This window comes from Quercus lobata, chromosome 2, assembly GCF_001633185.2.
Source record: "Quercus lobata isolate SW786 chromosome 2, ValleyOak3.0 Primary Assembly, whole genome shotgun sequence".
Classification (NCBI taxonomy): Eukaryota; Viridiplantae; Streptophyta; class Magnoliopsida; order Fagales; family Fagaceae; genus Quercus; species Quercus lobata.
In genome coordinates this window covers 77,735,087-77,807,175 of record NC_044905.1, presented here as the reverse complement: position 1 = coordinate 77,807,175, position 72,089 = coordinate 77,735,087, and the positions used below count along the sequence as shown (strand labels likewise).

Below are 72,089 nucleotides of genomic sequence, written 5' to 3'. Positions count from 1 at the left end.
ATTCAGCACGGTTCGTTCTATTTGATACTTAAATGAATAATAGAAAGTATTAATTTACCCAAAGCATATGGTCCGAGGAGCCAGACATGACTAAGGTTCTGTTTAATACTTAGGAAGAGTGATTAAAGATATCAATTTACCCGAGGTGTGTGGTCCGAGGAGCCAGGCATGACCAAGGCTCTGTTTGATACTTAAATAGATAATAAGAGGTATTAATTTACCTAAAGCATGTGGTCCTAAGAGCCAGACATGATTAAAGTTCTGTTTAACACTTAGAAAAATGATGTGAAGTATTAATTTACCCAAAACATATGATCCGAGGATCCAGGTATAACTAAAGTTCTGCTTAACACTTAGAAAAATGATATGAAGTATTAATTTACCCAAAGTATGTGATTCGAGGAACCAGACTAAGGTTCTGTAATTAATACTTCACATCATTTTTCTAAGTGTTAAACAAAACCTTAGTCATGTGTGGCTCCTTGAACCACATACTTTGGGTAAATTAATACTTCTTATTATCTATTTAAGTATCAAACAGAGCCTTGGTCATGTCTGGCTCCTTGAACTACATACTTTGGGTAAATTGATATCTTCAATCACTCTTCTTAAGTATTAAACAAAACCTTAGTCATGTCTGGTTTCTCGAACCACATGCGTTGGGTAAATTAATACTTTCTATTATTCGTTTAAGTATCAAATAGAACCAGTCCTGCTGAATAACAGAGGCCTTCATGGTATATTCATGAGCATCACTTAAAGCATTTGTAAGTATACCAAGTATATCTATTATCTATTTGAGAATTGATTGTCCCTCTAGTCCTTTAGACTTACTAATAAGTGGAGTCAGACATGTGTGGATACTCTATCATTATGTATGTTTTTGAGGTTAAGGTTATACTTTGTCTAGATTGTGGACTTAGTAGGTTTAACTTGTCTTGTTGCTGATCATGTGAGGTGTGATAACTATGCTACCACTTATGCAGATAAATAAATGGAGCTATATCTCATTGTCCTGTTGGCTACGTGTTAAATGAAACGGAAACTATATTTGGATACATATAAATATCACAAGTATGAAAGAAAAACTTACAACTATCATTAAGCCAAGCCTCTAAAAAAGGCAAATAGATTACAAAAGGGTGAATGGATTACAGAACTTGGAAACATAAACAACAGTTAAAAAAAAATAAAAATTGGAAGCTCAAAAATGTGTGAAAACACAAGAATTGTTTAGACCCCCCAAATTAAAATTATAGTTCGATTGATTTTACTTTAAATTAAACTAAGTGTGGAATAGAATAAATGCGAGCGAATAAACAATATAACTACTTTAAGCCATATTCATCAAATCACAGTAATAAAATGAAAACTAAAAAAGTAGGGAAGAAGAATGCAAACACAAGATAACAAGCCAATGTGTTATCAAAGAGGAAACCAAAGAACTCGGTGAAAAACCTCTCTGCTGCCCTCCAAGCGGTAAATTGATCCACTAGAGAATAAGTTGGAGTACGCAAATAACAAAAGATCCTCTAAGCCCAGTCTATCCCATATACTCGAGCCCTCCAAGCTCTTACTACCAACTAACTTCACCAAGCTTTGTCTTCTCTAGCTCTCCAAATCACGCAATTTAGCCTGATTGCATCCACTAAACAAATGGCTTCTTCCAATGCTTACCAGCAGCACCAAAACCTCACTTTACACTCAAGATGGGTGTGGTAAGTGTTTGGGCTATCAACCTCTCAAGGATTGAGAAATAGAAAGGTAGGAGTTAAGGAAAACCACAATGGATTGTGTAGAGAATTATGGGTATAACAATCTCTAACTCTCAAAACTTGTGGCTAGGGTTTTCTCTTTGAAAAGTACCCCTTAACATATGTGGGTATATATAGTTTAGGAAGAGATAAGGTGTATCAGATATGACAAATTGGCAAAACAGACTGTTTCATGGGTATCTCACGGGAAAACCTTACCTGTGAGACACTCACGAAAATCAACTATTACCATCTATCATGACTCTTCGCATTCCAGTCATGTGCTGAGCACATGCTTCACTTTGCGGGAAGGCTTCTCGCGAGCTACCCGTAAAAACTTCTTTGGTTTTGAATTGCCTTGAGTCTTCACACTCTCTCTCACACACAACCCTTACAATATAATCTCACATAAAATATAGGATACAAAAGATTAAACATAATTACAATCAAATTTGGCATGAAATTAAAGCCAACACAAAATAGTTGTAAATCACAACTTTACAATCTCCCCATTTGGCTATTCTATGACAGAAACCCTAAAACAGACTCTAGATGACATTTGCAAGTCTTGATATACGCTCATGCAAACCTTCAACTAAAATAATCAGTCTGTCAACATGAGAGCTAGATTGTCCTAGCTGAGTGCTAGTAGTTTGCGACTCAAGAGTGTGAGGAGATGTAGTCTCGGTATGCCCAGGGGTAGTGTGAGTAGTTGAGCCATTATCGAAAGGAGTGGCATGAGGGAAAGATTCACTCTTTGGTATTTTGGACAGATTTTGCTTTTCCCGTTCTACAAGAGAGTGACTTTTGCTCATTTGAAGAGATAACATGGATATTGGGCGTTGACGAAACTAGGATCATTCCATCTCTTGGCGGACGAACACCTTTAAGTACTATGATTTTCATGATAAGACTACAGAAAAGAAGATATGTTTGTGCTGCTATTTGTGCTGTTGTTTTCCCCATTGTCTAGAAAATGTGAGCACAAATATCAATCAGAACTCCTGTGATGAGATCACATAAGAATTGTGCTCTTCCAAGATTGATGAATTCAGTGTTAGACAGTGGATAAAGATTGGAGAACATGATCAATGTGAGAGTTTTTAGTTCAGGTTCAAACTTCACAGTTCCAATGGACGTGCCTTTGGCTAAAGTCTCATGATCAGGTCCAAGAATTTGAAGAATATTTGTCACTGGAGGAAGTTTGTCATCATATGGAGAGATTTCCCCATTTGATTTACAATTTTTTTTTTTTAAAAAAGAAAAAAAAAAGAAAAGAAAAAGAAGAAGACAACTTTTGGCTTCATTTTTATTACAAGTTTGTCCTTTGGAGTCTTGGCAGGTTGGGTAGAGGCTATCGTGGATGATGCTTGACCTTTGCCTTTGAGGTCTTCCTTGGTAGGTATAGGGAGAGTTGTCAGCACAATCTCCATGTTGTGGGAAGCCTCTTTTTCCTTGGAGGGATCTTTAAGGGTAACTAGAGGCTGGGTGACATCTTGAGCCATTTCCTTAGTTTTGTCTGCTGCCTTTTCAGCAACCTCGGGCAGCTCTACCTCCTTGGAGGGGATGTTGGTTGTAGGAAGAGCTTTGGTTGGGCTTTCCTTGCCTTCATCTGCCTCTTTAAAGGCAATGTCAACCTTGGAGCCCGAGGAGCCTGAGGCATGGAGGGTTGGAGGATAGTACACTCTCTCTACTCTCCTAAGGGCAAAGGAGGCCTCAACCTTAGCTTGGTTGAAGGCCACGTTCCATACTTGGAGGCAGTAGAATCTACATACCTCCGAGACCTCGACCCTAAGGGCTCCTCAGTCTCTGCCACACCCACGTTGTGTCCATCCTGCTTAGCTTTCTTCTTGGCCTCCTCCACTTTCTTCATTAGGACTTTAATTTGGCTTCTGGCTGCAGAAAGCTCGTCCTCGACTTGGCAAAGCTGCTTGCGTTGAGCCTCCGCCTGCCTCTCCGCCCCATCTAGTGCTACCTCAGCACTTTTCTTCTCTCTTTTAGCTTCAGTGAGCTTAGTGGTCAGCTCCTGGGCTTTCTTATTCACCACTCTGAAAGCCTCCACGGCAGCAATACACTTGGCCTCCTCATCCTTCATCATTCAATGAAAGCTGTTCACTATCTCTCGGCCCTGTGTGCAGATTAGACAACCTTTCAAGGAAGAATATATATGAAGGTTAGGGAAAACAAGTATGAGTATAAAAAATAATAATAATAAAAGGGGGGAAAGGGAGCAATTAGTGAACTTACCAGGATGAGGTCTCTCTTTAAGCTAAGGAAGACCTCGTGCTTCCTCATTGACCTTAAGTTAGCCATGTCTTCGAGTAGCAGTAAGGCCTGCTCCACGGCATTAGCCACGTATCTGGCCCTCCCTTGCTGGAAATTTCTGATCGAGGCATCTACAGGCAAGGGAGCTCCATCCAGCACTAGGGTGGGCGTCCAGGTGGGGACCCCAACTTGAGTGTCACCTCTCTTATCTGCCAAGGTTTGTGCTACCCTGGCTTACTTAGCTCCCCTCTGAAGCTCAACCTCCTTAGGGAAGGGGCCCTTCCCTCCTTCCACCACTTCTTGACTCTTTTGATCCCTCTTCCTTTTATGATTGGCAAGGTTAGATTAGAGAGGTTGAGTAGGCAGAAGGGGAGGAAGCTTAGACTAAGTAGTCTTCTCTGGCGCCTTGCTCCCAGATTTAGACTCCATAACCTCCGAAAGACCCATCCTGGGCTTGCGTTGTATCCCCATGGCTTTAGGAACGAAGGAATCTCCTTGTATTTAGCTTACTTCGGCGGAAGGTAGGTGACTGGATTTACTAATAGAAGCTTCTAGAGATTGAGGTTGATTGAACACCTCAAAATCATCCTCGGAATAAAAAATTTCAACTACTTCTTCTTCTTCTTCTTTTTCTTCAATTTTGGTGGTTGGCAGTGAGGGGGTCGCTTCATCCTTAGCCTTACACTGGAAGATTGGTTCTACTTTCAGCACACCTTGTGATCCTAGACCTGAGTTGAGAAAGCCAGGCATGGTGACATTGATCAACTGCAGGTGTGGGTCCTTTGCCTTTATCACACACTTTGGTGCTTCAAAGCTGGATGAGAGTGGAGTGTAGCCTAGGATTAGGTGTGCCGCTCTTAGTTGGCCGTCACTATGAATGAACACCTCGGCTTTAAGGATCTTGTCTAGGCTCTGCTAATTGACAAGGTTAAAGTTCGGAACGGCGGCATGCTTATCTACAAAACCATTCGGAAAACAAAAAACATTGTCAACAGAAAATGGCACAAATCATAGGAAAAAATCCAATTGCAAGCATAAATATAGGCAAATGGGTACAAAACATGTCAAGGGAAAAGAGGTGACTTTCAAGTAATAAACCTAGACCTAAAACCCCACTTGGATTCCCCTTTCTCATTGGGCAGGGGAGGCCATCGTGTCACTCCTCTGAAACGATCAAGAAATCCTTGTTCATACCTTTGTTGGAGTTAGGGAGGCATGAAATGAGCCTAACCTCGGGTTACCTAATTTTTAGTTAGTAACCCTGCCCTTTTAGGTGGTGGAGGTTATAGACCCAGTTGACATTGTGGTGGGGAAGGTTTAAGCCTATTTTCTCATTGAGGGCATCTATGCTTCCTAAAATCCTAAACATATTCGAGGCACATTGGGTGGAAGCTAATCTATGAGCCCTTAGATAATCCTTAGTAACTGTGTCTATAGGGATCCTCATCCCTCCCTCAAAAAGGCAATCATAGGGATGACCACTTCTCCGTCTTGCCTATTAGTATGCTAGTTTCCTTCTTTACAGCACCTAATGGAGACTCCTGGTGGGATTCTATACTGAGCTTTGAAGCCCAGTAGGGGTGATAGGCCCAGTAGTATGTATCTATACATATATTGGGCTGGGGGCCCAATTTGAGGATAGGTAAAACACTGTCATGGGAGTCCATGTTAGTGAATGAAGAGGTGAGATTTGGTCATTAGAGTCCAAGAAGGTGGTCTGAGGATGAATGAATCATCGGCTGAGCAAATCCGAGGTCCGAAGGTGTGGTCTGCCATTTAAAGCAACATTCCAGGAGGTTTTGTTGATAAGGACAAGTATCCTAGAAGCATAGGATAGAGGAAAGCCATATACTATCTAAGAGAAAGTTGCTACCACTACATTGAATGCTCTGTAGCTAACTCTCTAGCCGCATTAATGAAGAAGTGATACATGGATAGTAATTTTCAGCTTTACAGTTGCTCCCCAAAGACTTTAGGAAGGTGCTGATGGGATAAGAATCAACACCAACAATCTAATCTACACGTGGAGGGTAGAGATGAAGGAAGGAAAATAGTATAAAACATAAAGAAGACCCAAAGGGAGAGGGATCGGGAAATGAAGAGAAAAACACTATAGCAACAAGAACTGTGCATATAACCAAATTCAAGAAATATATACAAGAACTAATCTCCTCTGATTGTGCCAAGAACAATTTTCTTTACATAAAACCAGTCTATCTTTGTTTTATTGTGATTTGGATCCATTATAGTTGTTATTGATTCTTTTTAGACCCCTTAAAACAATTTATTTAACCTAAGTAATTAGTCAAGTTGTTACTTAGTCCAAATTCCTAGTCTAGATTATCACAATCAAACAATCATATCATGCATAGTAATGGAAAATAAATAAGACAATGATATGATCACCCAGGAAAACCAAACCGGTAAAAAACTTGGGGAGGATTTAACCTAACTATCCTCAAGGTAAAAAGCAAATCCACTAGAAAGAATCGAAGTTCATACAAGAGGACTTACAAGCACCCCCGCTCGACTTCCTAATGCTACCAACCAGTAGAACTTACTGACACGACCACGTGCAAACTCCGAATCCACGGACTTCTTCTTTCTTTGGCCTTTGCAAAACACAAACACCCCATTTGTGACTTTGAGATCCCACTCAAAGGTTTAGCAACACAAACACTCCTGTTTGTGACTCCAAGACTACCCTTGAAAGTTTAGATCATCAACACCTTTGATGACAAGAGAAGGTAGCAACTTCAATAATATCGGATCTCGAGATTCTTCAAGGAATAGCACCGGTAGAAAACATAAGAGAGCTTTTTAGGAACAAAACCCTAAATACAAAAGAGGCACACTCTTTTCTCTCTGAAAAGCCACACAAAAACGTGCTTAGGATTTCCTTTATATACTGGGAGAAGTAGATTAGAAACCCTAATCCTAAATGGGCTTGGACTGCTGTTTGGGTTTAATTAAAATTCTGCAGATACGACTTTCGATCGGTCGAGCCTGTCTTTCGATCGGTCGAGCCAGACAGATTATGAAATCTTCTTTCTGCAGCTTGTATGTTCTTGAATCTTGACTTGAATCACATTAAGCCTTGTCTAATAAAACCTATAGACTCTAAGATCTATATCTAGACAAGTTTGTGTTCACGATTTGCCAATTGTTCTAAACATTTAGAACCTAACAAACTCCCCCTTTGGCAATTCGTGACAAAACTTTCATACAAAATGAAATGCTCAAATACAAGAACAACCCAATATAATAAAATGCCCAATTACATCACAAATCCCAATCTAAGACTCCTAACCTAGAAGTTGCAATAAGAGGTAGAAGGTCTTGATTAGAATGCACCTGTCTTTCCTGAAACACTCAACAAACACATCACCGCATGTGTGGAAAGAAAGACATATAAACAATAATATGAAACAGAATATTAAAAATAACAGTAAATTCTAACTCTCCCCCTAAGTTAGATACATCAAAAAGTTTTTATATTCTCCCCTTAAACAAAAAAACAGGTCATCTATGTCTCCCCCTTTTTGTCACGTATTGACAAAGACTACCTAACCAGAAGATAGACAGAAAATATACGCAACAGAGTAAGACAAAATAGAGACAACTCCCCTTATGAAGAACAACAACTCCCCCTAAGAACCACAAAGGTTAAAAAAAAATTTCTCCCCCTATAAAAATAGGAAAAACAAAACAAGTTTTGGGAAAAACAGTTTTGGGGAAAAATAAAGGGAGTGGGGATAAAGAAAAAAACACAAACCAAGTTTTAAAAAAACTAAGTTGAGGATACACATGAAGAAAAAATATTCTCTCTTTCAATAAAATGCAAACGTGGCACTATGTGACCCATAAACAGATGCATGAGTAGAGAAAATATTTGCACATTGATTATCCATCATATCTCTTAAGAAAAATATTTTCTACAGTTTACACATAAAAAAGGCATATACTAGAAAGTACATAGCTCAAAAATTAATCAATCAATATTTTGATCAAGTTGAGTACCCAATGTAGCAAAGTGTATGCATGTTATGTGTGAAAACAATGAGAGATATGACCGCAAAACTGCAAGATGGATACAAAAAACAATGCAATGCATGTGAATCCTAAACATAAATGATGCATGGAAAAATCAAATTTTTGAAAAAAAAAAAAAAACAATTTAATGCAGAAACTCCTCAAAGCACAATATTTCATGAATGAAATGCATGAGTATGAGACGAAAAGTTTTTCAAAAACACTTGAATTCAACCCAGATCTTCCAAAACCAAATTTTTCAATCAATTTGTCCTCAATTCTCAAACTTTAAACATATTTTGCATTAAAATCAAGGAATTTTTAATCTTGGATAGCCACAACAAAAGCACACACAATATAATGTACCAAGTTTAACAAAGAGTAACTTGTGTAGTGTGTGCAACTAGCAAAAACTTGAGATACATGTGAGGTGATATGTGAATAGCAATTAATCACAAAGTCTACAAAATTCATCACAAAGAATTTAAAAGAGACTATCACCTAAAGAGTTACATCATATAACTCCCACATCTCCTAGATCATAAGCTTGCAATCATGTAATTTTCTTGTATTTATGCCTCATAATATACATTCCAATTTTAAGTTTATGTGAGTTTGGCATCAAGCCTAATAGTACACACCAATTAGATTTCAAGAATTAAGCACTTTTACAGAGGCTTCACCTTATGTTCTTTTTGTGCATGTGCTACACTTTCTTGAGCACAAAATCTTATGATATGCACAAAATCTTGTGACTTTGAGATCCCACTCAAAGGTTTAGCAACACAAACACTCCTGTTTGTGACTCCAAGACCATCCTTGAAGGTTTAGATCATCAACACCTTTGATGACAAGAGAAGGTAGCAACTTCAATAATACCGGATCTTGAGATTCTTCAAGGAATAGCACCGGTAGAAAACATAAGAGAGCTTTTTAGGAACAAAACCCTAAATACAAAAGAGGCACACTCTTTTCTCTCTAAAAAGCCACACAAAAACGTGCTTAGGATTTCCTTTATATACTGGGAGAAGTAGATTAGAAACCCTAATCCTAAATGGGCTTGGACTACTGTTTGGGTTTAATTAAAATTCTGCAGATACGACTTTCGATCGGTCGAGCCTGTCTTTCGATAGGTCGAGCCAGACAGATTATGAAATCTTCTTTCTGCAGCTTGTATGTTCTTGAATCTTGACTTGAATCACATTGAGCCTTGTCTAATAAAACCTATAGACTCTAAGATCTATATCTAGACAAGTTTGTGTTCACGATTTGCCAATTGTTCTAAACATTTAGAACCTAACAGTTATCCAACTCATTAGAGCCAAGTTTTCTATCCCACTCTCTACAAATTCATTGTATTGGGCTCTCTTGACCTAGATCCTTTTACCATTTGGGCTTAGGAACCAAATTGCGTCCTTACATCTACCATTGGAAAATTGCATGACACTGAACAACTTCATTATTTTTTTTATTATGAAGACTTGGTCAGATAATTAGAATGTGATGCCAAATGAAGATAGTGATTTTTTTTCACACTTATTTTTGAATGGAATGGAGAGAAAAGTGTTCTAATTAAACAATCAAAATTTGATATTATAACGTACCTATATTACTAATCGGTAGCAAGACATGCATATTTTCATATATTCATCCGTTTAACTCAACCACGCAGATATTGTAATTAGTGTTGTAAGTGAATTGAACTATTTATGAATAATTTAGGTTTTGTAGTGAAAGCATCTCCAACAGTATCGGCATCGGCAGATACAAAAGTTTCTCTATTTTAGAGAGTTAACAACCTCTCTAAAACTCAAAAAGTTGTTTGCTAAGGAATAATCACTCTCTTTGTCTAAAGTGCTACTATTCATTAACAAAAGAATAAAACGGAATAAAAAATTAGCACAACTGATTAAAATATTCAACTATTATTTCAAGGGATGCAAATCCAACTCACCTCCTTTCTCTCTCAAACGTCTCAAACTCAAGAGGGAGACATAGTCAAAACAAAGACAAACCACAGTCTGTCTCATAAAACTAATCAAAGACAAACCACAATCTTGATAAATTTCAAGACAAAGATAGATTAGATAAATTTCAAATTATATAAAAATTTTAAAAGACTTGCAAAAGACTAACGTGTATTTAATAAATTTCAAATTATAATAAAAACTAACATAAAAAATAATGCAAGCATTAAAATTAATATTAAATGATACAACAACTTACTATATCGTTGCCACAAGTTGTCCATGAGATGGGAGTTATAACCACTCGAGAGAAGCAGAAGTTGAAGCCACTGGCGCCTATTTGTGTAGAGTGTGTCAATTGAATAAGCAAAGGGGATGGGAGACCACTAAAATCATAGGAAACTTATTAACTAACGTGTTCATAAATATGATTAGTTTAACATTAACAACATAATAAATATATATTTTTAATATTTTTTGTGTTTTTGTTTGAAAATTGGTACAACAATTTACGACTTTTATATAATAAAATTTGTAATAACTATAAAATCAATTAAGTAAAATAGAAAGTTAAAAAATTTATTTATTATAATATCAATGTGAACCCATAGTTGATTTATCAATTTGTAAAATTTTTATAATAAAATTGAAAATACGCATTTTTTTTATTTTCCTTTAATTTTTCACTCAAATGATACAGATGTGCATTTTGTGAGATTTGAATGAGTTTTGTCGACTGGTGCTCCAAGTTGGTGGAGAGTAGGTGAAATTGGTGCTCCAATTATCCTAGAAAAGTGGATGTCGTCTTCTTCACGTGCCATTTATTGCACATTTCATTGAATGGTTCGGCTGCTTGGTCAGAAGAGAGAGTATGTTTACAATTTTTGTTACGACCATGACATATGGACTATAAATGGTGTATGAAAAGTGTTTTTTTGTAAACAATAGTGTATGAAAAGATGGAATAGTAAGACACAATAACTCACATTAGAGTTTTTCAAAAGATACTAGTCCTCCCAAAGAAATTTTATTAGGAAAGATTTTGATCCAAGCAATTTGAGAGAGAGAGAGAGAGATTAGGTTTACATGGCATCAATTGGTGCCCACTGAGTTGTAGAATATGCTCTTTGGATTGAAGAATGGAAGTTTAGTAAGAGGAGACACCAATATGGTTAGAGGGAGATTGTACTTTCTCAAAAGATATGTATGGTATTACATTCTTTATTTAATGAAAAATGCTCTCTCTCTCTCTCTCTCTCCACCTCCATCACCAGCAACATCATCTCCTATTCATGAAAGTTCATCATCATCATCTCTACTAGAAGCAAGTTCTAGTGAAAGACCAAGAAAAATGAGAAATCTCCAAGATCTTTATGATTCAACAGAGATTACAGATGATGTAACACTTTTTTGCCTATTTGCTAATTGTGAACCTATAAGTTTTGAAGAAGCAGTGTGAGACAAAAAATGGAGAAATGCTATGGACGAAGAGATGAAGGCAATAAGGAAAAATGATACATGGGAGCTTGCAACTCTTCCAACTAGAAAGAAGACAATTGGTGTAAAATGGGTGTACAAGTTGAAGAAGAATGCAAAAGGAGAGGTAAAGAGATTCAAAGCAAGATTGGTGGTGAGGTATTTGCCCTAGTTGCTCATTTGGAAACTATAAGATTTCTAATTACTTTAGCAGCTTAGAATCGATGAAGAATTTTCCAAATAGATGTAAAATCTACATATTTGAATGGCTACCTTGAGGAGTTTGAGAAGTTTGAGATCTTAAATTCCAATCCAGTTAGCACCCCTGTAGAATGTGGAGTGAAGTTGTCAAAGCATGATGATGAAGAGAAGGTTAATCCAACATTCTTCAAGAGTTTGGTTGGAGGTATTAGGTATCTAACATGCACAAGACCAGACATTTTTTTTGGCGCTAGATTGGTTAGTCATTACATGGAAGCACCGATGATGACTCATTTGAAAAGAATTCTTCACTATTTAAAAGGTACATTGGATTATGGACTGTTGTATTCACCCTCTAAAGATTTTAAACATGTTGGCTACAGTGATAGTAATTGAGTGAGAGACATGGATGAGAGAAAGAGTACTACTGATTTTGTATTCTATATGGGTGATACTGCATTTACATGGACATCTAAGAAGCAACCAATCGTGACGCTTTCCATTTGTGAAGTTGAGTATGTTGTTGCTACCTCCAGTGTTTGTCATGCAATTTGGCTTAGAAGTTTGTTGAAGGAGTTGCAGATGTTTCAAGAAGAAACTATGAAGATATTTGTGGACAATAAGTCAGCACTAGCTCTGGTGAAGAATCCAGTCTTTCATAATCGAAGCAAGCACATTGACACAAGATATCATTTTATTTGAGAATGTATTGCAAGAAAGGAATTTCATCTTGGGTTTGTGAAGTCACATGATCAGGTTGTAGATATACTCACTAAACCATTCAAGTATGACACATGCAACAAGCTATGAGCTTTACTTTGAGTGATTAAGAAAACAAGTTTAAGGGGGGATGTTAGAAGTTAAACTTGTTTTTAATTAATCTTTCATAAATAAGTGTGAGTTTCATAAGTTAATGTAGTGGGAGGTTTATAGAAGTTATGTATGGGATTTATGAATGTAAGAATTAGAAAAATAGATGTAGCATGATTAGAGGTTAGATGGCGTACCATATAAACTTATTCATCCGTCAAGTTCTATACAAGAGTTGAAGAGAAATACAAAGCATTAAAGTGTTCTAACTCTTCCCTTTCCACTCTCTCTCTATTTAATTTATGAATGTGAGTCTCTTCTACACACTAAGTAGTTTGTGAGTGTTTGTGAGAGTGAGAGGAAAGGCCCATCAATTTTTTGTTTTCTTTCTAACATAGATTACAACTTCCGTAATTTATGAAACCTTATTTCTAGCCTTAATTAGCGGTATAATACCGACACAGCATCAGCAAATAGCCTTAAAGGAACAATCTTATACGCAATTTGCATCCGTACACCAATCAACTCCACAGAAAGTCTTCACTGAAAATTCATTGAGTCTTCATTGAAAGTTCAAAGGAACGATCTTATACGCAATTTGCATCCATAAAACACATCATCCATTAAAGCAATCATATATATATATATATATATATATATATCTCCAACCTACCAAGCAAGATTATACTATACTATCCTTCCCAATTCAATGGCTTCCAAAACCCTTCAGTATATTTTTTCTACTCTACTTTTCCTTCTCCAACTACAATTCTCTGCGGGACAAACTGAAGTGAAAGCTGCATACTGGTTTCCTGGCACAGGATTGTCTGTTTCCGGCATAGATTCCACACTCTTCACCCATCTATTTTGTGCCTTTGCCGATCTCGACCAAACCACACACCAAGTCACCATTTCCTCCTCAAACTCAGCTCAGTTCTCAACCTTCCCTCAGACTGTGCAACAAAAAAACCCTTCAGTTAAAACCCTCTTATCCATCGGTGGAGGAAATGCTGTAGCCCCAACTTTTGCTTCAATGGCTAGCCAAGCTAGTACCCGCAAATCATTCATAGATACCTCAATACAACTAGCAAGGTCTAACAACTTTCATGGCCTTGACCTTGATTGGGAGTACCCCTCCACAGCTACTGAATTTAACAACCTTGGTTTACTTCTCAACGAGTGGAGAGCCGCAGTGGCTAATGAGGCCACAAGCTCAGGAAATACACCATTGCTCCTAGTTGCAGCTTTCTTTTACTCTTCAAACCATTCCGGCTTGAGTTATCCCATTCAGGCTATATCAAACAGCTTGGACTGGGTCAATGTTATGGCCTATGACTTTACTTCAGGAACACGGAATTTGACTGGAGTTCCTGCGGCTTTGTACAATCCAACAAGCCAAGATAGTGGGGATAGTGGTATCGCAGCTTGGATTCAGGCAGGTGTGTCTGCCAAAAAATTGGTACTCGGTGTTCCATTTTATGGCTATGAATGGAGACTAGTGAACGCTAATGATAATGGAATATTTGCACCTGCTAATGGAGCGGCTATATCAAATGCGATAGCTTATAGCAAAATCAAGGATTTCATAGCCGAGAATACTGCCACAACAGAGTATAATTCCACATTTGTTACAAACTATTGCTATTCTGGGACGACATGGATTGGTTACGATGATACGAATAGTACGTCTACCAAGGTTACATATGCTAAGGGAAAGGGATTGCTTGGCTATTTTGCGTGGCAGGTTGGTCAGGACACAGATTTTGATCTTTCTCGAACAGGTAATTCGTATGATCAGTTTAATCGTTTATATATTGTAACGACCTAAGGAAAAGCACTAGCCACATCTACGCTATACCTCAAAAGGACTAGTCACAATTGAGACTCCTTGTAGTTGTTAATAAATCCTAGATCTACCCAGTAAATACCCGATATGAGACTCATCACACACCCACATACATGGGGCATTACAATCTCCTCTACTTGAATCTCTAACGTCCTCGTTAGGGCCCACTTTGTAGGGTAGTGTCTCTGAACTCACACGGGATTACCGGGTCAGCTTTGATACCATATGCAACGACCCAAGGAAAAACACACCCACATACATGGGGCATTACAATCTCCTCTACTTGAATCTCTAACGTCCTCATTAGGGCCCACTTTGTAGGGTAGTGTCTCTGAACTCACACGGGATTACCGGGTCAGCTTTGATACCATATGCAACGACCCAAGGAAAAACGCTAGCCATATTTGCGCTATATCTCAAAAGGACTAGTCGCAATTGAGGCTCTTTGTAGTTGTTAATAAATCTCAATTCAACCCAATAAATACACGATGTGGAACTCATCACACACCCACACACATCACATAATCAATCAAATTAGAATATCACAATCTCCCCCACTTAAATCCCTAACGCCCTTATTAGGCCCCACTTTGTGGGGTAGTGTCTCCGAGCCCACACGGGGTTACCGGGTCGGCTTTGATACCATATGTAACGATCCAAGGAAAAGTACTAGCCATATCTGTACTATACCTCAAAAAAACTAGTTGCAATTGAGGCTCCTTTTAATTATTAATAAAGCCCAGTTCAACCCAGTAAATACCCGATGTGGGACTCATCATACACCCACACACATCACATAATCAATCAAATTGGGGCATCACAATCTCCCCCACTTAAATCCCTAACGTCCTCATTAGGACCCACTTTGTGAGGTAGTGTCTTTGAGACCATACAGGATTACTGGACCGGCTCTGATACCATATGTAACGACCCAAGGAAAAGTGCTAGTCACATCTGCGCTATACCTCAAAATGACTAGTCACAATTGAGACTCTTTGTAGTTGTTAATAAAGCCCAGATCTACCCAATAAATACCCAATATGGAACTCATTACACACCCACACACATCACACAATCAATCAAATTGGGGCATCACGTATATCCTATATAGTTCAACTCGTGCATTTAGATTTCGTCATCAAGACCGAGCATATAAAAATCTGGCTGATTTCCAAGGTGCATGTAGAATGTTTCCCCTGAATCTAATGGCCTTATGGTAGCTATGTCCATATTGGTTGCAACTTGCAAATATATTGCTCTTTAATGTTTCAATCAATTTTTTAAAAAAAACACTAATACTTTCATACCTTAGATAATACCTTATAAGTAATATTTGGCTTGCGAGCATTGTTTGTTATACACACATGTATTTTAATAACTTAAAAACGTGACTTTAAATTACATTTTCAATTATAAATTTTGCAAAACAAGTTTTTGCGTCGTTTTACATAGTTTTGGGTTTAATTACACAAAGGTGTGAGAAAGTTGAAGAATTTAGTAGAGTACTAGCCAAGGATAAATGACATGGAGTTGTTCGAACTCTGAACTTTTAGTTCTGTACAAAATTCACGTACATGGCATCTTTGATTATTACTATTAATTCTTATTTGGCATTTTAACTTTAATCCTTTGATGTTCTCACTTCTAACGTGTAATTCTTGCTCTTGTCGCAGCTTCAAGTGCATGGGGAGCTTAGAATTTGAGGATCTGATGTAAAAGGCTATATTATTCACAGTAAGGCCAATAATCTGTCATGTTAGCATGTTTTGCCCAATAAGGCTAATGAGTGATTTAACCGATGATGTTTATGTTGTTTATATATATTATGAAAATTTATTTATTTTGTGATTATGTATCAAGAAAACAAACTAATGCTATTAATAAAAATAATAATATATTTGCATACAAATACAACAAATAGAGATCTGTAAAAATTAATTAGTTTAAAACTCACCGATTAAATGCGCATAGAAATGAACAATGATTCTCATCAAGGCTTGTATTTGACACAATTTTAAAGCATAATTATCATAACCAAATGGAACTGTTACCAAAGCTGTACAATGTTTCATTAGTCCAACCATTGGATTGTAATTAATTTAATTTAAATATATATAGATAAATTAATTGTAGAGTCCATATTTTTAGGTTGGCAAATCCTCATCAAATGTAATCCATTTATATTGTTTTTGGTGAGTCTTGAGTGTGTGTTAAAGATGTATGTTATTGTCCAAGACAAAGACCTAAGTTTAGATCAAGAAAGAATCAAGTTCAGAGCAAGAAAACAAAGGTTTTGGTTGTGTCACTTTGACATTTGGCTTGACCAATCGAAACTATCACTTTGACACCAGTTGACACCTGTTTCAATCGATTGAGATTGCGATATCAGTAAAAATATGAAACGCAAAAAAGCTCATAACTTGCTCGTTTAAAGCCCGATTCAGGACCATTTGTTGTGTTATTTAAAGGACAGCATAAGCTCTCCCTAGAGAGGCTTTTCAGAGAGAGAAATCACTGTATTTGCGGTTAGGGTTTGTATAACCAAGTTTCTCTCAATCTCACTATACTAGAGACTTTCAAAGTAGACTTGAGCCTCCATCTATTCAACTTGTGAGAGTTCAAGAGCATAGAGAAAAATATCAATACAGTGTTGTTACTACCATAGTGCATATCTAGATGAAGCCATTGTGAACTTCATTACCTTCGGTGCTCCAATCATACTTCTCTTCCTCTTCGGTGCTCCAATCCTATGTGCCTTCTTCGTCAAATTCCACATCTCAACTAACAATGACTTTTCCGGTGCTTAGATTATAGAGCTTATAGCCCTTAGAACTTGGATCATACCCAATCAACACACACTTCTTGCTTTTATCATCTAGCTTGGACCTCTCTTGATCTAGTACATGTGCATATGCAATGCTCCCAAACACACGAAGATGGGAAACTATAGGCTTCTTCCTACTCCAAGCTTGTTGTGGGGTTTTTCCTTGTACGCTTCTTGTGGGGCAACGATTGGACAAATAGATTGCACAATCTATAGCTTCAGCCCAAAATTCTTTAGGTATTTTCTTGCTCTTCAACATGCTTCTAGCCATATTAAGAATTAAACGATTATTTCTTTCTACTACATCATTCTGTTATGGTAATTGTACGGCACCTAACATCCAAGTCCATTTAGGCCTTGGGCCATGAATTAATAATATGGGCCGGGGGTCCAACCTCTGCACCGCTAAGGATCCCGCCCCAAGCCCACAATAACTACAAGTTTAAGCTAGGTGTTGTCCGGATACTTGAAAAGCGGACTGCGGGTGCCCCACTCACATACTGCTCGGAAAATCATCCCCGAACGATATACACATGCTTAGTCGTATCGCCATTTGAGTGCTAGGCAAAACCTTAGGAAACTCTGCTGTCAAACACATTTGCTATAGTTGGAACCATTTCCAAAGCCACTCGTATTTAAACATCCACTTAAATTTATCAACATTGGACCTCTCTTTGCACTAGTTAAAAGGATAATGATGATCATCCCATTAACAATGGGCTATAAATAGGAAAAACTAATGAATGGATGGGAGAGGCAATTTTTGTGAGGAGAAAGGAGAGAGAAAAAGAGAGTCTGAGAGGAAGAAAACGTAGAGAAAGAGAGAAAAGTGATCTCATTGGGTCCCTAAGTCTAGAACAACCCAAAATAGGATACCCAGGCCCATCATACAAATAAGTTGTGAGCCCAAATAGCGGTTTGGTCCAGCAAACTTGTCTTTGATGCGTATGGTAACCTTAGAATTGTTAGAGGGCAGTGAATCTCATTTGCTTCACAAAATTCTTTGAATTCATTTGATGTGAATTTGCCTCCTCTATCAAATCTTAAGGCCTTATTTTCATGGTCATTATGCTTTTCTACAAATGCCTTAAATTTCTTAAATACAGCAGATGCTTCAAATTTCTACTTCAAAAAATAAACTCATGTTTTTCTACTAAAATCATCAATAAAGAGAAGAAAGCAGTTACTTTTAACAAGTGATGATGACCTGATAGGTCCACACACATCAGCATGAACAAGTTGCAATGGCTTAGTTGCTCTTGTACTAACTTCTTTTGGAAAGCTCTTCCTTGATTGCTTGTTAAGGAGACATCCTTTACAAAGCTGGATAGGATTCTCAATGGAAGACAATCCTCTCACCATCATCCAACAACTATAATCCTCTAAAGTTTAAGTGCCCAAATCTTAGATGCCAAAGTCAAGAAGAATCTTTAAAACAAGCCTTCAAACATCTAATAACATCATGTTGAATATTTAACAAGAACATTCTATTTCTTGTCATAAGCACATTAGCTATCACATTATTTTGATGATCTCTTTTTAAGCAATTACGATCTTTTAATTGGATATCATAGTCTTTCTTAAGGAGTTGTCTTATACTCAAAATATTAGTTTTCATGCTTAGCACATAATATACATTATAAATAAAGTGCATATAGAAAAGTCACCAAATTAATTGACAGTATCTGATATTTATATGTAGCCATACAAGCGTCCACATATTTGTGCAAGGAGAGGACTTTGTGAACTTCGAGTACCTTTGACAGGTCATGAGGTTTAAGAGGAGAGGCCATAGAAGGAAGACGGTGACAAATTAGTATGAAATTGAAGAATGGCGTGGCGACTAATGCTTTGACTGCATCTGCATATGACAAAAGGCCAAAGGTTAAAGGTGTAAGTATAAACGTGTCTAACCCAAGAGGTTGGTCAAGTTGGTTAAGTTCTTGGTTTCAAAGTGCTTTTACTAAACTCGATTAGGTGTGCTCCCTAGTTCAAGTCCTGTTACTTGCACTTTGAAAAGAATTTACTGGGTCAGTGCTTTATCCTTTCATGGACTCATCCAACACAAATAATAATTAGTCTCTTATTGAACCTTGAGGGAAAAAAATACAAAAGCATTACTGTTAAGTGTTAACGGGCACCGCACACATGAGTTTTTATAAGAAAGAGGGTGACGCTATAGCTACACGTGAGACCCACCATGAGGTTCATTGACTCCATTTTCTTTGTGAGAGTTGCTCCGTAACTATGTACGAATTGCCCAGTGTTTGAGAGCACCAAGCAGAAACACTACTTGATGTGACCGCGATACCATTTCGGACCACTTAGCAAGTCACCTAAGGTTGTTGTACCATCATCACCTTGCATTTACTTAAGCAAAGAGATGATGTAACGCTATCTTTTTCTACTGCCCCACGCCACGTATCTTTTCGTCTTTATCACAATAGTCTCATCTTTTTTTTCTTTTTTTTTAAATGTGAAATCCGTTTGATACGTGTGTTTAAATTTTTTTCTGTCTTTTTCTGTTTAATAAATATGGTGTGAAAAGGATGGATCAACAGGACCCTAACTTTGGGTGGGGGAATCTACCAAGAAATTGCATTCGGTGGGTCGTTGGGAAAAAAATTACTAGACCTGAAAATAAAGAGAGTTTCACATTTACAGTATTTTCAAAATATTTTTACAACAAATTTTAGGTAGAAAGTTTTTTTAAAAAAATTTATCTACAAAATTAGTTGTTGCCTTAGGTTACAAACTTACTTAATATCTTTTTATTGAAAGTGAATTTTGACAAATCCACCATTGGATTACATCTTCTTTTTATATCTTCTATATTTGCAAAATTTCAAGAAAATTAAAAAACAATAGCTATATTATCAATAAATTTTTTAAATTGCAAGTTTTTGTAATTTAAAATTATGTACAAAATATAAGATTATAGATCATATAGTAAATAACATTCGATTGATAAAAAATTTAAATGTGTATTAAGAGCGTAAATAACATGCAATTCAACGATTAGATTTTTAAAATATGTTATAATATTTATTTTATTGAATGAGTTTATAGCCTTAAGTTACAACAAATTTTGTAGCTGAACTTTGTCCAAGTTTTTATTGGTTCTAATTTGAACATGCAATTAAAGTTATTTTTTTATCTACTAATAATAGCAAGTAATAACTTATCACTTAAGATTTGTTGTAAAAATGTTGTGGACATAAAATTTCTAAAAAATAGAAGGGTTTAGGGTTGCAAACAGCTAAAGGAAGAAATTTATCTATTCTAGAAAAACACTAAAACTTAATTGGAGATTTCAAAAAGATAATATAAATATAAATATATATTTATATATCATGGGCTCAAGCCCTTAGGAAGAAATATTGCACTCAACAAAGATTAAATTCCACAAATTACAACCAACTTCCTTGCTCTAGTATGGAAAGTAGTGAGTTTCAGTTAACTCAATTAGTAAAGTCTCTGATAGTTGAATGAGAGATCTAGGGTTCAATTCTCACCTATACCAAAAATCGATTGATATTTTAGTCTGATGATAAAGAAAGCTACGAAGAACGGGTAGATATTTTTTAAAAGGGAGTAAAATGGGTTTTGGGGTGTGATAGCAACCTCCAGTTTTGGGTTGATAGCTAGGCAAGTTATGGGTCGTTGCATATTCTGTGGTGAAGGTTGAGTATGATGGGCCTAAGAAATTGATTGAGGTGAAGGTTGAGTTTGCAAGGGACCAAGGCCTTGGTAGGCATTTATTTTGGGCCCTTGCATATGACGAGAACTGGACCCTTCCTAAAATAGGTTCCTCATCTATTTCTTTTAAACGACAACAATATAAAATTGTGTGATTATTAACTGGCACGTGAGTTTACAAAAGGTGAAAGATTAAACTACTCCTTTCACAAAGAAAATAGATATTTGCTCTTAATTTATAAACAATGTAGCAAAATGTCCCTACTTTGAAACTATTTAGCAAAATGCCCCTAATTTTGAAACTTGATATTCTCATAATTGAATTCTAAGTATATTTTTAAGTGAAACTCGATATTAGCAATGTCAAATTTCACTTAAATATTCAAAAAAAATTTAAACAGCAAAATATGCATAAAACTTGACATTGCTAATGTCGAGTTCTACTTGTAACTGGATTTTTTTAAAATCGAGTATAAAAAACATGGACAATTTGCTAAATAGTTTCAAAGCATGAGAATTTTGTTGCATAATTCGTAAATTAGGGATAAATACCTATTTTTCCCCTCCTTTCATAGGAAATTATAATTTTTCAAAAATTTTCAAACAAACAACTAAACTTTTAAAATTTCTTGAAAATTAATAATCAACCTCTCGAATTCCTACAAATAACACACATTTAAGTTTTTGTGTTGTATGAAACATGTTAAGTTGCAATGTTCAACATGTGAATATTTGTTAATTTAATAAGTTGTGAAAAATGTTAGGTCATTCGCATTAATCTGGTTGATTATATGTCTCACTTAGATCAATGGGATAAAATGCTACTTAAATGAGTCATGCAATGAGCTGTGATTGTGACTATGCAATGGGACTACAATAAGCTGTAATATCAATTGTAATTATATGATAAGTTTTAATTATCATGATACTCTTCTTAAGAAAATGAGAAATTTGAATAATAAATTTGTAACCTAAAATTTTAATTGTACCAAAATAAATTTTAAAAAAAATATAATGCATAATAACAATAATTAGAAGAATATGGACCACTTCAGAAAATAATTATATCAATAAAATAAAACACCAAAAATTATAAAATTATATATTTTTAAAAATAGAGAGATAGAAATTACTTTTAAAAATTGGTTAATTTTTAGAGAGCACAATTTAACTACAATAAAATTTAGAAAATGAATTATACATGTAGTTGCATGATTTTCCTGACCCAAATTCTATTGATCAGGCCTTGGCCCAAAACGCAACCCACAATAAATATTTGTAGAGGATGGGTCAAAGAACTTAGCCTCAGTGAGCCTATTCGGTCTGATACATGGATAGTATTGTTGCAGAAAATAAAAACACAAGAATGGATCTCTCACGTATGATTCTATTTCTTCAGTTCCTAATACAGTTTTTTCTGTCCCTCTCTTTGAGGGACTCCACTACATTATATAGTTCTCCTCCTCTCATCTCCACCTTACACTTGTTGATCATCTAAGCATCTACTTGAGCACTTGTCCCATCAGCCGCCCTCATCACTCCCTTTGTGAGTTGCAGAGGCCAAGGTGGTACTGTTCAGGGGTCTTTTCCTCATTAATGCGGCCAAGAGGGTGGTTGGGGCGCAATTAATGTGGTGGTAGCTTTCGTGAGATATTTTGGATTTTATTCATTTTATATGTTGGGAGGATGAACTGAATTGGCTGGGGAGAGTTCCTCGTCTGGGCTTCGTGATGTCCGAGGAGGAGTTACTCCTCGGACAGGTTTCCTTGGCATTATTGGGATTGAGTAATGCTTCATATGTGGTTTCTCTTCGGACAGGACGCTCCTCGGTCGGGCCTGAATTTGGAATAGCCCATTATTTTTGGGCCGGGCCCCACAATATCCCCTCAAAACTCCGGTTTTTATCTCCTTCCGAGGAGAAAAGCGGGGTTTTGATGTTAGTGAGAGGATGGAAATAAGGAGAGCTTGGGGCGCGCGTGCGGACCGTTACTTTTGACGCGCTACAATTTACGAGGCGCGGCCATTAACTTCTGGAGGCGTTATGTTCCCTTCATCCAACGGTGTGGCGTGGATCGAACGGCCATCGTTTTTTCTCGTATTTTTAGGCAGGAGTGATCTTTTCTCTTTCCTCCCGGCTATATAAGACGTCAGAGGGGATCAGTTCCTTCTTTTTATCTGCATTTCATAAACCTCAAAGGACTCCAGAGAACTCCATCGAATCTCAGAGATATACGAACACTTGCGTCCGTTACGCCACCGTAGCCGTTTTTTGTGAAGCGTTTCGTCCAAGAGAGATTTCCAGGCGTTCCATTGAGCGTTTTGTGAAGGTACCGGTACATTTCGTTCATCTCGCCGTTTCAATTCCCTCCTCGGACTCTACTTTTCTTCTCAGTCTTTACTTTCGTTTCCCCAGTTCAGTTCAGATGGGTAGATTTGAGAAATTAGTAAAAACTCCAGCCGCTATGGAGGCCTTTAGGGCTAAATACCACATTCCCCCGGGGGTTGGGCTGCAATACTGTCCTCTTGAAGGAGTATTGACAGATAGAGGTGAGGGAGAAGTCGTTATCCCCATGATTGCTTTCATAGAGGGAGGGATGACACTTCCCATGCGTAGGATTACAAGGGAGTACCTGTTCAACCATAGGTTGACGCCGTATCAGTGTGTCCCAAATATGTTCAAGATACTAGGCTGTGTAGATGTCTTAGACGAGCGGATGAATCTAGGCCTTACTTGTCACGATGTGGCTTATCTGTACGAATGTCACCGCCTCGGGAATGATGGGTATTATCTTAAATCCCGGAACGAGGACGTTAGGTTGATCTCTTGTCTCCCAATATCCAATAAGACCGTGAAGAATGACTTCCTTATTGATTCTGGGGAGTGGTTCGACGGTATTCATTGTCCAACTCGGGCAGGAAACCCAGGTGCGGCGTTTTTAGGATCGGTCCTTTTTGGGAAAGGATTTAGTATTGAGGGGTTATTTTTCTTGCTTTCTTTGTAATTGGAAAATTTCGTGAACTAACCCCATTTTTCTTGGTTGTTTGCAGATAAAGTTCACGTCGCTCCTCGGCCAAACTTTGTGAACGTGCCGGCGTTGAACTACCTTCTTAGGTCGGAAATTTACGTTTCCGAGGACGGACAGTTGCGTGCGGCCCATCTGGTTCTGGGCTATCAACCTCTGAGCAGCTCTTTCCAGGCTATCGGTCACGCTATAAGGGCTGGCAGTCCGAGGTTGGCTAGGATTGACGTGTCCAAGGACGGTTTCCTAGCTGAACACAATCTGCCACCAGTTGTGTTGCCCGGTGTTAGAAATCCCTACTTAGCAGAGCAGCTACCTCCGCCAAACGAGCCTGGTGTTGCCGTTCAGGTTGAAGAGGAAGCTGAATCATCTCGTCTTTCCCTTGAGGCAGAGATAGACGAGTTTTATTTTGAGGAGGAAGTTCAGCAGACCCCCTTGGTGGAACTTTCCGATCCTGAAGGAGAGCGGGACCGACATTCTGCAGTTGGCGTTCCTTCCATCGTTATCTGCTCGGACGATACTTCGGACGAAGAGACAAAGCCCATGGCAGGAAAGGGAAAATCTCTAAAGGAGCTGATGGCCTCCCAAGGGAAAGGTCAGTCATCAAAGGGTCAGTCATCGAAGGAACCACCTCCATCACAAGTCAAAACCCTTCCTCCTGTGGTCCCTCAGGGCACTACGGAACCTGGCCTTAAGGTTAATCCAGACCTGAAGAAGAAGAGGTCGGTTGACACCCCTGAGGAGGGTGAGGTGGTTGCCCAGCCGACCAAACAGAAAAAAACCACTCGTGCTCCAAGGAGCAGAAAGGGTAACTCCTCGGAGAGACGGGACGAGGAGAACATTGCTGAGGTGCGCGCTACTCCGCGTACATGGAGCCCCAAGTTGGAGCTGGATGGGGTTGCCATCCCCTACAATGCTTCGGTTCGAGAGTACAACCGAGGCCGGGCAGGGTACGTGGCTAACGCCTTAGAGCAACCCCTACTCCTTCCTCGGGACATGGAGGCTTATAGGCGGTTTTCTCAGCCCGAGATCTTCCTATCCCTTAAAAGGGATCTCGCGATGGTAAGTAATCCTTTTACTGTTTCATTAATTTATTTGACCTAGTTAGATTAAAGCAATCTTGTTTCGTTTGTAGATTACTCAGCAGGTATTTGTGGCTGAGGAATTTTGCCGCGGTAACAGTAGTCGGGCTGAGGTCGAGAACCAGGCTCGGGCGGAGATGGAGAAAACCTTGGGGTCCCTCAAGCACGATCACGTTGAACTCATGGAGAAGTTCAAGGAGTCGGAGAACCGGCGCAAAAGTGCAGAGGCTGGTTTGAAAAGCGCCGAGGCCCAGGCGGAGGACCAGCGCAAAAAGCTGTACTCGACCCAGATCAACCTCGCCACCGAGAAGCAGGCAGTGATGGATCTCAAGACTGCCCTGCAGAAAGTCGAGGATGAGCTGGGTCAAAGAGGAGGCCCAGCTGATCCGAGAGGCTACAGAGGCTGAGAAGAGTGCCGCTCACCAGCTCGGGGCCGAAGAGACGGAGGCCAGGCTATCCGAGGAGATCCCGGAGGTATGCCGGGACTATTGCAGCATCTCATGGGCTCGTGCCCTTGATGCTGCAGGAGTTCCTGCCGATTCGGCGCTGAGACTGCCCGAGAGCATTTTCTATCCTGAGGAGATCCGAGAGCATCCTGATGGTGTCCAAGCGGTCTCTGAGCAGGATCTGGTGGTGCCTGATGCCGCCCTTGTGCCTGATATGGCGAAGGATCCTGTCATGGACTCTTCCATCGAGGTTCCTCCCCCTCAGCCCGAGCCAAAAGAAGATCCTCCTGCTAAGGCTTAGCTTTTTAGGCTTTTGATCTTTGTACTCTTTCCTCCTTTCTTTTTTTCTTTTTTTTTTTTTTTTTTGAATGAGAGTCGTCCTATTTTTTCATTCTTTTGTAAGGACCTCTCTTTCTAATGTACTCGGAATATTAATATAAAATGTTTGTTTTGCTTACTACGGATGTATGCTAGTAATGCTCTTTCTTTTTTTTTTTAAACATTTGCAACGATGTAGATACAGGTAAATGGTCAAAATGAAATGGGTTTTTGGGCTGTGCACTTGAGAGTTGCGATGGTGCCCGACTGCGCGCACGCCTTAAAATGATTTCCTTTAAGTAATAATCCCCCAATCTATCATAAGTAATAATTTCCCCTAAGTTTGTGGTCCGAGGAGCCATGCAGGACTTAGGTTCTGTTTAAAACTATGAATAGTTGCCGTAAGTATTAATTTCCCCTAAGTCTGTGGTCCGTGGAGCCATGCAGGACTAGGTTCTGTTTAAAACTTATAAAAATTGTCATGAGTAATAATTTCCCCTAAGTCTGTGGTCCGAGGAACCATGCAGGACTTAGGTTCTGTTTAAAACTATGAATAGTTGCCTTAAGTATTAATTTCCCCTAAGTCTGTGGTCCGTGGAGCCATGTAGGACTAGGTTCTGTTTAAAACTTATAAAAATTGTCATGAGTAATAATTTCCCCCAAGTCTGTGGTCCGAGGAGCCATGCAGGACTTGGGTTCTGTTTAAAACTATGAATAGTTGCCTTAAGTATTAATTTCCCCTAAGTCTGTGGTCCGAGGATCCATGCAGGACTTAGGTTCTGTTTAAAACTTATAAAAATTGTCATCAGTAATAATTTCCCCTAAGTCTGTGGTCCGAGGAACCATGCAGGACTTAGGTTCTGTTTAAAACTATGAATAGTTGCCTTAAGTATTAATTTCCCCTAAGTCTGTGGTCCGAGGATCCATGCAGGACTTAGGTTCTGTTTAAAACTTATAAAAATTGTCATCAGTTATAATTTCCCCTAAGTCTGTGGTCCGAGGAGCCATGCAGGACTTAGGTTCTGTTTAAAACTATGAATAGTTGCCTTAAGTATTAATTTCCCCTAAGTCTGTGGTCCGAGGATCCATGCAGTACTTAGGTTTTGTTTAAAACTTATAAAAATTGTCATCAGTAATAATTTCCCCTAAGTCTGTGATCCGAGGAGCCATGCAGGACTTAGGTTCTGTTTAAAACTATGAATAGTTGTCAGTAGAGCAGCAAGCAGCGGATAGTCATGAAAGAAAACGTATGCTAAGCCATTCTCATTAATAGCAATATCTTCTGAGGTTATTTACATTCCATGGTCGAGGTACAGCTTTTTCATCCAAATCTTCTAGGTAGTAGGCGCCTATTCCGGCCACGGATGTGACACGATATGGTCCCTCCCAATTGGGCCCCAACTTGCCCCAAGAGGGGTTTTTTGCGCTGCCAAGAATCCTCCTCATCACGAGATCACCTGGATCCAGAGGCATCATACCCTTGTCTCAGCTTCTGGTGATAATAGGCCATATGAATCATCGCTTTTTCCCTTCTTTCTTCGGCTAGGTCCAGACTCCGTTCCAATAACTCATCGTTATCGCTTGGGGTAAACGATCTAGACCTTAGTGTGGGAAAGTTGTTCTCGATTGGGAGCACAGCCTCAGCCCCATAAGTCATCGAGAAGGGGGTCTCACTGGTCGATCGTCGCGGCGTCGTCCGATAAGTCCATAAGACGTGGGGGAGTTCTTCTACCCATCTCCCCTTTGCCTCGTCCAGTCTCTTCTTCAGTCCGTTCACTATGACCTTGTTCACGGCTTCGACCTGCCCATTTCCTTGAGGGTAGGCGGGGGTGGAATATCGGTTAATGATTCCAAACTCGCGGCAATACTCCCTAAAGTTCTTACTGTCGAACTGCAGACCATTGTCGGAAATGAGTGTGCGCGGAGTCCCGAAACGGGTGATGATGTTCTTCCAGATGAATTTTTGGGCGTCCACGTCCCTAATGTTGGCCAAGGGTTCAGCTTCCACCCATTTAGTGAAGTAATCAGTTCCGACTATTATGTATCGCTTGTTCCCCGCAGCTTTGGGGAAGGGTCCAACTATATCAAGGCCCCATTGTGCGAACGGCCATGGGCTAGAGAGGGGGTTGAGAACCCCTCCGGGTTGGTGAATATTCGGGGCGAATCTTTGGCACTGGTCGCACTTCTTAGCGTATTCTTGGGCCTCTCTTTGCATGTTCGGCCACCAATACCCTTGGGTAAGTGCCCTGTGCGCCAACGACCTTCCTCCGGTATGACTTCCACAAATCCCCTCGTGTAACTCTTCAAGTAGAGATTCGGATTCTTCTGGATGCACGCAGAGTAGGTACGGTCCAGAGTAAGAGCGCCGATATAGTTTGTGGTCCTCTGATAGCCAGAACCGAGGAGCATTCCTACGTATCTTCTCGGCTTCCAATTTTTCCTCCGGCAGGATGTCGTTTTGAAGGAAGTTCTTTATGGGGTCCATCCAGCTGTGACTCTTTCTGATCTGATGGACTCTGGCCGGGCTTCTGCTGATGGGACTTGCCTGGGCTAGATCTTCAACCAGGATCATCCGCGGCAGATTATGTGCCGAGGACGTGGCGAGAGTGGCCAGCGAGTCTGCATGGGTGTTTACACTCCTGGAAATGTGCGTCAGATTGAAGGATTCAAAATTCGTCTGCAGCCGCTTGACTTGTCCCAGATACTCTTGCATCCTAGTATCTCGAGCTTCCAGCTCACCCATCACTTGTCCGACTACCAGTCTGGAGTCCGAGAATGCTTCTATTATTCTTCCGCCCAATCTTTGAACCATCGTCATCCCTTGGAGTAAGGCTTCGTATTCGGCTTCATTGTTTGTAGCCGAGAATCCGAGCCTCAGTGATTTTTCAATGGCAGCACCGTCCGGGGATATTAAAACTATCCCAACTCCTGACCCTCTCTGGTTAGCTGCGCCATCCACGTAGACCTTCCATTGCATGGTCCCAATGCTGAAATCGCACCAACCGATTTTCCATCCATGTCTTTCTTCTCGGTTATTGTTTCTATAGAGGGCTCAGCAAACTCCGCTACCAAGTCTGCGAGGACCTGTCCTTTGATGGAGGATCTGGGCATATATTTAATATCAAAGGCTCCCAAGAGCGCACTCCACATGGCGATCCTTCCTGTATAGTCAGCGCTTCGAAGCACTGCTCGAAGGGGAAGCTGAGTTAGAACGATGACCGTATGCGCCTGAAAGTAATGAGGAAGCTTCCGGGTTGCATGCACTATCGCCAGAATTGCCTTTTCTAAAGGAAGGTACCGTACCTCGGCCTCATGTAATGATTTGCTCACATAGTAAACCGGTCGCTGCACCCCATTATCATCCCGTATCAGTACCAAGCTTACAGCATGGGGAGCTACAGCGACATATGCAAACAGCACCTCATCTGCCTCAGGGCTGGACATGATGGGTGGTCGAGACAGGTAGTCCTTAAGCTGCTGGAAAGCCTGAGCGCAATCCTCCGACCATTCGAACCCTTTCCATTTGTTTATCAGGAGGTAAAAAGGCCGACATCGATCCGCCGATCGCGATATGAACCGGTTTAATGCCGCAATCATGCCAGTGAGCTTCTGCACTTCCTTCGGATTCCGAGGAACCTGTAGGCTGTTAATGACTTTGATTTGGTCGGGAATTACTTCTATTCCCCTGTGGGTGACCATGTACCCTAGGAATTTCCCAACCCGACCCCGAATGAACATTTGGAAGCATTCAGCCGCAACCGGTGCTCTCTTAAGATAGCGAAGATTACCCCGAGGTCATTCACGTGCTCGGAAACCCTTTTGCTCTTCACAACCATATCGTCTATATAAACCTCAATGATCTTGCCCAGCTGTGGCTCGAACATCCGAGTCATCATCCTTTGGTAAGTTGAGCCTGCGTTCTTCAGCCCAAACGGCATCACCTTATAATGATAATTTCCGATGGGCGTCATGAAAGCCGTTTTCTCTTGGTCATCCAGCGCAAGGGGTATCTGATGATAGCCCTGGAAGGCGTCCAGGAAGCTCATTCGAGGGTGGCCCACGGTTGCATCCACCAATCGGTCGATTTGGGGTAGGGGGAATGGGTCCTTTGGGCACGCCTTGTTCAGGTCCGTGAAGTCCACGCAGACCCTCCACTTCCCTGTCTTCTTTCTTACCACCACCGTGTTCGCCAACCATTCGAGATAAAAGACCTCTTTGATAGCCCCTGCCCTTTTCAATTTCGCCACTTCGTCTCTTACGGCACTAGCGTGTTCCTTCGAAGGACGTCGGGGTGGCTGTTTCTTCGGAGCGAAGAGGGGTTGACGTTCAAGTGGTGACAAATAAGGCTGGGATCAACTCCCGGGGCGTCGTAGGCGTCCCATGCGAACACGTCGACATTTTCTCTGAGAAATCTGACCAGCTCCTCTTTTTCCTGAGAAGGTAATTCAGAGCCGACCTGAAAGAACTTTTCCGGGTCGTCGTTGACAGCGATCTTATCTAAACTTTCACACCCTATCTCCTCGGCCAGCCCATCGCCTTGCCTTGCCGAGGGGGTTGGTTGCTATAAGTTCTCTGGGGCCGAGGACTCGATTGGGGGCCGATGTAAAATGGCGGCCACCATACACTTTCTGGCCACGGCCTGATCTCCTCGGATCTCTTCTACTTGTCCTCTGGATGGGTATTTCACTTTTTGATGAAGTGTGGAGGTTACGGCCTCCAGGGCGTGGATCCATGGCCTGGCGACTATCGCGGTGTAGGGTGAGTAAGCGTCGACGACGATAAAATTCACCTCCACCACCTCCGACCCCGTCTGTATGGGTAGTCGGATCTGCCCTTTTGGCGTAACAATTTTTCCTTCGAAGCTGAGAAGGGGGGAGTCATAAGCTGCCAAATCTTCTGGCTTCAAGTTCAGCCCCTTGTATAGATCAGGGTACATTATCTCTACTGCACTTCCCGAGTCCACCAACACCCTTTTCACGTCGAAGCCCCCAATCTTCAATGTGACCACCAAGGCATCATCGTGAGGTTGAATAGTTCCTCTCTTATCCTCATCCGAGAATCCCAGTATCAAAGAGCTTCCCTTTTTTGACCTTTTAGGTTCCCTTTGCCTGCCCTCGGAGGGGAGCCGATCAACAGCCAATACCCTGGGGATGGGTGGCCCAGTTCTTCCTGGTGCAGCGAGGATGACATGTATCGTCCCGGTGGGGGGTCTTAAAGACACGTCCTTTCGAGGTTCTTGTGTTGTTTGGCCGGGATGGCCACTCGATGGGTGCAGCAGGTGACGTAACTTTCCTTCTCGGACCAACTGATCTAGGTGATTCCATAGATTCCTGCAGTCCTCAGTAGTATGCCCATGGTCCTGATGATAGTGGCAGTACAGGTTCTGGTTACGTTTGGAAGGGTCTCCAGCCATCTTTCCCGGCCACCTGAAATAGGGCTCATCCCTTACTTTCTCCAGTACCTGTTGTACTAGCTCTCTGAATATGGCATTCACTGTTTGCGGGTTGCTCTGCCCAGCCTGTCGCGAAAAATCTCTCCTCGGCTGACCAGGGTTTGTGCCGTTCCGACTTGAAATCATTTGCTTTGGGGGGGGATAACCTTCTCCTTTCCCCTCCCTTGCAGCTGATCTTCCTCCACTCTTTTGTATTTGTCGATCCTATCCCTCAACTGATCAACGTTGGTGACCGGTTTACCAGTGAGGGACTTCCTTAAGCCATGGTCGGTGGGGAGCCCGCTTTTGAATGTGCTGATAGCGACAGCATCATGGTTGTCATCCAGGTCGTTATACACTTCCCAGTATCTATCCGAGTATGCTTTCAGAGTCTCTCCCTCGTGCATGGATAAGGACAATAGCGAACCGAGGGGCCTGGGGACTGTAGTGTTGGTGATAAAGCGGGAGCAGAAATCCCGAGTGAGCTGCTTGTATGAGCTTACGGAATTTGTCTTCAGGCCGTTGAACCACCTCATCGCCATTGATCCCAAGCTGGACGGGAAGATTTTACACATAAGGGCTTCATTTTGCGAGTAGATCGCCATCTTTTGGTTAAATTGACTCACATGCTCTACCGGGTCTGTTCGACCGTTATAGATGGCGAATGCCGGTTGGTTGAACCGTCGAGGCAGCTTAGCCCCTTCGATTCTATACGTGAAGGGGGACCTTGAAACCTGGTCCAACGCCTTCTTCATGGCATCGTTTCCCGAACCCTTGCTGGATGTGCTCTCATATTTCCGCACAGGGCGTGGTTCCTTTTCGTAGGAAAAGGTTTCACTTGGGGGGGTCCTTGATCTCCGTCGGTAACTCGCATCCTCCGCATTAGAGGACTCCTCTGAGTCTGAAGGAGATCGTTTTCGCTGTACCCGTCGTAGCTTCCTCTTCAGATCGTCTATCTCTCGCTGCATGGCCTAGTGACTATTTCGCCTCTGGGACACGTGACTACCTATCTGAGTGTGACTCTGGCTTGTCCGGATAGTATGCACACTTCCCTCACGATTTCCCCTGTGGCCTAGGTTGACGGGGTTATTTTGCCTCTGGGACTCGGCGGGTTGTGTCTGTTGGGAGTTAGCCTGGTGAGGATTCTCCTGGTGCGGACCTAGTTCTGCCATGCTCGACCGTTGTGCTAGCTGATGCCCTAGTTCTTCCCATAGACGGCGCCAATTGTAGTTGCACGATTTTCCTCGTCCAAATTCTATTGATCAGGCCTTGGCCCAAAGCGCAACCCACAATAAATATTTGTAGAGGATGGGTCAAAGAACTTAGCCTCAGTGAGCCTATTCGGTCTGATACATGGATAGTATTGTTGCAGAAAATAAAAACACAAGAATGGATCTCTCACATATGATTCTATTTCTTCAGTTCCTAATACAGTTTTTCTGTCCCTCTCTTTGAGGGACTCCACTACATTATATAGTTCTCCTCCTCTCAACTCCACCTTACACTTATTGATCATCTAAGCATCTACTTGAGCACCTGTCCCATTAGCCGCCCTCATCACTCCCTTTGTGAGTTGCAGAGGCCAAGGTGGTACTGTTCAGGGGTCTTTTCCTCATTAATGTGGCCAAGAGGGTGGTTGGGGCGCAATTAATGTGGTGGTAGATTTCGTGAGATATTTTGGATTTTATTCATTTTATATGTTGGGAGGATGAACTGAATTGGCTGGGGAGAGTTCCTCGTCTGGGCTTCATGATGTCCGAGGAGGAGGTACTCCTCGGACAGGTTTCCTTGGCGTTATTGGGATTGAGTAATGCTTCATATGTGGTTTCTCTTCGGACAGGACGCTCCTCGGTCGGGCCTGAATTTGGAATAGCCCATTATTTTTGGGCCGGGCCCCACAATACATTATATATACCACATCTCAAAATAATTATATATTCTCACGCATCATGTAAATTTGCAACAAGTTATTATAAGAATCAAACCAAGTCTACCATTGGAAAATTGTATGACATGAGCAACTTCATTATTATTTTATTTTTGTTATTATTATGAAGACTTGGTCAGAGTATTAGAATGTGATGCCAAATGAAGATAGTGATTGTTTTCACATTTATTTTTTAATAGAATGGAGAGAAAAGTCTTCTAATTAAAAAATCAAAATTTGATATTATAACGTGCATTTTTTACTAAGGACATGCACATTTTCATATATTCATCCACTTAACTCAACCATGTAGTTATGGTATTACTAAAGACATGCAAATTTTTTCATGTAAAATTATTAGGTACTCTCGGAGTACCATAAATACATACTCTCTCTTCTCGCATGAATGTTGGATCCCACCATAAATTTAATTAGTGAGACTCACCATTCATGTGAGAGGAGGGAATACACATTTATAGTACTCCGGGAGTACACAATAATTTCCCCATTTTCATATATTCATCCACTTAAGTCAACCATGTAGTTATGGTAATTAGGTTGTGAATGAATTCAACTATTTATGAATAATTCAAGTTTGGTTCCGTATTTAAAGCATCTCCAACAATATTGGCAAACATAAAATCCTTTCTATTTTAGAGAGTCAAATTATAAAATAGTACTTCAACAATCACTTTAAAACTCAAAAAGTTTTTTTTGTCAATGAACAATCACTCTCTTTACCTAAAGTCAGTGGCAAAACTAGGAAATTTTCTTAGGGGGCAAGTTAGTTATGCCTACATTGTGTTAATGGGTTAAGCCTATGTTAGTTCAGCCTACATTGGCTCAAAATGCAAAAGACTTCAGTTAATTTGGCCCAACTTGTGACCAAAAATAAATTACTTTATTTTATAAACTAACTTTAAGTAAACTTGTGCCTACATTTTTTTTCACTGTACTAAATTATTTGTACTTAGGTTTGAACTTACCTTTTTACATTTTAGAGCTTTTCTAAGGAGTTACATCTAATATTTCAGCATCTTGGATAAAAAATTGATTAATAGGTATGAAATTTTGAAGATTTATACAATAATTTTTGTTAAAAACAAAGTGTGAACAATGAAGTGCAAATTACTATTTAAGTGCAATTAGATCAAATCAAACGATTAAACAATTACTTGTCCTCCTACTATTATCAGATATAAATAGATAATCTAATATTCTAATATAAGCCACATTATTATTATTATTATTATTATTATTATTATTATTATTATTATTATTATTATTATTATTTGTAGTGTACTGCGTAAAGAACATTAATCACCAAAACAAAACTAATATATCTTATTATAATAAAAAAAAATAAAGAAAGAAAAAAGTATTATATGTGAAATGCTGTACAGCTATACGGCACTTCATTACTCAATCTAGATGTTTACTAGTGGGTCAAAGACTCAAAGTGAATTGTTTCACAATAGTGTTGAGCAGTTATTAACAAATATAACAGCAGTGTTGAGCAAACAAACGACAGAGTGGCAAGAGAGAAATATGCGTATCAGTGATTCAGTGTTGCCGTCGAGGAATGGCGTTACAAACTCCCAGCAAGAACACTGGCAGCATGGTTAACTAGCCGTGGCAAGCGGCTCAATTGGGACAGTACACAGTAACCTTTTTTTTCTTTTTTTTGAGTTTATATATGTTGCAAATTTGGAATTTATAAAAGGTGAATGAGTGGTTTTGGAGGAACATGGGCTAATTATTGGGCCAGATGGTGGATTTTGCTTGTTTGTTTATTTTTAATTTTTACCAAATTTAATTTTTGGGTTTTTTCCTTTTTGCCAAATTAAATTTTTGGGTTAAATTTTTACTGGATTAGCTTAAAATTTTGAGTAGCCCATTCTAAAATTTTAAGATATTTCCAAATATATATATATATATATATATATATTATTTTAAATTTTTTTCAAAATTTTTGGGGGCCAAGGGCCCCTCAGTCCTCAAGTGGCTCCGCCACTGGGGGGGCAAAATAATCTAGAAATCCTATACTAAAGGGGTTTGGGAGGAGGGTTAGTGTAGCTAATTCCATAGTAAGATTGGGGTTTAAGTGAGAACCCGTGACTTTTAGGATGAGTTTGGTTCAGCTTTTTGTAAAAGTGCATAATGAAAAAGTGGAGTTTTCAAAAAGTGCATAATTGAAAAAGTGCATTTTCAAAAAGTTGAGTGTTTGGTAAAAGCTGTTAAAAAGTGCTTTTTGAAAAAGTTGAGTGTTTGGCTAACACTTATAAAAGTGACAGTTTGAGAGATAAATTACCAAAAAGGACAATGTATATATAAGAGCATCTCCAGCAAGTTAGACAAATTTTTGTGCTGTTTGGACAATCAACAGTGACATTTATCTTTTGCCTATCCACTTTTTTAATTTTTATTTTGTAATCAAATTTATTCTTTTTTAATATTTATTTTTCTTTTTCTATTCATTTTCAACAATTATATTTTTCAACAAAAAGTGTTACATCCACAATATTTTTTGCAATACTTTCACAAGAATCATAACAAAATATTATATGAAAAGTTGTTACTAGTTCTAATTTGAACCCATTACTGAAATTATATTTTTACTCATCAATATTAGCTAATTACTTAAAATTTATTGTGAAAATATTGTGATAATATTTTGAAATTGTGATTTCTAATACTTTTCCTTTTTTTTTTCCTCCATACGTTACCTTTTCCTTTTTTTTTTCCTCTTGTATTTTATCCACCACACACATGTACACTATTTTGTCCACATCCTCTCCTTTTTCCCACACCTCCACCTTCCAGAAGGCTCTCTCATTCTTTCATTCTTTCCTTTTTCCTTTTTCCTTTTCCGTTTGTTTCCAGAAGGCTCTCTCAATTCCAAAGCTCTCCGGCTCTCTCAATTTCTTCTCTCTCTTTTTTTTTTTTTTTTTCCACCTGATTTCCAAAAGATCCCCACTTCCGCTTCTTGACTTATATGAAGCAAATTGCTCACGGACCTGAACTGAAAATTGAGAAGCCTCACGACCTGAACTGAACACTGTGGGTTCGGTCTTTCTTCGCCTTCATCTTCTTCTTCCTCTTCTTCTTCTTTCTCTCTGTCTTTCTATGTGTTTATGGTTGTTTGGCCGTGGGTTTGGCCGTGGGTTTGTGCTATTTGATTTCTGTATTTTTGGATTGTGGTTTGTGTTTTGGGTAATGGTTTTAATCTTCGTCTTCATCTTCTTCTTCCTCTTCTTCTTCTTTCTTTCTGTCTTTCTATGTGTATTTTTGGTATGTGTTTTTGGATTGTGGCTGTGGGTTTGTGTTTTGGCCATGGGTTTGTGCTATTTGATGGGTATTTTCGTAATTTTAATTTTGCAACGGTAACCCATTGAAAACGCGAATTGCGCGTTTTCATTTATGGACCCCTAAGGGTCCATAAAAATTTCCGCGTTTCTCCTTATTTTTGGTCTATGCCCAAAACGCAACTTTTATCAAAAAGTTGCGTTTTGGGCTTAACCAAACGCATATTTTGGTTTGGCTTTTTTCAAAAAGCCCTTTTTGGGTTCAAAATGTGGAAACAAACGGGCACTTAATAGAATGACTGAATGAGCATATATATCATTTCTAAGACAAAAAAGTACAATTTTTCCCCATAAATAAACTTTATATATGTCTGTGTTGTTCCACAAAGACTTTCACATTCAACGGGCAACCACTTCGGTGATTGTTGAATCATCAACCGAAAAAATTTCTAGCTGTAAAGCCTGTAATCTAGAGTCTTTTTCGTCACCTTCATCTCTTTTTGTTGAAAAAGCAGGCTTTTTGGGTTTTGTCACAACTATAGTTTCATTTTTTAGCATCGAGGAAACTTCCAACATTGATGGCCTATCAATTGCGTTTTCCTGAACGCATAAAAGAGCTATTTGCATGCATCGAATTAGTTTACACGATGAAGTTGTATCATCTAGAGTCGGATCCTTAAATTCCATGCCTTTGCCTTCTTTCCATAGCTCATATGCCTGAAATATAGAATATTAACCGTCATTTTGAAATACGGAAATAATACACAACAAAAGAAAACAAATTCAAGATTGGTTCTAGCAATGTTTGTTAAAGTAACTTACATACTCTAGGAGGTTTACATGCTCATCCAAGCCATGATAAAAAGCAGTCCTCTTACCACTTATGATTTGTAGAAGTAGAACTCCAAAGCTATAAACATCAGATTTAGTGGAGTACACACCTTTTTGGGCGTATTCAGGAGGAATATAACCACTGCATTGTTGAATTATCAAACAACATTGTTAATTGCTTAACAACAAATCATGGGCTATAAAGCTTTATCAGGTAGAGGTACTTACTATGTTCCAACAATCCGATTTGTGTTTGCTTCATGTTCATCTTTCTTGAAAATTCTAGCCATGCCAAAGTCTGAGATCTTTGGCTTCATCTCTTCATCCAATAAAATATTACTAGATTTTAAGTCTCGGTGAATTATTATCATTCTTGAGTATTCTTGGAGATATAGAAGCCCTTGAGTTACTCCTTCAATAATGTCAATACGTTTTTTCCAATCCAATAGTTCTCGTCTGATAGGGTCTATGAAAAATTACATATCATAACAATTAGTTATATAATCATATTGAGGCTGATAGAGCACTAAGATGTGAAAAATTGAATTTAACATATCTCAGATACTGTAATTGGAAACAGGAAAGATATCAAACCAAAGAGGTAGAAGTCCAAGCTTTTGTTTGGCATGTACTCATAGATTAGCATTTGTTCATCACTTTCAATGCAAAATCCCAAAACTCGCACAAGATTTACATGTTGTAGTTTCGCGGTAAGCATAACCTCATTCTTGAACTCCTCAAATCCTTGCGTAGATGTTTTTGAAAGTTTTTTCACTGCTATTTCTTTTCCATTTGGTAACACACCCTGATGAAATATAAACACACACTTATGATTGGTATTATTCACCCAAAAAGATACTTCAAGAAATTTTCTACTCATGTTGATAAGAGTATTGCTAGGACACAACATTTTTCACAATTCCAGATATGACTTATAAAGTCTATAAATGACACTACTTTTATTATACACAAATCACAACAAATCATATTAACAATTGTGAAAAATGTTGTGTTCCTAATCCTATTCGACAATAAAATATGACATTGGGATTGTTTTATAGATAGATTCATGTTTCTGCTAATTGCTTGAGCATAAAAGATGTAGTAACAACAGTTTACCTTGTAAACGGGGCCATAACCTCCCTCTCCGACTTTATTTTCAAATGAAAATTTATTTGTAGCTGCCTCAATGTCAGCTAAACTAAAGACTTGCAGATTAGGAATATTGCTATCTGAATCTCCAGCAGCTGCTATGTTATTAGCTTTGGACTCTAATTTCTTAGCTATAACCACAATTCCAATATTGAAAAAATAAGAATAAAAAACAGAACAAAGCCTAAAAATATTAATTCTTAAATCATGGGAATAATAAGTAATCCTTCTAACGATAGATGGGAACTGTAACACATGTAGTAGAAAAAAAGAAGTTACCTATGGATCTGAGCTTTCTCATCCGTAAGTAATACACTAAAAGGCACAGTAGGAGAGCAATGGTAGCAGTTGTAGTCAAAATGATCACTAATAATCGCCAATTGGGTCGTGCATTATTTTCTTCTCCTTGAGCTGACAACGAAATTCATTAACGTAACAAGAGATTAATATGTCATAAAAGATCTTAAAACAATGTCATTCAGATTTTGTCATTTTTGACACCTTTAATTGTTAAAGGAATGATATCTAATATAGTTTAGTTTATGAGTTTAAAGCTATAAATTTGGCACAATCATGGCCTAAAAAGAAGGGTTTGGGGGGGGGGGGGGGGGTTTACACTCTCCAATCCCAGCTTGCCACATCAGTATTTTACAATATAAAGAATAAGTAGTGCCACACACAATCCATCCCCATTAACCCAAATCACAAATCTACTCCTTTCATAGATTCGATTAGCCCCCAGGCTTCACCTATCACTGTAGTCGCCAGCGTCCTTAGTACCAAGCTCAGCTCATCACTATTCCCTATCCATCCCTTAACTTGAGTTAGTGAATTCTTCTAAAACTCTCTCTCTCTCTCTCTCTCTCTCTCTCTCTCTCTCTCTCTCTCTCTCTCTCTCTAAATTATACCTCCATGGCCAGCCAAAGCTCTCTTTGAGCTTTTATCATTGCCCACCAGTCATCATTGCCATAGTGTCTCTTTCTCTCTCTTCCCAACTTTTTCCTTCTCACTCAACCCTCTCCCTTTCTCGAATTCATCCATCTCGCTCTCACTTGATTTGCGTCTCTCTGTATCTTTGTTTGATTTGTCCCAAAGTGAGCACCACCAATCCATGGTGGTAATTTAGAGGTTCTGATGTAGGACAGAATCTATAATTTAATTTTTGTAATTATTTAAATTTTGGTATTTTTATGTAAAAAACTTTATTTTAGGTTTAGGTGACTTATTTCCTTATTTTAGATGCTTTTTATGCTTTTTAGTTCAAATTTGGTTCCTATTATGGTTAGATATTAATTAGGGCTTATTTTAGATTATATTTTTTTGTCTGTCAAGTTTTATAAAGCCCTTAAATAGGCCTCCAAGTCTATAAACGTTTTTTAGTCTTATTGATATTAATAAAAATTCAAACTTTTGTCTATTGTTTCTCTGGTGGATTCTGGAACCCTTTTTCCTTGTGGATTCAAGGAACCCTCATGGATTTGGGGTTATTTTCAGAAGTTAACATGTTTTGTTTCTTGTTTTCTAGAGGTAGACATGTTCTGCTTCTTGACGCTTCCGCATCCTGCATCAATTGGTATCAGAACCTTGACTTATCCTAATCTAGTGGCTAATGTATAAGATAGTAGAAATTCTAGTGACAAAAAACTTAGCAAGTATTATATGACGTACAACTAGCACTCACAAATATCTTTGCTAGGATGCCATTGTTGGAGCATGGAAACAATAGGGATAACTATCGTGGAGACATAACTCCTGGGCAACCTATTGGTAAGCAAATTTCATAGAGGCTTAATAAAAGAATTTCTAGTTTTAATGGCTATTTTTATAACGAAGATTTTCTTGATTGGTTACTTGATCTAGAGGATTTATTTGATTTGAAGAAAATTTATTACAAGAGAAAAATTAAACTTGCTTTGTATAAACTTAGTGAGTATGCCTTACGTTGGTGGGAACGAATATAGTCTGATATTAATAAAAATTCAAACTTATATCTATTGTTTCTCTAATGGATTCTAGAACCCTTTCTCATTATGGATTTGGGGACCCTTGTGGATCCAAGGAATCCTCATGGATTCGAGGTTATTTTCAAAAGAAAACGCGTTTTGTTTCTTGTTTTCTAGAGGTGGACATTTTCTGCTTCTTGATGCTTTTGCATCCCGCATCAGGTTCTAGGTGGTCATGTTTGGTGGATTTACAAATTGGTGGTCACAATTGGGTGTTTTGAGAGGTGTTTGGTGTTGGAAGACTCTGACCATGATCTGAAAGGCGTGACAACACATAGGAGATTGCGAATTGGTGGTGGTGAGCGGTAGTAGACCTTAGTGCCAAGGAAGCCACCCTCTATTGGTGATGGACAGTGCTTGGCGGCTAGCCAAATATGAGAGAGTACGTCGTGATTTGGTGGGTTGATGAGGATTGATTTTTTGTGGCACTACCTATTCTTTATTTTGTAAAATGCTAACGTGGCAAGCTAGGATTAGAGGATGTAAAACCCTCTCTTTTATGCCACAATCGAACCGAATTTAAACTCTAACCTTATTAAAGTAATGCCTAAAAATTTAATCTTACCAATGTCAAAAAGAAATCATTAATTTGTGCCACCTTTTATGTTCTGCATTCTACCAAAGATGATATTGGGTAAATTACAAAGTTTTTTTCCCTATCCTTTACAACATTTATCAATTTAATCCCTAACATTTCAACTGTGTCAATTTAGTCCCTAATCTTTTTAGTGATGTGTTAATTTGGTCCTTACCATTATAATTTGGTCCTTACCATTATTCCTTGGATGGAAAAATCTGATATGTCAAACGGAATAATAAAAAATTATTTTCCATGCCACATCATATTTATAAAAAATAAATAAATAAATAAAAACCAAATTTCCCCTCTCTTGTCAGATTACCCTCTTCTCCCTCATCCTCACGCAAACTACAAGAAGTCAAACATTTGAATTTGCAGATGGACATCACTTCATAAACTATAAGAATAAACTTGTATTCTATCCAGTGACCCATCTTTCTTTTTCCAATAGTACAAAAACAAAGTTGCTGGAATTCTTAAGCCACCTTTAATTTGTGCCTCTTTACCGAATAAAACTTAGTAATTGAATGCTTTGGGACTTACATAGGAAGACTCAAATGAATGAATTCCATGCTAATTTACTGCAGTGATTCTTAGCAAGTGTATGGAAATGTGATGGATGATTGGATGCTTAGTAACATCTTAGATAATGTGAAAAAATTATGACTGGGGGCATTCCAAATGAAAAAAAAAAAAAAAAAAAACATAGAGGTAACAATAATAAAGAAAAGTCTTGCCTAGAGGATAGAAGCCAGTCTTAGAAATTTTCTCCACAAGATATACAAATGCATAAATATCGGCAAGAAAACCAGAATATTACGAATATTCAAACGAAGTTGCAAAGGGAGTCTCTGCTCTGTCACTTTGCTTTAACAACCACCAAACCCCAGAGAGAGAGAGAGAGAGAGAGAGAGTCCCTTCATGTCGTATCGAGCCATGAGTATTTAACTATATGGGTTGACTTGAACCTAACTTGTTTAGTAAATATGTCAGGAATCCTTAACCCGAACACAACATGTTTATTAACAGGTGACCAAACCCGACATATTTAACTTGTTTAATTAACAAGTCATGTAAATGTCAATACAAATGACCCATTTAATAATCTATTTGATTAATAGGTCATACCTAACCTATATAATTTTTATCAATTCCCATATATCTAAAATTAAAATAAAATTACAACTATAAATATACTAATAAACATATAAAAACAATCATTAATTAAGCAATAACATCAAAATAACTAATAATTTTATAAGCTAAATGGATCAGACAGGTTCGCATATTAAACACGAACACGACCTATTTATTAAATGGGTTAACCTTGTCAACCCGAATATGACTTAAACCTGTTTAGCCTCAATCCATGACTTGTTTATGAACGGGTTAGTCATGTCAGGTTTGCAGGTCGTGTTAGATTTTGTCACCCTTAGATTTTAGAACTTCAGATCTTAGGGTTTATGAGCATGAGGATGAGGGGAGAAGAGATGGAGATGTGGACTAAGGAGTGGGAGAAAGATTTGGGGATTTTACAATTTTTTTTTTTTTTTTAAGGGTGAATTTGATTCAAGTTTGAATGCGAAATTTGGGTTTTTTTTTTCTTTAAAAAAATATGAGGTGGCAGTACCGTTGTAATTAATGTGGCACGAAAAATAAATTTTTATTATTCTGTTTGACCCATTAGATTTTGCAACCCAAGAGATAATGGTAGGGACCAAATTGACACAATACTAAAAATGTTAGGGACCAAATTGTCAACCCAAATATGACTTGAACCCGTTTAGCCTCAATCCATGACTTGTTTATGAACGGGTTAGTCATGTTGGGTTTGCAGGTCGTGTTAGATTTTGTCACCCTTAGATTTTAGAACTTCAGATCTTAGGGTTTATAAGCATGAGGATGAGGGGAGAAGAGATGGAGATGTGGACTAAGGAGTGGGAGAAAGATTTGGGGATTTTACAATTTTTTTTTTTTTAAGGGTGAATTTGATTCAAGTTTGAATGCGAAATTTGGGTTTTTTTTTTTTTCTTTAAAAAAAATATGAGGTGGCAGTACCATTGTAATTAATGTGGCACGAAAAATAAATTTTTATTATTCTGTTTGACCCATTAGATTTTTCAACCCAAGAGATAATGGTAGGGACCAAATTGACACAATACTAAAAATGTTAGGGACCAAATTGACACTATTGAAAGGTTAAAGACTAACTTTGTAATTTACCCTACGATATTTCATGTGTTTGATTTTTTTACTTTGATTATTTTATAAGGAAAATAAAAAATATATATATATAGTAAGTTGTGATTGCTGAAATATAAAGTTGAATACAAAAAAATGGGACAGAGAATTTGAATTCAGTCAATATCACAATTTTTAACACAATTATTTTATATGGTAAATTGTGACTGACTTCTCATCACTTTAATATGGACTCACCACTTTTTCAGTCAATATCACAACTTTTAACGCAATTATTTTATATGGAAAATTGTGATTGACTACTCATCACTTTAATATGGACTCACCATTTTTTCTCCACCACTCACAATTTGTCATACAGGTAATTGTGGCAAAAATTCTAATTCTAGAATTTTTGCTTCGTTTCATGGTATATTAGGTAGCATCTCTCTATTGCAATCCCTATCTTGGGGATAACTAGCATTGAATTCTCTATCTGTTTCTAAGCTAACCGATGAAATACACGGAAAATCAAGTCTCGATGGCCTACCAAGTTATTACGACAAAAATCATTTAAGAAGCTGGTGGCTTTACGGCTACGGAAGAAAATTTTACACCCTATCTCACTTATATTTGAGCCCACCACAACAATAAACAGAAGGTTTGAAAATGTTGTGAACTATATCCAGTGCACATAGACTTATTAGGTAGCATCTTTCTATTGCAATCCCTACCTTGGGGATAACTAGCATTGAATTCTCTATCTGTTTCTAAGCTAACCGATGAAATACATGGAAAATCAGGTCTCGATGGCCTACCAAGTTATTAGGACAAAAATCATTTAAGAAGCCGATGGCTTTACGGCTACGAAAGAAAATTTTACACCCTATCTCACTTATATTTGAGCCCACCACAACAATAAACAGAAGGTTTGAAAATGTTGTGAACTATATCCAGTGCACATAGACTTATTAGGTAGCATCTTTCTATTGCAATCCCTATCTTGGGGATAACTAGCATTAAATTCTCTATCTGTTTCTAAGCTAACCGATGAAATACATGGAAAATCAGGTCTCGATGGCCTACCAAGTTATTAGGACAAAAATCATTTAAGAAGCCGGTGGCTTTATGGCTACGGAAGAAAATTTTACACCCTATCTCACTTATATTTGAGCCCACCATAACAATAAACAGAAGGTTTGAAAATGTTGTGAACTATATCCAGTGCACATAGACTTATTAGGTAGCATCTTTCTATTGCAATCCCTATCTTGGGGATAACTAGCATTGAATTCTCTATCTGTTTCTAAGCTAACCGATGAAATACATGGAAAATCAGGTCTCGATGGCCTACCAAGTTATTAGGACAAAAATCATTTAAGAAGCCGATGGCTTTACGGCTACGAAAGAAAATTTTACACCCTATCTCACTTATATTTGAGCCCACCACAACAATAAACAGAAGGTTTGAAAATGTTGTGAACTATATCCAGTGCACATAGACTTATTAGGTAGCATCTTTCTATTGCAATCCCTATCTTGGGGATAACTAGCATTGAATTCTCTATCTGATTCTAAGCTAACCGATGAAATACATGGAAAATCAGGTCTCGATGGCCTACCAAGTTATTAGGACAAAAATCATTTAAGAAGCCGGTGGCTTTATGGCTCGGAAGAAAATTTTACACCCTATCTCACTTATATTTGATCCCACCACAACAATAAAGAGAAGGTTTGAAAATGTTGCGAACTATTTCCAGTGCACATAGACTTATTGGTAAACAAAAGGACAATAATTAAAACTCATGTGTGGCACCTTGACAAAAGGACAATAAACTTGGATGCAATGTTATAATGAGTGGCTAGGAGGAGAGAAAGACTTCCACATGATTATTTGAATGATGGGGAAGCCACATGGAAAATCAAGTCTCGATGGCCTACCAAGTTATTAGGACAAAATTCATTTAAGAAGCTGGTGGCTTTACGGCTACGGAAGAAAATTTTACACCCTATCTCACTTATATTTAAGCCCACCATAACAATAAACCGAAGGTTTGAAAATGTTGTGAACTATATCCAGTGCACATAGACTTATTAGGTAGCATCTTTCTATTGCAATCCCTATCTTGGGGATAACTAGCATTGAATTCTCTATCTGTTTCTAAGCTAACCGATGAAATACATGGAAAATCAGGTCTCGATGGCCTACCAAGTTATTAGGACAAAAATCATTTAAGAAGCCGGTGGCTTTACGGCTCGGAATAAAATTTTTCACCCTATCTCACTTATATTTGATCCCACCACAACAATAAAGAGAAGGTTTGAAAATGTTGCGAACTATTTTCAGTGCACATAGACTTATTGGTAAACAAAAGGACAATAATCAAAGCTCATGTGTGGCACCTTGACAAAAGGACAATAAACTTGAATGCAATGTTATAATGAGTGGCTAGGAGGAGAGAAAGATTTCCACATGATTATTTGAATGATGGGGAAGCCACATGAAAAATCAGGTCTCGATGGCCTACCAAGTTATTAGGACAAAAATCATTTAAGAAGCCGGTGGCTTTACGGCTACGGAAGAAAATTTTACACCCTATCTCACTTATATTTGAGCCCACCACAACAATAAACAGAAGGTTTGAAAATGTTGTGAACTATATCCAGTGCACATAGACTTATTAGGTAGCATCTTTCTATTGCAATCCCTATCTTGGGGATAACTAGCATTGAATTCTCTATCTGTTTCTAAGCTAACAGATGAAATACATGGAAAATCAGGTCTCGATGGCCTACCAAGTTATTAGGACAAAAATCATTTAAGAAGCCGGTGGCTTTACGGCTCAGAAGAAAATTTTACACCCTATCTCACTTATATTTGATCCCACCACAACAATAAAGAGAAGGTTTGAAAATGTTGCGAACTATTTCCAGTGCACATAGACTTATTGGTAAACAAAAGGACAATAATCAAAGCTCATGTGTGGCACCTTGACAAAAGGACAATAAACTTGGATGCAATGTTATAATGAGTGGCTAGGAGGAGAGAAAGATTTCCACATGATTATTTGAATGATGGGGAAGCCACCAACATTTTTTCAAGCTTTAGCCAAAATTTGGCATTATAGCCCCATTAATGCACTAGAAACTGAATCAGGCCCAGTGAATCCTTTTTCCTCGATTAAACACAATGGGACATCCAAAATATTGGTTTCTTAATTATTTTGGCTAATATATATATATATATATATATAAAAATAATAATAATAATAATAGGTCAAACAGAGAGAAAATCCAATTAATTTTCAAATTGAAATTCAATTAGAGTCTAATTTTGTAGCTGAATTGGCACCTCTCCATGCACTAAGTACTTAGGGGTCTGGGGGGGGGGGGGGGAAAGGGTTCGAGCTACGGGTTTAGCTGTATATTGTAATTATTTCTCAAAAAAAAAAAAAAAATTAGAGTCTAATTTTTGTGTTACATGTCTTACCTAATCTAAATTTAGAATTTTGTGTCAAGTGAGTTAATTTAGTGTAAAAATTGAATTTCAATTAGAGTTTAATTTTGTGCCACGTGTCTCAGTTAATTTAAGTTTTTAAATTTTTGTGCCAAATTAGTGAATTTAGAGTAGAAAACAAGGAGTCCAATATAATCATAAAAAAAAACGTAATTATATAACTAAAAAAAATTCAAATTTATAAATCATCTATATATATTAATAGGTAAAACTTAGAGAAAGTTGAATTAAAATTTAAAATTATAATCCAATTTTGCACCTATCTAAATTTATGTGGGGACTAAATCATAATTATCCACTTAAACATGTGTCATGTGTCTACTTAAGTTTTTTAATCTTTATGTCAAGTGTGTTAATGAGTGCAAAATACTAAAAATCTAATATTAATGAACTATAAATTTTTTTTTTCTAAAAAAAAAAAAAAAAACAACAACAATTACATATACTCAATAAAAATCATCATATGTTTTTTGAAAAATAAATAAAATAAAAATCATCACAAATTCTATCTTATTAAAAATTAGAAACACAAAAATAATCATCATTAGTATTAAATTTAGGTAAGAATTTTAATATGTGACTAATTATATTTACTTTAAAAAAATAATATTACTAATTATCTATATTTTATAATAAAAATTATGTTTAATTTTAAATATATCTATACGTATGCATAAATGCATATGTTACATTTTTTTTTTATAATAATAATTTGACTAATTATTTATATTTTTATAATAAAAATTTTATTTAATTTTAAATGTATCTATTCATTTGCATGGAGTTACATGCTAGTACATGCAATTAGATTAACTTTCTAATTAACAAGAGAATAATTAATTTTAAAAAATAGAATACCAAGAGTGTAGTATCTCTTCCGTACGTACCTGCTAAAGAAAGTGCCCAATTATCATCATATGGGACTTGCCACACAACGTAACCAAGTAGCTTCTTCTCTCTGGCATAAGAAACCTTCATTCTGACGGCCTCAACATCATCAAAGCCAATCCAAGTCGATCCGACTGTGCAGTAATTTACTACATATGTAGCATTATACATTATAGCAGCTCCATTGCTCTGAGCATAACTCTTGATTAGATAATACCTCATGGCTCCAAGATCTTTAATTGCAATGGCAGCAGGACCTGTTGCTGGAGCACCTATTCCGTTGTCATTGGGGTTCTTTAGCGTCCACGCATAGCCATAGAAAGGCAATCCCAAAACCAACTTGCTAGCAGACAAGCCTCTACCAATCCATGCACCAATACCATGATCCGTGTTAGCCTGATCCGATGGATCATATAAGGCTGCATGAGCACCGGTATAGTTTGACCATCCGGGCGCATGGTAGTCATAAGCATTAACATGGACCCAGTTCAAGTTAGTCCGAATTGAGTCCACAGGGAGATAAACTGTATCTGAATTTGGTGAGTATGGAACAGCAGCAGTCAAAATCAATTCTTTCTGGCTTGAGTTTTTTGCCTCAGAATTCACAGCGGCACGCCAATCTTGAAATAGTAATCCCATATTGGTCATGTCGGAGCTTGTGTTCGCCGAAAGCCAACTAAAGTCTAGGCCTTGAAAGCCATAAAGCCTGGCTATCTTTATTGAAGAGTCAATGAAAGATTTTCTGTAAGAGGCCGTGCTAACCATTGATGAAAGGGTAGTATGGTTTGCGTTACCACCAGCAATGGAAAGAAGAGTGGTGACTGATGGGTTCTTTTGGCTAACAGTGTTTGTGAAGGTGGAGAAGTATTGCTCATCACTGGACGATAGAGAGAGCTCGTAGGAGGAAGAATTTACATCAGCAAAAGCGCAAATAAGGTGAGTAAAGAGGGCTGAGTTTATGTCTGAAATGGGAGACCCAATGCCAGAGAACCAGTAACCTGATTTGATCCAAGTTTGGGCTTTTGAAGGCTTCAATTCTGAATAGAGAAGGATATGGAAAAGAACAATGATAATTTTGGACATCATGTATATGTGGGTACTTGATTCTCAGGAGCAAATATACGGTGCATATAGAAAAGTCACCAAATTAATTGACAGTATCGGATATTTATATGTAGCTACACAGGCGTCCACATATTTGTGCAAGGAGAGGATTTTGTGAATTTCGAGTACCTTTGACAGGTGAGATTTAAGAGGGAGAAGAAGATGCCAGAGGAGGAAGACGGTGACTAATTAGTAGTCATTGAAGAATGGCGTGGTGACTAATGCTTTGACTGCATCCTGCATATGACAAAAGGCCAAATGTATAAATATAAACATGAATTTTTTTCCCATGTTGTAATTATTCAATTATCAATAAAAGCGCATGAGCTTTGATAAGAAAGAGAGTAATGCTATAGACTATTAGATTATAGTTACAACTGAGACTCACCATGAGGTCTATTCTCTTTGTGATATTTGCGCCGGAAATATGAAAGAATTGCCCACGGTATAAGAGCACCAAGCAGAAATACTACTTGCTGTGAGCTGTGACCGCGATACCATTTCGCACCACTTAGCAAGTCACCTAAGGTTATTGTATCGACACCTAGCAATGACTTTCTAAGGAGTTTTTTTTTTTTTTTTTTGGATAAACGGCGGATTTTAAGGAGTTAATTAAGTTACTTAAGAAAAGAGATATAGCGCTATCTTTTTCTACTGCTCCACACGACTTAACTTTTCGTCTTTATCACAGATAGTCTTATCTTTTTTCTGTTTTTTCTTGTTTTGAATTTTCTTTTCAAAGTCAACAAAAATGGCGTGAAAAGGTTGGAAAATATTGATCAGCAGTACCCTATCTTTGGGTGAGGGAATCTACCAAGAAATTGCATTCGAAGACTTGGGAAAAAAATTACTAGACTTGAAAATCAAGAGAGAGATCACGTTTACAAAATTTTCAAAATATTTTTACAAGGAATTCTATGCGGTAAGTTATTACTGTCTTACTAATTCTAATTTGAACACGCCATTAAAATTATTTTTTTTACTTATCAGTAACAACCTGCTACTTAAAATTTGTTGTGAAAATATTGTAAACATAAAATTTCTAAAAAAATGGAGGGGTTCGGGGTTGCAAACGGCTAAGGGAAGAAATTTATCTATTTTGATAAAACACTAAAACTTAATTGGAGATTTCAAGAAGAAAAATAAATTGTGGGTTAGGAAGAAATATTGCTCTAAAAAGAAATTAAATTCTACCAATAACAACCAACTTCCTTGCTCTTAAGTGTGAAAAGTCGCGGATTCTAATTAGCATAATTGGTAAAATCTTTGATAGTTGAAATCCCTGCCTAAACAAAAAACTAATGGATATTTTAGTATGATGATAAAGTTATTATCAGGAGCAGATGTCATATGTTGAAACTCTCACTCTTAAAAAAAAAATGTGTGGAAAGCTAGAAGAAGGGGTAGATATTTTTGAGAAGGGAGTAAAATAGGTTTTGGGGTGTGATAGCAACCTCTAGTTTTGGGTTGATAGCTAGGCAAATTAGCGGTCGTTGCATATTCCGTGGTGAAGGTTGAGTATGATGGGCCTAAGAAATTGATTGAGATGAAGGTTGAGTTTGCCTCGGACCAATGCCTTGGTAGGCATTTATTTTGGGCCCTTGCGTATGACAAGAACTGGACCCTTCCTAAAATAGGTTCCCCGCCTATTTCTTTGAAACGACAACAATATAAAATTGTGCGATTATTAATTGGCACGTGAGTTTACACAAAAGGTGAAGAATAAATTACTCCTCTCAAACAAACAACTAAACTTTTAAAATTTCTTGAAAATTAATAATCAATCTCTCGAATTCCTACAAATAACACACATTTAAGTTTCTGTGTTGTATGAAACATGTTAAGTTGCTATGTTCAACAAGTGGATATTTGTTAATAAGTTGTGAAAAATGTTATGTCATTGACATTAATCTTGTTGATTATATGTCTCACTTAAATCAATGGGATAAAATGCTGCTTAAATGGGTCATGCAATGAGCTGCAATTGTGACTATGCAATGGGATTGCAATGAGCTGTAATATCAATTGCAATTATATGATAATCTCCTTAAAAGAATGAGATTTTTTTTTTTTTTTTGAGAGAAGAGAATAAGAAATTTAAATAATAAATTTGTAACTTAAAATGTTAGTTGTACCAAAATAAATTAGAAAAACATAATGCATAATAACAATAGTTAGAAGAATATGATCGAACCACTTCAGTAAATAATATATCAATAAAAAAATACCAAAAATTATAGAATTATAGAATTATATATTTTTAAAACTAGAGAGATAGAAATTATTTTTAAATTATTTTTAATTTTTAGTGAGCACAATTTATTTAGAATAAAATTTATAAAATAAATTATATATTATACCACATCTCATGATAATTATATATTCTCACGCATCGCATGAGTTTGCGACTAGTTATTATAAGAATCCAACCAAGTCTACCATTGGAAAATTGTTTGACACTGAACAACTTCATTATTATTATTATTATTATTTTATTTTTTATTATGAAGACTTGGTCAAATAATTAGAATGTGATGCCAAATGAAGATAGTAATTTTTTTCACACTTATTTTTTTAAGAGAATTTCAACTTATAGTGTCCGCTCTTGATGATAGCTCTATATCATCAGACCTCACACTTATTTTTGAATGGAAAGGAGAGAAAATTATTCTAATTAAACAATCAAAATTTAATATTATAAGGTACCTATATTACTAATTGGTAGCAAGACATGCATATTTTCATATATTCATCCGTTTAACTCAACCATGCAGATATTGTAATCAGGGTTTAAGTGAACTGAACTATTTATGAATAATTTAGGTTTGGTTCAGTCTTTAAAGCATCTTTAACATTTTCTCTATTTTAGAGATTTAACAGCCTCTTTAAAACTCAAAAAGTTGTTTGTTAATGAATAATCACATTCTTTGTACTATTCATTAGCAAAAGAATAAAAAGGAATAAAAAATTAACACAACCGATTAAAATATTCAACTATTATTTCAAGTGATACAAATCCAACTCACCCCCTTTCTCTCTCAAACGTCTCAAACCCAAGAGGGAGCAGACATAGTCAAAACAAACACAAACCACAATCTTTCTCATAAAACTAATCAAAGACAAACCACAGTCTTCATAAATTTCAAGACTAAGATAGGTTAGATGAATTTCAAATTATATAGAATTTTTAAAAGACTTTCACAAGAGTAATGTATATTTAAAAAATTTCAAATTATAATAAAAGCTAACATAAAAAATATTGCAAGCATTAAAATTAATATTAAATGATACAACAACTCATTATATCGGTGCCATAAGTTGTCCATGAGATGGGGGTTATCGCCACTTGAGAGAAGTAGAAGTTGAGGCCACTGGCGCCTATTTGTGTTGAGTGTGTCAATAAGCAAAGAGGATGGGAGACAACTCAAATTATAGGAAACTTATTAACTAACGTGTTAATGAATACTATTAGTGTAATATTAACAACATAATAAATAAAATTTTTAAATATTTTACATTTTTTCGTTTGAAAATTGGTACAACAATTTATGAATTTTATATAATAAAATTTGTAATAACTATAAAATCAGTTAAGTAAAATAGAAATTTAAAAAATTTATTAATTATAATATCAATGTGATTCCGTAGTTGATATATCAATTTGTAAAATTTTTATAATAAAATTGAAAGTACGCATTTCTTTTTCCTTTAATTTTTCACTCAAATGATATGGATGTGCATTTTGTGAGATTTGAATGAGTTTTGTCGACTAGTGCTCCAAGTTGGTGGAGAGTAGGTGAAATTGGTGCTCCAATTATCCTAGAAAAGTTGATGTTGTCTTCTGCACGTGCCATTTAGTGCACATCATTGAGTGGTTCGGCGGCTTGGTGATCAGAAGAGAAAGTATGTTTACAATTTTTGTTACGACTATGACATATGGACAATAAATGGTGTGATAGGTCAAGAATGTATTGATTCTATTGGTAAATTAATCAATTAATTAGTCAAGTGAATTAATTAGATTCAATTACATGCAATAAGCGTGGTAGCACAAACAAATCACCAATTAAGTTAAATGCAATGGAAAATAAATTTGACACCGGTTATTTGTTTACGAATGGGGAAAACCACCAAGGCAAAACCCCACTAGGTGAATTTTAGATCACCACTTCTGAGAATCCACTATTATCAAAACAAGCGATTACAAGTAAAAGGAATCCCAGTACCTAATACCAACCTACAGTTGAACCTTTACCCCAATACTCAATTGGACTTGTGATGTAGTTACAATCTCTCCTTTCAATGCACGACTCCTAATACGTGACTAACCAATTAATACACGGATCCAAGCACATGACTAACACACCAACTTAAGGAAGATGTTGGCTGCAAAGTTTTTCAGTTCATCCAATGATGAAGATCGAGAAGCTCCTTGGTTACAAAACCCTTGGCTCAAAGACGCAGCAGCTTCTACAAGGAATATGATGAACAATCTCCCCTTTGGGAATCCGTGACAAAACCACAACAAACAAATGAAGTATGAGAGAAGTCTTAAATCACTAAACTCATAATTACTTGTTAAATACAATAAAATCTAATTCTAATACAAACTCTTGAAAAGCTTTGCAAGAAGAGAGTGCATGGTATGATAGATTTTGACAACCTGTCTTTCTGAAACACTTTAAACAAAATTCAGCAAGACATCTTAGTATGAAACAGAAATAAAGAATTGCATACATAAAGAAACATGTGTATAAAGATAGAAAATAAACAACTCATGTAGAGATAGGTGAATAACAACATACATCATCATCATAGATATATATGAGAAATAAATACAATGTATGTCATAAAATAAATGGTCACAAGACCGATGTACAAGAGGATAATGTAACTAAAGATAAGGAAAAGAATAGTACATAAAATCCTCACTACATCCCTTAAAAAAATAAAGACACTCCCCTTAACAAAAATGTCCTATGCTAACTCTCCCCTAAATACATGACTACTCTCATCATCCAAACCTTTTTTGTCACGAATGACAAAGGGTAAGTCACTGAGAGGTCATTTCATCATCACTAGAAGAGCTAACATCCTCATTCTCATCATCATCATCACCATCAGTAGCATCCTTATCCTCAGAAGCCTCTGGAGAAGGAGATGGAGTAGCAACGAAGCCATCAGGGTGAGCCTGTCGTCATGTAATACAACCAACACTCACCTGATACAACTTAGAGGTGAGAGTATCAAGGTGAGCATCCATGCACTGAAGCTGTGCCATGACTGCCTTAAAAGTCACACCACCCGCCGAAGAAGAAGGAGCGAAGGTGGAAGGAATGGTAGGGACTAGAGGATCTGTCGTCTCGGTCCGCAGCCGCTTCAGTCGAAGTTAGGCCTCGCTCCGTCGAACAGACGCTACGCTGATGACGCCCATGACAGTATAGAGAGGAAAATCAAGAATAGGGATAGAAAAATGGTGAAGGATTTGCGTGATAGCCAAAGGAAAAATGAGCTTATCACGGGTCGCCATATCTTTATAGACATCTATAATAGAGATAATGAAATGAGAGGGAAAGTCTATGTAAAGATCCTCTAAGAGGGACAACAAAAATTGAATACGAGGGTCTATGATGGAGTTATAGTGAGACAGTGGAGTAAGGACAAATGTCATCACCATATTATGGAATCTCAAACCTTTTGCAAAGCCCGAGCATGGGGTGTTTTGACGCTCACCCCATATGGAGGGTGTCTCACAAAAGTGAGACAAAAGCTTGTATTTGGACGCAGTCCTCAGACACTGATAGCCGGGGTAGTCAGGTTGCACTACCCACGGGATGTGTAGTATCTTGGATATAAGATCTAGAGTGACTACCATATAGAGGGTGTCTCACAAAAGTGAGACAAAAGCTTGTATTTGGACGCAGTCCTCAGACACTGATAGCCGAGGTAGTCAGGATGCGCTACCTACGGGATGTGTAGTATCTTGGATATAAGATCTAGAGTGACTACCATACACGTACCTTGGAGTACCATAATAAAATGAGGTACAGAGGTATCAATACCGTGCTTTGAGATTTACTGCTTAAATTAGGGTTTTTAGGTTTCGAAGATAACTGAATAAGTTTCTTTAAACCCTAAAACATCCGCTCAAGAACAAAGAGTGCTCATGCAAGAGATTGTTTCCTTCACCCTATCTTTTCTTTATACTTCTTTTTATGCTAATGAATGTTTTTATCCATAACATGAATTATTAATCATTGTTTTGTTTAAAGCATGATTGTTTTTATGCAATAATCTGCATGTGAACAACTCTTTTTCTTAAAATAAAAATAGATCTGCATCTTCCTTAGATGTAGATCTGAATTTTTCTTCAAAATAAAACATATCTGCATCTTCCTTAAATGTAGATTTGAATTTTTTTTTTTCAAAATAAAACATATCTACATCTTCCTTAGATGTAGATCTGAATTTTCCTTCACAATAAACAGATCTGCATCTTCCTTAGATATAGATCTGAATTTTTCTTCAAAATACAATAGATATGCATCTTCCTTAGATATAGATCTGGATTTTCCTTAATCAAAACTAGTTTGTGCCTTCATTAGATACAAATCCAAACATTTTTTAATCAAAAAACTGATTTGTATCATCCTTAGATACAGATTTGATTTTTTTTTTTAATGCATGCAGATTTTTGAAATAAAGGAAAAGATCAAACATGATTGTTTTTGTGTTTGTTGTATAAATTTAAATTATGAGTAAAACTCTCTTCTTAAAAAAATCTATTTCATTATTTTATCACATATAAAAAACAGGTCTGATTTTTCTGTCATTAAAAACCAATTTTTTTTTTTTTTCATCACAAAACATATCTGGATTTTTGTCATCAAAAAACTTTTTTTTTTAAAAAAAAAAACTACAAAACAGATCTAGTATTTTGATAAATCAAAATCAATTTTTTCTACCAATCAAAATGGATCTAATTTTTTAAAAACAAAAGAAGAGACTTCATTCATAAATAAATTTGTGTGATTTAATTTTGGTGTCACATGTTCAACATATCATTCATAACATGCATAAAAAGGTACATTAGACACAAGAGTCTAGAAGACCAAACTCTGTCTAAACGAAATGGGTGCCTAACACCTTTCCATTCCGTAACCTAGCCTCCGATTTAGGTTTTTGGCTAAGTAGATATGGCATTGTCTTTATTTTATTTTGGGTAAAATGTAACTAAGACAAAAAGCCATGTAATTATATAATAGATTGTAAATAGGACCAAAAACTACGTAATTTTCAAGTTTTTCAAGATATATAATTTTTATTCAATCAATGAAGAGAACAATTCAGTCATGTATTTAGTTTTTCTTATTTTTTGCATTAAAAAAAATAAGTGGCGACTCCATACCAATTACCCAAAAATAGAGGTGTCCTAGAAAGCATTCCAAAAATCTCTCTTTTTTTAGGGACACTTTTTTCGAGGCCTTTCATAGTGAAGTGAGAGACCTTGAAAAAAGTGTCTCTCAAAAGGAGATTCAGGTACCTTTTGGGGCACCTCTCTTTTTGGGTAAGTAGTATGGAGTCGCCACTTATTTTTTTATAAAAAATAAGAAAAAGTAAATACATGATTGAATTGTTCTCTTCAATGATTAAATAAAAATTACATATTTGATAAACTTGAAAATTACATAGCTTTAAGTCCTAGTTACAATCTACCAAAAATACATGGCTTGTTATTCTAGTTACATTCTACCCAAATAAAAATTAAAGGCAAGGCCAGATCTACTTAACCAATGACCTAAATCCGGAGGCTAGGTTATGGAATGGGAAGGTGTTAAGTCCCTATTCCACCCAAACAAAGTCTGGTCTTCCAAACTCTTGTGACCAATGTACCATTTTATGCATGTTATGAATGATATATTGAACATGTGACATTAAAATTAAATCACATAAATTTATTTATGAGTCAAGTTTCTTCCTTTGTTTTAAAAAAATTCAGATCTGTTTTGATTGGTAAAAAAATTGATTTTTGATTTGTCAAAATACCAAATCTATTTTGTAGTATGTAGAAAAAAGTGGTTTCTGATGATAAAAATTCAGATCTATTTTGTGATTATAAAAAAATTGTTTTTAATGATAGAAAATCAAATTTGTTTTAATGTGTTTTAAAAGAATGAAAACAATTTTTTAAGAAGAGAGTTTCACTCATAATTTAAATTTATGCAACATGATTTATACAAAACAAACACAAACATAATCATGTTTAATTCAAAAAATTTGCATGCATTAAATAATCAAATTTGTATTTAAGGAAGATATAAATCAGTTTTGATTAAAAAATTCAAATCTATATCTAAGGAAGATGAAATCTGTTTTATTTTTAAAATAAATTCAAATCTAAATCTAAGGAAGATGCATATTCGTTTTATTTTGAACAAAAATTCAGATCTGCATCTAAGGAAGATGCAGATCCGTTTTATTTTGAAGAAAAAGTTCAAATCTGCATCTAAGGAAGATATAGATCTGTTTTATTTTGGAGAAAAATCCAGATCTGCATCTAAGGAAGATGCAGATCTGTTTTTATTTTAAGAAAAATAGTTGATTACATGCAGATCTTTAAAACTAAGAAACAGATTATATCAACGAACATATTTTCATAAACTAAATTAACAAGGTAGAATATGAATATTTAAAACAATTAAGCATGTATCATCATGACAAGAGAAGCATAAAAACAAAAGGGTTAGGAAGCAACCTCTTGCATGAGCACTTTTCTTCTTGAGAGGATGTTTTAGGGTTCAAAGAAATTTGTTCAATTCTCTTTGAAACCTAAAAACCATAATTTAAGCAGTAACACTTAGAGAGGGGATCAGAAAATATGAGCAATTTAAGAGCCTAAAACATATGCCTCTCAGAGTGTAAAAAAAGGTGTTGAATTATAAGGCTCAGTCTCTATTTATAGAGGTTAGAGAACTCTAAAAAATAGGCATGGACAATTGGGGTGTGAATTTAGACGTATCCTTTTGCGAAAAGATCGAAAATGGTATGGATCCTTAGGCTCAGAAATATGAGGTTGTGTGCATGTAACAGTACGACTATGAGGGTGAGGCACGTCCACGTGTTCTTCAAGAGCAGCTGAGGTGGAAGCCATAAAAGGAATTCATATCAAGGAGGTGCTCTCATCACATGCCAAATCCACACCGTCATTTGAGAGGTCCGCCGAGTGAGAGAATCTATTCTACAGTGAGGCATGATGGCTTGATTCAGAATCAAGAGGCTTAGATGAGGATTGGTTCACGTGGTCGGTGTGGGGAGAGGCTCAGTCGGTCTAACAGGTGGAGTGGGCAACATGCCAATCTCGGTTTGGTGAAGGATAGCCATCGTGGCCTTCGCTGCCTGAAACTCGGGTTCCATTTACATACGGATAAGTAATTATCCCCCACAAACCATGGACCATGCTCTAGAACGGCTAGATAATCCGAAACTTGTATGAACTTAACTAAAAAGTATTCATGCCCTAAATCAATCATATTGAATGTACCTTTGGTGCGCCAAATACCTTGTAATCATATGAATAAGGCTTTATAGCCGAAGGACCTACCCACTACCTTAACGATGATGCTACTCTTCCATGGCGCATAGATTTTTCCTCAAACCTGAGATGACAACAGGATGACATGCTCCACATGGTGCAGATGCAAGATGTTCCTTGATGTGAACTACTTAGAGAAGACAACCACACAAACCCTTATTGTAGGTGTTGCTCCTTGGAAGACGTATGTATTATTATTGTAGCTTTGATCGTGGGGATTAGGCGAAATGAGCAGTGGCTGTGAAGATTGATTTTGTCAGACCATGAGTTGTGTCATTCTACCTCAAAACTAATTGATAATAAGGAAGACATACTCAAATCTTTAGTAGCATTTGACATCACATCACGCAAGCCTGTTTTTAGAGTAGTTGTAGGGAGTCAAATTGTGGTCCCCCCAACAATCCCTCCCTAACAATGACACTCTCATGACTCAAACCAATGACCTTGGCTCAGATACCATTTGTCAGACCATGAGCTATGCCATTCCACCTCAAAACCATTTGATGATGAGGAAGACATACTCAAATCTTTTATGGCATTCAACATCACACCACGCGGGCCTCTTTTTAGAGTGGTTGTAGGGAGTCAAATTGTGGTCCCCCCAATAGATTTCAATTATCTCTATCTGCCTAACCAATTGGGAATGGGAATGGGTGGTTGATAAGTTGGTCACTTGTAGTTCACGTGGGATTAAAAGAGGCTAACATGGTAAGATAGACTAGGAGCACTTAAGACATGTGGGATGGAGAGTTAATATTTTAATTTAATTTGTACAACGTGTGTATTCCATTTGCCACATAAGCAAATTTCATTAGTTTTTTAATGGTACAGACTAAATTGACTGTGACTTGAAAATAATAGGGACTAAATTGACTGCTCTCAAAATATAGAAATCAAATTGACTGTGACCCTAAAATGACTGTCTAAAATGATGTTTTCGCTTAAAATGTTTCTAAACCAATGTCTTGGGGCATTGGTTAACATTTCTATGATATAATTTGGCTTAATAGTACTAAAAAAAAATGTTTCGAATACTTGGCAAGATATGCCCCATTGTGTTTAGTTGATTGTTAGAATCTGTAACTTGTTAACGTTTCTTTCTTATTATAATAGTATATAAGAAAAAATAGTACTAAACTACTAATTAATAAAAATAAAAAAAAAAAAAAAAAATGAAGCAATCACTTCCAATTATATCTATCAAAATAAAAATATCCAGAAGATAGAGAAGTGGGTCACGATTTGTCACCAAGAAGAGCGCCTCAATATCACAATATATTGGCATATATATATATATATATATATATATATGGTCATGCTAAGGAGTGACCTTAGCGTAATGGTTAACAATCAATTTTTAAAAAGTTTTGACACCACTTTTATAGAAAAAAAAATGTCAAAATATTAATTATTTTCTTTTTCTTTTCTCATAAAAATTTTCTTTAAATGAATTGTTAACCTCTAAGGACACCTATTAGCGTTTTCCATATATATGTGTGCGCGCGCGCATGCGCGCCAAATTAATTGCTTTAAGGAAGTAGAAGAAAGGACATTGGAAATTCACTTATATATATATGAAGAAAATCTGGTAAATATATTAATATCTGAAATTGTAAATGGGAATATATAGTAGGCACCGCACTATGGTATACAAGAGTCTTGGCCTAATACTATATGCACAAATTTATTGCTTAGAGGAAAATAAATAGTAGAAAGTACACTGGAAAACAAATTATTTTCACACCTTTATGATACTATTACAAACTTTTATTGCTGAAATTAATACTTATTGCAGACTTATCAATATAACCAGCAAGTGATGATATATTATAGGCTGCTTCAAGGGCACTTGTATATTTGGCCGTGATGGGTCACCTCGGAGTAGCACTTGCCACATTTTTCCAAGTTAGTACCGCGTGGTCCTGTTGGAACACACAAGCATTGTTTACAACATCTCGTGCATGCTCTCTCGCACTCTTTCTTCCCTTTACCTGGGTTGCATCTCTCAAAACACACAGGTGTGCAATCTGTTCACCAAATCAACCACAAAACATACACAGTTACTTTATAAATATATCATTGAAAAAAAAAAGTTGATTTGCAATTTTTGTATAATTAGGAAAGACATGTATTTAACACTTACTATGTGCTGACTTCAATGGGGGCAGTGGTGCAAAAGTGGGTGCAGCAACCGGGGGCACATGATGAGGAGGGTGTGCCTTTGGTGGATGTGCATGATGAGAAGCTTGAGATGGTGCAATCTCATGATGATGTTCATGATGTGGTGGATGAGCGTGTGCCTTTGGTGGATGTGAATAAGTGGCAGGTGGATGTGCATGATGAGGACCACGAGATGGATGATGTAGATGTGGTGGATGAGTGGGTGCCTCTGAGAGTTCGTCGTCATGACATGAAATCTACAAAAAGGACAAACATTATCATGAATTAAGATAACCATGCGGCCATATGAAGCAAATAAGTATCAGTTTCGTTCCGTTCGTATCCCGTAGTTTTCAGTAGTTTATTTACTAACTATGAGACAAAAATGTAATTTTTGGTAATTTATCCGTTAAATGTGTGACAGAAAGATAAAAATTAGCTTAAAAAAAAACTAGCTAAGTGAGTGAGAGAGAGATGCATACTCTTGTGGTGACCACAAGAAGAGTGGTGAACAAAAAGAGCATAGCTTTGAAAGCCATTTTAGAACAGGATCAGAAAAAAGCTATAAGACAATTGGAAAGTTTATCGCTCTATGTTGACTTGAGGAATGAAGAATCATCTGTGGACTGTGGTATATATATAGAGCTCAAGCATGCATGGATTATCAATATTAGAGATATATCTATCTACAGCTGGCCTTAATTTGACTCAATAATCAAAATTGTGCGTATATGCTAGCTTCACCAGATGTTCACTAACTAAGCACAAGTTATGACTTGATGTCCAGAAACTCTTTTGTTTCCTTTTTTGGCGGAAAAAATGGCTTACGTCCTAACTGACCTCCCCTCCCAGAGTCCCAGGTTTCTTGTCTGCGTTAAATAATTGAGATTAAGATTAGACTCCACATTTTCATTTTAGTTACATGATTATGAACAATTTTATTTTTCAACTTGACCAATATATATAGAAGCCATGTGAGTTAACCTTATTGGCGGTCACGTTACTTAAACAGCTTTTTCGGTATTAGTATATGCCTCAATAAAAATTTTAGCACAAAATTGCAATACCCTATTGTTAATGTTTGTACATGGTTGTACCAAATAAAGACTAACCGGCCTTGATTGGAATTTACCAGATAAAAAGGATGTGGGGGAGGACTGCCCTAATTGTGCATCAAACCTTTGACTTTGGAATTCAGCAAAAAAAAAAAAAAAAAAAAACCCTTAGACCTCGGGGATGAAAGATCATATATAAAAGATAATCAAGATGCGCCAGGGTGACATGAGCTTCTAGATCTTTTTTCTTCATTTTTTTTTATCATTATGATAGAGCTTTTAAATCTTGAAAATTAAATGTCTATTTGGATTAAGGGGCAAGGGATCGGAGAAATAAAATATAATTGCCCTAAAATTAGACTAAATTTTAAAAAACTCGACTTTACTCCTCTTTAATTTCCTCAATTCAAATGAACAAACTATGCAAGAAAGTACCATCTGATAACAATAGAAAAACAGAGCATCATTTACAGTTAAAGGAAGAAGATGGTTAAGCACGTATTGGACTCATACACACGTGTGAACCACTAAATTAAACTATGTCGTTTCAGTGTGGGTGAGAGTTAGTTATAACTCGTGTGATTCTGGTATGGCACGTGTCTGTTCAATCCCAATCAGTTCAAGCTTCAGAGATGGCGGGAAATTCAGTTACAAGTTAGTTAGGATTGTTAGAAAGTTCTGGATCCTATTTTATGCGTGTAAATTCATTTATATATAAGTGAGATGTATTGTATTTCAATTCATTCAAGAAAATTATAATTCAGTTTTCTCTTCTCTGATATTCTCAATTCTCTCTCTCTCTGATTTTCCTTTTCTTTTCCTTGCTTCTTTTCTCTTTCACGCATCTCTACAGTTCTTACTTGTTTCTTCATGGTATCAGAGCCACAAACGGCCTTCACTGAACAGATGGCTTCTACTGCAATGCCATCTTCATCTTCAACAATGGTGTCTATGGCGTCTTCCTTTACAGCTTCTACTGCTTCGATCAATTTGATCAATCAACCTCTTTTGTTGCTGTCAAACATGTCAAACATGATGACAGTAAAGCTTGACAGTTCCAACTATATAGTTTGGAAACATCAAATCTCAATGGTGCTTGAAACTTACTCCTTATTTGAGTTACTCGATGATACTCAACCAATTCCTGAGAAATTCCTCACAGATTCTTCAAGATCTGTTACTGCAATCTTCAATCCAGAGTATTCAATCTGGAAATCAAAGGAGAAAGTACTTCTTACCTTCATTAGTTCAACGTTGACTCCTTTAGTTCTTGCTCTAACTGTGGGATGTCACTCAGCAAAGGAAGTTTGGAAAGTTCTCGAAAACCGTTTTTCTTCAGTCTCAAGATCACACATTATGAATCTAAAAGGAGAACTTCACAACATTAGGAAGGGCTGTGATTTTGTTGATCTGTATCTTCAAAAGATCAAGGTTGTGAGGGATAAGCTGATGGCAGTTGGAATAATTCTTGATGATGAAGAATTACTTCACATAGCCATCAAAGGCCTTCCCAAAGAATTCAATGCTTTCAAATCTGCTATACAAACAAGGAGTACACAAGTGAATTTTGATGAACTCACTACTCTACTTGGTGCAGAAGAGGAATCTTTGAATGAGTCTAATGATGTTAAAGAGACTTTTGCTATGGCAGTGAATGCCACACCTAGATCAGGTGGTGGTGGCTATAATCAGTACAACAACAGAGGAAGAGGAAGGAATAACAATAATAGAGGAAGAGGAAATGGTGGTGGTAGAGCATCTAATGCTTTTCCACATCAGTTTTCATCATACACTTCAAATCAGAACCATTCAAATCAGTTCTCTCAGTTCTCTCCATCATCACAGTTTCAAGGTTCAAGAAATGAGAGGCCATCATGTCAGATATGTGGGAAGAATGGTCATACAACAATTGATTGTTACCATCGCATGGACTATGCCTACCAAGGAAAGCACCCTCCAACCAAGTTAGCTGCTATGGCAACAGCTTCCAATGCTACAATTGCTCAGGAACAGCCTTGGTTAGCTGACAGTGCTGCAACGGATCATGTCACATCCAGCCTCAATGCACTCTCCTTCCCCAAACCTTACACTGGACAGGATCACCTAACTGTTGGTAATGGTCAAAACCTTCCTATCACTCACATAGGTAAAGTTCAATTCCCTACTCAACACTCATCCTTACATCTTTATAATGTCCTTAGGGTACCTTCAATAGCTTCAAATCTTGCTTCTGTTCACAAACTCTGCCATGATAATAATTCTTGGTGTTATTTTGATGAAAACATTTTATCTGTTCAAGCCTTGAACACAGGGAGAGTACTTTACCAGGGCAGGAGTGAACAGGGTGTATACCCTATCTACCCTAGTAAAGCTCCTAATCTGTCCTTACCTTCTAGAGTCTGCAATCATGTTGCCTCCACCTCTTCACTTTGGGAACTATGGCACAACAGGCTTGGTCATCCACATGCTCAAGTCCTGCAAACACTTCTCCCTAGTCTTAAGGTTTCTTCAAATAATTGTACCAGTGAATCTTGTACACACTGTCTTAGTGGGAAAATTCATAAACTCCCCTTTCCTACTTCCCATTTTACTGCTCATTCCCCACTTGAATTAGTTCACTCTGATGTATGGGGCCCTGCTCCAGTTTCTTCTATCAATAAATTCAAGTGTTATGTGTTGTTTGTTGATCACTATACTCGGTTTACTTGGGTTTATTTCCTTCAACACAAGTCTGAAGTCTTTTCTATGTTTGTTAAGTTCAAATCCATGGCTGAAACACAGTTCTCATCAAAACTTAAAATCTTAAGATCAGATGGGGGTGGTGAGTATATTTCTAAGGAGTTTAAGTCTTACTTATCTGCCTATGGTATTCTCCATCAACTCTCTTGTCCATACACTCCACAGCCGAATGGATTGGTAGAACGAAAACATAGACATATTGTAGAAACAACAATTACTTTACTGTCTAAGGCTTCCCTACCTTTCCAATTTTGGTCTTATACTGTTCAAATTGCAGTTTTTCTCATAAACTTGCTTCCTACTGCAACACTTCAGTTCCACTCACCATATTATCTGTTGTATCACTCCCAACCTGATCTCAATCAGCTCAGGATCTTTGGATGTGCTTGTTATCCCCTTCTCAGACCTTACACCTCACACAAGCTTGAACCTAGAACCAAGGAATGTGTATTTCTAGGTTACTCTTCTGTTTCCAAAGGTTACCTATGTTTTGATCCCATTACAAATTCTATGTATACCTCTAGGCATGTTTTGTTTAATGAATCCAAATTCCCTTTTCCTACACTGACTTCTTCTTCCTCACATTCACCTGTCACTCCTACATCTCCCTCAATTTGGTTGTCTAATCTTCTTTACTTACACTCTCTTCATCAACCTTCTATTTTAGGGCCAGCCCCACAGTCTGTCACTCCTGTCACACCTCTTGCCACTTCCTTTGATCAACCCTCTCACACAGTTCATTCTCCTGCTCCTGCTTCACCTAGTTGCTCTGCAACTTGCTCCCATCCTCCTTCCACAGCTCCTATTAGTTCTACTTTGCCATCATTACCTGCTTCTGTCCCACAAATTTCCTCCTCTAGTGACCTTTTACCCTTACCAATTGTTCCTGTTAACACTCACTCCATGCAAACTAGGTCCAAGAGTGGCATATCCAAACCTAAACTCTGCTATAAGGCCACTCTAGACTATAATTTCACTGAACCACCTACCTACAAAATAGCTTCTTCTTATCCAAATTGGTGCAAGGCAATGGATGCTAAATTTGATGCATTGCAGAAACAGCAAACCTGGGTTCTTGTTCCTCCTTCTGACCATTTCAATCTGGTAAGGTGTAAATGGGTTTACAAATTGAAGCTTCACAGTGATGGTTCAATAGCTAGATACAAGGCCAGGCTGGTAGCCAAGGGGTTTCATCAACAACCTGGAATTGATTTCACAGAAACATTCAGTCCTGTTATAAAACCTGCTACTGTCAGATTGGTCTTGGGCATTGCTGTCAGCCTTAATTGGTCTATTAGGCAATTGGATGTCTCCAATGCCTTCCTTCATGGCTATCTCAAGGAGGAGGTTTATATGCAGCAGCCACAGGGTTATGTTCATCTCTCTAAACCTCATTATGTCTGCAAATTACTCAAATCTCTTTATGGATTGAAGCAGGCACCCCGGGCATGGTTTGAGAGGTTCACTTCTCAATTGCTTCATCTTGGTTTTGTGGCTTCCTTCGCAGATTCTTCTCTGTTTGTTTATCAGTCTGGCTCTACTATTCTCTACCTACTGCTGTATGTTGATGATATTATCATCACTGGTAATACTCCTAACCAGATTACCTGTCTCATCTCAGCTCTCAGTGCCACTTTTGATCTCAAGGATCTTGGCCCCCTCAATTACTTTCTGGGTATTCAAATCACACCCACCAAGTATGGTCTTACCTTATCCCAGACAAAGTATGCTTCTGATGTTCTTCATCGTTTCAATATGCATAACTCCAAGCCTACTAAAACTCCCTGTTGTCCTGCCACAAGACTTACTCCAGATTCTGGTATGCCCTTGTCTGATCCATCTACTTATAGAAGCATGGTTGGAGCACTGCAGTACCTTACATTCACTAGACCAGATTTGGCATTTAGTGTTCATCAGTTATGTCAATTTATGCAATTTCCTACATCTGCTCATCTGGAGGCTGCTAAGAGAGTTCTCAGATATGTGAGGGGCACTCTTTCTCATGGCATTTATTTCTCTTGAGGTCCCCTTACTTTAACTGCCTTCACAGACGCTGATTGGGCAGGTGACCCTTTTGACAGGAAGTCCACCACTGGGTTTATGGTGTTTTTAGGCTCCAATCCTATTTCTTGGTCATCTAAGAAGCAGAGCACTGTGTCTAGATCCTCCACAGAAGCTGAGTATCGTGCACTTGCTACCACTGCTGCTAAGCTTTCTTGGCTTCGTCAGTTGTTTTGTGATCTTCTACTTTTCCTTCATCATGTTCCAGTTTTATGGTGTGACAATGTGTCTGCCATTGCTCTTGCTTCGAATCCAGTTTTTCATGCTCGTACTAAGCATGTCAAAGTGGATTATCATTTCATCAGAGAACGTGTTCTTCGCAAGGACTTAGCTATTTCCTTTGTTTCTGGCAAAGATAATCTTGCAGATATATTCACTAAGCCTTTGCCTGGTCCTTTGTTTCTCCTATTTCGGGACAAACTCATGCCTCGTTCCTTCCCCATTCGTTTGAGGGGGGATGATAACAATAGAAAAACAGAGCATCATTTACAGTTAAAGGAAGAAGATGGTTAAGCACGTATTGGACTCATACACACGTGTGAACCACTAAATTAAACTATGTCATTTCAGTGTGGGTGAGAGTTAGTTATAACTCGTGTGATTCTAGTATGGCACGTGTCTATTCAATCCCAATCAGTTCAAGCTTCAGAGATGGCGGGAAATTCAGTTACAAGTTAGTTAGGATTGTTAGAAAGTTCTGGATCCTATTTTATGCGTGTAAATTCATTTATATATAAGTGAGATGTATTGTATTTCAATTCATTCAAGAAAATTATAATTCAGTTTTCTCTTCTCTGATATTCTCAATTCTCTCTCTCTCTGATTTTCCTTTTCTTTTCCTTGCTTCTTTTCTCTTTCACGCATCTCTGCAATTCTTACTTGTTTCTTCACCATCCAAATTCCACTAAACCAAAACAAAAGGTGAATATATTACAGATAAGCAATCTTTACGTGGATTAAGGCATATATTATAAAACCCAGTCAAGTTGTTTCCCCTCAATTCGAAGAAATTTATCAAAATCTGAATTAACATATTTAGAAAACCTAGTATTACAACTGGCTAAGAGTCATCAGCAAGATGTTTTTCATCAGCGCCAATGCCAAGTGGGCTTCTTTTCTCGTACTCTTTGCATGTGATGCCACATCACATGACATGCCATTGGGAGGGATTAGTCAAAATGATCAGTCCAGTTCTCTAGCTAGGTTCACTAAATGAATCGGGCCTAGAGAGATCCATTGGTACCTTTTTCACTTTGTTGGATACTATGATAATTACGCCGATTGTACCCAAGATATACTGAAGTAATTAGAAAGCGGTGAATTTAAACTCCTCCTTAATAGGTGAAGTTACGTTAGATAAATTATAAATTATATTATTATTTGTCTTTGACCGATTCATTTAAAAATAAAAAAAGACACAAAACGTGGCACCAAATGGAATTGGAAACACACATTGGCTTTATATTAGATTTAGACAAAAATAATCCTCTTAAATCGGCCGAAATTGGGAGAAAAAAAAATCCCCAAATTTTCTCTTCGAAGGGAGATTCTGGTAGCCCTCAAAACTCATTGAAGAATGCCAAGGAACAACAGATTCATGCTGATAAACCTTTTGAAAATTGGGCGTTCAACACATCTATTATCATAATGATTCTATGAACTCGCTCAAACTGACAAATCTAAGCGGAGAACATTTGTTTCTGCAACTATGCTACAAGAATTTTGGCCTTTTGTGACCAAATTTTTAGTGACAACCAAAAAGTCGTTACTATTAGGCATTTATTTGCAATGATAATATATGGTTATTGTTAATAATTAGTACATATTAGCAATGACATTAATGTAATCGCTAATAGGTTGTCACTAATGTCATGGAGAGAATTTTATTCACTTTTGGAAAGCGGTGGGCATTTTAACAAAATGATCCTCTACAAGCAACATAAAAGATCCATATCCGTATAAAAGAATGGATTGGCTTAAAAAAGCCCCGATATTACAAAAAAGATCAAAATCTATATAAAAGAAACCATTTTTTTTCCCAATTTTAACATTTGATTTGAACCAAGTGTATATAATAATAATAAAAAAACGTTTCAAGATTCCATAGGCATGCATAATCGAAAGAGTCTAGCGTCTAGATCTTTAAAAATAGCAAGAAAAAATAAATAAAATAAGCAAAATAATTTTCTTCTTGACACATTTGAGATTTGGAGTCAACACCTATATAGAATTTTCTTCTTGAACTGGTTGATTTGTCAATATGTGTTGTCCTTATGGAGACTAGCGTGAAGTTTTGATTAATTCGTAATAAAATCAATGGCAATTGTGCCTTGGTTGTTGGTATTGCAATGGTGGCTGACGTTGAGATTTTGGTGAAAGGGATTTGAGTTGTTTGGGGATTGGGATAAGTCTAATCTTTTAAAAAAAAAAAATTGACAACTTGGACTCTGAATTGGTGGTGATGTGTAATTTTTTAATAATAAAAAATATATCACATCATTGTTCTGTTAGACATATAGGCAAAAAAATAATAATAATAAATAAAACTAATAACGCTGATCTTTTAAATTTGAGAGACCAATAGCACTCACTTAAAACTTGAGGAACTAATTGAGCTTACAAAGTAAACTTCAGGGACTAATAATATAGTTTTGCCTAAAATATTTGTTTTGAGAGAACATGACACAATTTTTGCACATTTGAGTGAGGTGCATCATTTACTTTTTTTAATACAAGATTCTGGCCTCAAAAAAACATATTGTTTGTGAATTGCCCATGGTACATGACTTTATAGTGTTAATAATCAACGACGTCTAATTAACATTAAATTTGACATGTATATTTAGTATAATGAACATATCATCTAATGTAGAACTATCATTGTATTAAGTCAACTAGAAGAAATTAAGTTGTGTAAAAATAACAATAACAACAACACTAACAATAACATTTAGCTTTCTTACATGTGTTTTGCATGTTAATTGCACTCAAAAGCTTTGACTTCGTTTTTTTTTTTTTACTTGAATTTTAATTTTAAAATTTTAATATTTGTTATAATGATGTGTTAGTAGTTATATTATAATAAAGGTGTGCAATTAACAGGTGCTCTTAAAATATTTGTCAATGGACTATCTTAAGAAATTTTTAACACCATTTTTATGGGAAATATAAAAAAATTTCAAAAATTTTATTACTTTCTTCTTTTCCAATAAAAAGTTCTTAAAAGATATTTCTTAAACTAATGCCCTTTGGGCATTAATTTGCTTTTTTCTTATAATAAAGTGAAACTGTAGCTAAATTTAAGGATGGAATTATGATAAAACTTGGATAACCATTGGTTTAGTTTATTGATTCGATTGAGCAGAGGCTTAGTCGGTGTTGGTATTGAGCAGAGACTTAGTCGGTATCGGTAATGAGAAGAAAAAGGCTATGTCGGACTTTTACCAGGAACATTACAGGGTAGATCTCTTATTTTTGACTTCGTAGTATTATTGAGTAAAGGGTGTTCAAATTATTCATATTATGGTTTTGCATAACATTTTCGGTAACCCTGACCATGATATACTCTTGCAACTATAAATGTTTTAAGTTTAATCCTCTATCATCAAATTACGTACACAATAATTTGATTAATCATGTGGTGTTTTCCTAGAGATGCATACCAATGCCAGGGGTTTGTTTGAATTTGTTTCAGAAGGTTCTTTTGAACATTTGATTGAGGCGCAACATCTACTTTAATTAGTATTTGTTTCTGGCCTCGGTAGAAACATATTCCTTGTGAGGTGCGCGCCCATGGTGCATGAGTTTATAATTTTGATAGTAAGAGCATCCACATCAGTAGATGCAAAAATTGTGTAAATTTACGCATCTAAAATCTACTTTTTCTATTTTACATGTTCACTTTTACAAAACAACCACATCAGTTTGTCTATTATACACATTTATTCAAATAAAATATTCAATTCACACCCACCATCAACCCAACCAGCCACCATCATCAACCCACCCAGCCACCATCTTCAACCCACAAATCTTCAGCTAATTCATTCTTATCAAACCCATAAACAGTCAACAAAATTAAAAAAAAAATAAAATAATAATAATAATTCTAAGCAAAATTATGAGCAACCAAACAAAAACCCAGATGATTTTTTGAGCAGCCAAACAAAAACCCAGGTGCGTTGGTGTTGCTCTGTTCCTCCAAGGTTCCAGGCTTCAAACGCCTGGCCGTATAGAGTTTTTCCAGGTGGATTTCTTGTCGAGCCAGACGAAACTGCATGTTGCGTTTGGGTCCCACCAGAGCTCGCTATATTGGCTACGCTTGTTCCACGTCTGAACCGTGCCGGCGAGGCCGAGGAGGAAGGCGGCGCAGGGGATGAGGCCCATGAGGGCGATGGGGAAGGATGTTGCTTCGGTGCAGGGGTCAAGAGTTTTTGAGCGATCTGGAAGAGGATCTGAGTTTTTGAGCGGTGTAGGCGAAGGATGTTGCTCCGGTGGCATCATTTTGGCTAGCCAGAATATCAAATTGAAGCAAAGGATCTGAGATTGAAGAGAAGGATCTGAGAGCAATAGGGACAAAGAAAGGGACTGAGATAGAACGAGAGAGAGGTGAAAGTGAGGCGAAGGAGTGAGAAAAAATTAATAAAATAATTATAAACGAGCTACAGTAACAGTGTATATTTACACGGTTACTGTAGCTCGTGGAAATGTTTACATGATTTTACACATTTTTACACCCACTGATGTGGTGTTTTTTTGCTCAAAATGTGTAAAATTTGTACTTTCTTCTAAAATAGAAGATTATACATGGACTGATGGGAATGCTCTAAGAGACGTCTAATTATCTTTATTGTTATTGTAATTTGACATATAATCTAACGTAGAACTATCATAATATTGATTCAATTTAGAAGTAATTAAGTTGCGTATAATTTACAATAACAATAACCGTAACAATTACAATAATAATAACAATTAAACAACTAGCCTTCTTACACATCAAAGGACGTGACAGTTGCACTCAAAGGCTTTGATTTTTTCGAGTTTATATTTTTAATTGAATTTTAATTTTAAAATTTGAATATTTTTTACAGAGACATATTAGTATTTATAATAATGATAAAGTGAAACTATAGCTAAATTTAAGAATGGGATTACGATGAAATTGGATAGTCATTTCTTTAGTTGATTGATTCAACCGGTGTTGGTGTTAGTGTTGAGTCGGGTCTTAGTTGGAATTGTCTCAAGAATAGCCACTACTATATCCCCACTAATGATTTCTGACTTCTGAGAGCTCTCCACAAAACATTAGAACAATGATGGTTGGTGTTCTTGATCTACTGTGTCAATTTACTCCATAATATTTTAGTATTATGTCAAAATAGCCTATGGCATTAAGTAATAGATAGAAAATATTGTCGTAGTACTTAACAGTCAAATTAAAAACATTATTTTTGTATGTCACACGACATGTGTACTACCACATAAAATAAAAAATAAAACCAGTTTATGTTTAAAAACAGAGGGAGAACTTTTTTTTTGGTTTAGGGTTACGTCGTTTGTGAAGCAAAGCAGAGCACAAATCGCATTAGATATAATCGTTTCTCCAGAAATTGAAATTTATGTAAATTAATTCGGATTCAAATAGTACAGTAGAGGAGCTTGACATTATCCAAAGAACCACCATACATGATACACCTTGATCCTCGGTACCAGTTAGCTTTATTTTCTCATTTCCACCAACGTGATCCCAATTATATAATTTATTATTATCATATCAAAGGTAAAATTAAAGCAGAAATTTTTTTTTTGAAGGATTCTAAA

General features: G+C 37.1%; 3 protein-coding genes and 1 long non-coding RNA gene across 5 annotated transcripts; 1 reads left to right on the top strand and 3 right to left on the bottom strand.

The window, feature by feature from the left end:
• The first annotated feature begins 13,188 nt into the window (after nucleotides 1-13,188).
• Nucleotides 13,189-16,146, top strand: LOC115978297 (class V chitinase-like). The gene is made up of 2 exons (XM_031100318.1): nucleotides 13,189-14,286; nucleotides 16,025-16,146. The coding sequence occupies exons 1-2, from the start codon at nucleotides 13,215-13,217 to the stop codon at nucleotides 16,045-16,047; spliced, it is 1,095 nt and encodes a 364-aa protein (XP_030956178.1). The 5' UTR covers nucleotides 13,189-13,214; the 3' UTR covers nucleotides 16,048-16,146.
• A 20,553-nt stretch (nucleotides 16,147-36,699) lies between these two features.
• Nucleotides 36,700-49,245, bottom strand: LOC115976713 (class V chitinase-like). Of its 2 annotated transcripts, none has more exons than XM_031098172.1 (8): nucleotides 49,048-49,242; nucleotides 47,555-48,896; nucleotides 38,666-38,797; nucleotides 38,354-38,517; nucleotides 37,829-38,039; nucleotides 37,463-37,700; nucleotides 37,226-37,376; nucleotides 36,700-37,120 (listed from the first exon to the last, which is right to left on the bottom strand). In XM_031098172.1, exons 2-8 carry the CDS (start codon nucleotides 48,639-48,641, stop codon nucleotides 36,803-36,805), a joined length of 2,301 nt encoding a protein of 766 aa, XP_030954032.1. In that variant the 5' UTR covers nucleotides 48,642-48,896; nucleotides 49,048-49,242; the 3' UTR covers nucleotides 36,700-36,802. The 2 variants fall into 2 exon arrangements, with proteins under 2 accessions (XP_030954032.1, XP_030954033.1); XM_031098173.1 differs by having other exon boundaries at nucleotides 37,029-37,120; nucleotides 37,345-37,376; nucleotides 49,048-49,245.
• On the bottom strand, nucleotides 43,426-45,667 carry LOC115976714. The gene is made up of 2 exons (XR_004088356.1): nucleotides 43,885-45,667; nucleotides 43,426-43,616 (listed from the first exon to the last, which is right to left on the bottom strand). It is a non-coding gene; the product is annotated as an uncharacterized LOC115976714 (long non-coding RNA).
• A 10,601-nt stretch (nucleotides 49,246-59,846) lies between the features above and the next one.
• Nucleotides 59,847-61,020, bottom strand: LOC115976415 (gibberellin-regulated protein 14-like). The gene is made up of 3 exons (XM_031097683.1): nucleotides 60,894-61,020; nucleotides 60,395-60,668; nucleotides 59,847-60,278 (listed from the first exon to the last, which is right to left on the bottom strand). The coding sequence occupies exons 1-3, from the start codon at nucleotides 60,948-60,950 to the stop codon at nucleotides 60,091-60,093; spliced, it is 519 nt and encodes a 172-aa protein (XP_030953543.1). The 5' UTR covers nucleotides 60,951-61,020; the 3' UTR covers nucleotides 59,847-60,090.
• Between the last annotated feature and the right edge of the window lie 11,069 nt (nucleotides 61,021-72,089).

Bases quoted from the DNA above. Each gene is read 5' to 3' on its own strand.
- LOC115978297 (XM_031100318.1), top strand. From the start codon at position 13,215: ATGGCTTCCAAAACCCTTCAGTATATTTTTTCTACTCTACTTTTCCTT. The intron at 14,287-16,024 runs GTAATTCGTATG...CTCTTGTCGCAG, and splicing joins TTTTGATCTTTCTCGAACAG to CTTCAAGTGCATGGGGAGCT.
- LOC115976713 (XM_031098172.1), bottom strand. From the start codon at position 48,641: ATGATGTCCAAAATTATCATTGTTCTTTTCCATATCCTTCTCTATTCA. The intron at 38,798-47,554 runs GTACGTACGGAA...TTTCGTTGTCAG, and splicing joins TTGGGCACTTTCTTTAGCAG to CTCAAGGAGAAGAAAATAAT. The intron at 37,377-37,462 runs GTAAGTACCTCT...TCAACAATGCAG, and splicing joins AATCGGATTGTTGGAACATA to TGGTTATATTCCTCCTGAAT.
- LOC115976415 (XM_031097683.1), bottom strand. From the start codon at position 60,950: ATGGCTTTCAAAGCTATGCTCTTTTTGTTCACCACTCTTCTTGTGGTC. The intron at 60,669-60,893 runs GTATGCATCTCT...TCCTTTTTGTAG, and splicing joins TTCTTGTGGTCACCACAAGA to ATTTCATGTCATGACGACGA. The intron at 60,279-60,394 runs GTAAGTGTTAAA...TTTGGTGAACAG, and splicing joins CCCATTGAAGTCAGCACATA to ATTGCACACCTGTGTGTTTT.